This window comes from Triticum urartu, chromosome 7A, assembly GCF_056163025.1.
Source record: "Triticum urartu cultivar PI428250 chromosome 7A, HENAU_Tu73, whole genome shotgun sequence".
In the NCBI taxonomy this organism is placed as follows: domain Eukaryota; kingdom Viridiplantae; phylum Streptophyta; class Magnoliopsida; order Poales; family Poaceae; genus Triticum; species Triticum urartu.
The window spans coordinates 736,139,798-736,211,886 of NC_141879.1; the positions used below are offsets into that span (position 1 = coordinate 736,139,798).

At 45.0% G+C, this 72,089-nt stretch overlaps 2 pseudogenes across 1 annotated transcript; both read right to left on the minus strand.

Annotated features, from left to right (window-relative positions):
* Positions 1-20,784: 20,784 nt before the first annotated feature.
* LOC147962474 (mixed-linked glucan synthase 2-like) lies at positions 20,785-26,868 on the minus strand (annotated as a pseudogene).
* An 11,372-nt stretch (positions 26,869-38,240) lies between these two features.
* On the minus strand, positions 38,241-46,575 carry LOC125532409 (mixed-linked glucan synthase 2-like; annotated as a pseudogene). Its single transcript, XR_015610948.1, has 4 exons — positions 46,369-46,575; positions 42,407-42,425; positions 41,421-42,140; positions 38,241-39,852 (listed from the first exon to the last, which is right to left on the minus strand). The product of XR_015610948.1 is annotated as a mixed-linked glucan synthase 2-like (transcript).
* Between the last annotated feature and the right edge of the window lie 25,514 nt (positions 46,576-72,089).

Here is a 72,089-nt window from a genome sequence, read left to right on the forward strand (position 1 = left end):
TAAAGAATACTTGTGTTAAAGTTTGTGATTCCCGTAGCATGCACGTATGGTGAACCGTTATGTGATGAAGTCAGAGCATGATTTATTTATTGATTGTCTTCCTTATGAGTGGCGGTCGGGGACGAGCGATGGTCTTTTCCTATCAATCTATCCCCTAGGAGCATGCTCGTAATACTTTGCTTTGATAACTTCTAGATTTTTGCAATAAGTATATGAGTTCTTTATGACTAATGTTGAGTCGATGGATTATACACACTTTTTCCCATCCTTCCACCATTGCTAGCCTCTCTAATACAGCGCACTTTTCGCCGGTATCATACACCCACCATATACCTTCCTCAAAACAGCCACCATACCTACCTATCATGGCATTTCCATAGCCATTCCGAGATATATTGCCATGCAACTTTCCACCGTTCCGTTTATTATGACACGCTCCATCATTGTCATATTGCTAGCAGGATCATGTAGTTGACATCGTATTGTGGCAAAGCCACTGTTCATAATCCTTTCATACATGTCACTCTTGATTCATTGCATATCCCGGTACACCACCGGAGGCATTCATATAGAGTCATATTTTGTTCTAAGTATCGAGTTGTAATTGTTGAGTTGTAAGAAAAATAAAAGTGTGATGATCATCATTTTTAGAGCATTGTCCCAAGTGAGGAAAGAATGATGGAGACTATGATTCCCCCATAAGTCGGGATGAGACTCCGGACGAAAAATAAAAAAATAAAAGGAAAAGAGGCCATAAAAAAGAGAAAAGGCCCAAAAAATGAGAGAAAAAGAGAGAAGGGACAGTGTTACTATCCTTTTACCACACTTGTGCTTCAAAGTAGCACCATGATCTTCATGATAGAGAGTCTCTCATTATGTCACTTTCATATACTAGTGGGAATTTTTCATTATAGAACTTGGCTTGTATATTCCAATGATGGGCTTCCTCAAAATGCCCTAGGTCTTCGTGAGCAAGCGAGTTGGATGCACACCCACTTAGTTTCTTTTGATGTGCTTTCATATACTTATAGCTCTAGTGCATCCGTTGCATGGCAATCCCTACTCACTCACATTGATATCTATTGATGGGCATCTCCATATCCCGTTGATACGCCTAGTTGATGTGAGATTATCTTCCCCTCTTTTTGTCTTCTCCACAACCACCCTTCTATTCCATATATAGTGTTATATCCATGGCTCACGCTCATGTATTGCGTGAAGATTGAAAAAGTTTTGAAAAAGTTAAAGTATGAAACAATTGCTTGGCTTGTCATCGGGGTTGTGCATGATTTAAATACTTTGTGTGGTGAAGATAGAGCATAGCCAGACTATATGATTTTGTAGGGATAACTTTCTTTGGCCATGTTATTTTGAGAAGACATAATTGCTTTGTTAGTATGCTTGAAGTATTATTATTTTTATGTCAATATGAACTTTTGTCTTGAATCTTTCGAATCTGAATATTCATACCACAATTAAGGAGATTTGCATTGAAATTATGCCAAGTAGCACTCCGCATCAAAAATTCTCTTTTTATCATTTACCTACTCAAGGACGAGCAGGAATTAAGCTCGGGGATGCCTGATACGTCTCCAACGTATCTATTATTTTTGATTGCTCCATGCTATATTATCTACTGTTTTGGACTATATTGGGCTTTATTTTCCACTTTCATATTATTTTTGGGACTAACCTATTAACCGGAGGCCCAGCCCAGAATTGCTGTTTTTTGCCTAGTTCAGTGTTTCGAAGAAACGGAATATCAAACAGAGTCCAAACGGAATAAACCTTTCTGGAACGTGATTTTCTTCCCGAATATGACCTAGGAGACTTGGACCCTACGCCAAGGAAGCTTCGAGGTGGGCACGAGGTAGGGGAGCGCGCCCTATACCCCCAGGCGCGCCCCCACCCTCGTGGGCCCACCGAAGCTCCACCGACGTACTTCTTCCTCCTATATATACCTATGTACCCCCAAACGAATAGATACGGAGCCAAAAACCTAATTCCACCGACGCAACTTTCTGTATCCACGAGATCCCATCTTGGGGCCTGTTTCGGAGCTCCGCCGGAGAGGGCCGTCATCACGGAGGGCTTCTACATCATCATAGCCTCTCCGATGAAGTGTGAGTAGTTTACCTCAGACCTTCGGGTCCATAGTTATTAGCTAGATGGCTTCTTCTCTCTTTTTGGATCTCAATACATTGTTCTCCCCCTCTCTTGTGGAGATCTATTCGATGTAATCTTCTTCTTTTTGCGGTGTGTTTGTTGAGACCGATGAATTTTGGGTTTATGATCAAGTCTATCTATGTATGACTGGTTATCTTTGCAAGTCTCTTCGAATTATCAGTTTGGTTTGGCCTACTAGATTGGTTTTTCTTGCCATGGGAGAAGTGCTTAGCTTTGGGTTCGATCTTGCGGTGTCCTTTCCTAGTGACAGAAGGGGCAGCAAGGCACGTAATGTATCGTTGCCATCGAGGATAACAAGATGGGGTTTATTTCATATTGCATGAATTTATCTCTCTACATCATGTGATGTTGCTTAAAGCATTACTCTGTTTTTAACTTAATACTCTAGATGCATGCTGGATAGCGGTCGATGAGTGGAGTAATATTAGTAGATGCAGAATCGTTTTGGTCTACTTGTCACGGACGTGATTCCTATATACATGATCATGTCTAGATATTCTCATAACTGTGCTCAATTCTCTCAATTGCTCAATAGTAATTCGTTCACCCACCATAGAATACTTATGCTCTTGAGAGAAGCCACTAGTGAAACCTATGGCCCCAGGGTCTATTCTCATCATATCAATCTCCATCACTTTAATCTTGCTTTGCTTTTTTACTTTGCCTTTTACTTTTCACTTTGCATCCTTATACCAAAAATACCAAAAATATTATCTCTATCAGATCTCACTCTCGTAAGTGACCGTGAAGGGATTGACAACCCCTAATCGCGTTGGTTGCGAGTAGCTATCATTTTGTGCAGGTACGAGGGACTTGAGCGTGGCCTCCTACTGGATTGATACCTTGTTTCTCAAAAACTGAGGGAAATACTTACGCTACTCTGCTGCATCATCCTCTCCTCTTCGGGGAAAACCAACGCAAGCTCAAGAGGTAGCAAGTTGTAACTTAAGAAAAAACACCCATATAAGATAGACCCGCTTGAAGACTATCTCAAATTTCTCCCCCTTAATCATCGAATGACCAAAAGGATAAAAAATGAGGACTAACGCCCCTGAAGAATATCATGTTGATGGAGGAGCGCCAGTGTTGTTGGGGTCGTTTTTTTTGGTAGGGCCTGCCGCAGTGTCGTCCAATTCTTCATACTCGTCGGTGACGCGTGATGAGGAAAAGGAGCTGGCCACCAAGGATGGAACCTTGACCTTCTTGTATTTCTTCGGTGGAGGTGCAGACCGGTCAAAATCCTCCTTGAGACCCATTTGCTTCAGATCTTCTTCACCATATAGATGTGATAGAACAGGCCAGGTGCGACCGAAGATTTCATGGAGGTAGTACTGGTTTTTCTTCACATTATCTGTAGCAGTCATGTTGTGAAGAATGGAACCAAACTGATGCTTAACCCATTTATGGTTTCGATCCACCTTCTGGTGAAGACTAAGAAGTAGCTCATGGTCAGTGATCACCCTTGGAGCTGTGGCTTGAGGAGTAGGCTTGCATGCATTGGCAGCAGAGTCATGAGTGGCATAAGATGCAGCTTTGCGAAACTAACCATCCAATGGACGAATGCCTTCATCAATAATAGATGGTTCCTTGCCCTTCTCATCAGCTGAGGAATATGTCCGCTTGAGGACTTCAATTGGGGGCAAGTAGCTGAGGTGATTCTAAAAATCAGCCTTGTAGTTGAGTGAAGACCTTGTTCTGAGGAATCTCATAATCCAAGGAGCATAAGGCTTCAACTCAAACGGAGAGAGTGCAACATTGGCCAGAGTCCTCATTGAGAAATCATGATAGTAGACAGGAATGCCATGCATGATGTTGAATAGAAGATTCTTCATGATGCCAACAATTTCCTCATCAGACGAGTCGTGGCCTTTGATCGGACTCATTGTCTGCATCAGAATGCGATAGACAGTTCTTGGCACATAGAGCAATTAACTCACGAGGAATTTGGTCCTTGGGGCTTGACCAGGCTTCAGAGGCTTCATAAGAACTTGCATATAATGGGCAGTGAGTTCAGGCTCTTGGTACAGGCAACCAGCTCCTTCAGGTGGAGGACTGATTGGCAGGGCATGAAGCAATTCAAAGGCCGGTGCTTTATAATGAGTGTTTTCAGTCATCCAGTCCAACACCCAAGTATTGATATCGTCAGTGTCACTTGTGACATGCAGTGTGGCGTAGAACTATAGAATAAGCTCTTCATTCCAATCTACAATGTTAGAGAAAAATTTGAGGAGGCCTGCATCATGAAGCACACTAAGGACAGGAGAGAAGCACGGCAGGGATTCCATGTCGACATGAGGAATGTGCTCGTGGTCGAAGACTTTATCCTTGTTGAAGAGCAGTGAAGAATAGAAGTTGGCATGGCTGGTAGTCCAGAAGCGCTTCCTTCTAAGACGAGAAGAGTCATAAGGATTATAGTCAGTGAAGAACACGTGCTCGCCGAAGAAGTCATCAACCTTGAATTTCTACTTCTTCGAGAATGGGTCCTTTGGCTTGGGCTGAGGAGTATCAGTCAATTGCATTACTACCTCAGGAATTGCAATCTCAGGTTCCACAGGCTGAGGAATTTCATCTTCTTCTGCAGTGGCAGCCTGGGTCTTCAATTCTTCATTTACATTTTCTTCAGCACTAGTGGTTGGAATCTCTTCATGTACAAAAGGAGTTGCACGAGGTTCTTCAGATCCCATTTGTACTTCAGTGTTGACAGGGGACAGAGGAATTTGTTGAAGTGGTGTGAACAGAGGAGAGTTGGGGTGCTGACTTTCCCAAAAATCATCATTCAGCACTGGTGTTTTACACCCAATGTCCACATCTTCATCATCTTCTTTTTCTTCAACTCCGGCCTCTTCAACAGTGAACTGAGGCATGGGTGATGAGACTTGTGGGGTTGAAGGGATTGCATCCGCTTCAATTTCTTCATCCAGCTACTCTGACGAAGCAGCAAACACTGGTAGAAAAAGGGCCTATAGTCCCGGTTTGTAAGGGCCTTTAGTCCCGGTTCCGGAACCGGGACTAAAGTGTCGGTACTAATACCTCCCCCCTTTAGTCCCGGTTCAATCCAGAACCGGGACTAAAGGCCCTCCACGTGGGCATTGCGCAGAGCCCAGTCAGGAGACCCTTTGGTCCCGGTTGGTGGCACCAACCGGGACCAATAGGCATCCACGCGTCAGCACTTCTGTGGCTGGGGTTTTTGTTTTTTTTGAAAGGGGGGGGGGGTTGGGGGTTTTGCAGGGTTAATTTAGGTGTTTCATATATTGTGTTAACTAGTTATAATTAATAGAGAGAAGTGTCCTCTCTTATGTCCGTGCTTGGTCGACGCTACGTACTATACATACGTATATAGAGAGGACTAGACACGCTAGCTAGCTAGTAAGCAAACGAAGGAAACAGAAGATCGTCATGAACATATATGCATATATACAGAGAGAAGTGATATCGACCACCTCTCCTTCTCCGAGAGATTGGTCGAACAACAAGTTCTCGTATATCTATCTGACACTACCGGCTACATATATACAATAATTATCTCTTATAAATGTAATCATACGGACTTAGGGTCCACATAGAATTCTCCGTCTTCAGGGATCACGTGGCCAAGAAAGAATGCCGCCAATTCCTCTTGAATTGCTCGCATGCGAGCTGGTGCTAGGAGTTCATCCCGCTTCCGAAACATCTAATTTGAAGAAGGGGGTCAATACATATATACATATATATATATATGAATGAATGAAACTCAACACAAATGATGGTAATAAAATAAAATTGTGAATGTTGTTTATTACGCACTTCATATTGTTCGTCAGAGTAGCCCCGCTCACAGGTCGTGTGGCGGATGGACTCACAAATGTAGTATCCACAGAAATCATTCCCTTGTTCCTGCCACAACCACTTTACAAGAAATAGAGGTCAATCAAACTGATAAGCAAGAATGCCAAATGATATTGATGAAACTAGCGCTTGAATCAATAGGAGATGCGCGGAACATGCTACTATTGTACTTACTTTCGGGTGTCTAAATTGCAGCTTCTTCGGGAGTCCCGGAGCTTTTTTGGTGAATTTTTTCCAAACCCTGCCAGACAAAGAAAACAATTACTTGATATATCAGGAAATGAACAAAGTTGCTGATATGTTGGATAATGATCGATTTAACTTACTTCTCGAGCATTTGAGTCATGTCCGCATAGTCCTGGGGATCTTTTCGTCTTGAGTCTAAGACAGTTACTAGTCCCTGCTCAAGCTTAATCTCTAGGAGAATAAAGTGGAAACTGCACACGCATGCATAACTCATCAATTACATTACTATAGCCTTGACTAATACATAAGGGAAACCGAATATGCACAAGACAGTAACACTCACTTGAAGTTGTAAGGAAAGAGTATTATATCTTTGTTTTCATTTATTACCAACGATCGTAGCAAGTTGGCCTCGGTAGCTGCGACATGAAATTTAACCTGAGTTGCATCTATGATATTTGTGTTAATGAACCCAATATCACCGATTTGTCTTTTCTTCAATTCGACGATCTTCAATGTGCATAATATAGTGAGGAAAATTATAAATACATGCAATGAAAGAGCTGAGCTATATAGAGAGACTTAATGACAGAAGTAGTACTACTTACAGACAGTAGCAGGTGACCGTTGCTTTATCGAGGGCCAATTGATTGAAAAACTGAAAGAACTCCTCAAATGGAACAGGCAACAGATCAATTCCAACGAGGTCATGCTCCGGTTTAACTCTCGCATACAAAGTACTCCTCCCCCCAGAGTCTCTGCAGATTTTCAAGTACCAATCATGCAATCTTCGCATCATCGTTGATAGAGACCTTTCATCTTTGACGAGAGGCTTCCCGTACTCGTATCTTTGTATCTGCACGTCCATGGGTTCATAATGTACTTCGTCGGGCAGGTAATCTGGAAGATTGCTATAACCGGGCACCATCCTCGGATCATTATCGACGTTGTGGCTAGGCACCTTGAGCGGGGGGCACGATTGCTTCGCTTGTTCGCCGAGCTGGGCAATTTGTTTCCCAGCTCGTCGTTCTTTCAGCCTTTGATCACTGACAGTACTTCCCGACCGCTCCGCTTCGGCAAATTCCTTTCCAATAATGCGGTCATAGTTTCCTTTCGGCGAATCAGACTTCGGTGGTTTTGTCAGGGCAGCCAGAGTGCGCTTCACTTTCACCCGATCTACCTTCTCCTCCGGAGGTGGATGTTTCTTTTCTTTCACCCCTTTCAAAGAATTTCTTCACTTCTTCTCGCGCGATCTCGGCGTTCTCCTCCTGGGTCCTCTCGTATGGTAACTTCTCTGGAGTCTTCAGAGAAGGACCGAATCTGTATGTCCTCCCGCCTCTGGTTGTACTGCTAGACGCCGACCGAGCAGACGTAGCGGTTGTCTTCTTTACTTGCTTAAGAGGCGGAGGAGAAGGATTACGACGCGCCGGAGCAGCTGGAGCGGCGGCAGGTCTCTTCCGCCCTTGCTGACGAGGCGGAGAAGGAGGAGGCTGGCTGCTCGGGCGCGTCGGCGCAGGCGGAGAAGGAGGCGGAGTGCCGCCGCGCGCCGGAGAAGGAGCTGGCCGAGGGCCCTGATCGTCACTCGCCGGAGGAGGAGGCGGTGGAGGCGGAGTGCCCTGACTCGCCGGAGGAGGAGGAGGAGGCGGTGGCGTCCAGTTCGGAAGGTTGATGAGCTCCTTCCGCCATAGGCATGGAGTCTTCAGAGCAGACCCCAACCGAGTCTCCCCTTCACCGGTAGGGTGGTCAAGCTGGAGGTCCTCAAATCCCTCCGTTATCTCATCCACCATCACCCTAGCATATCCTTCTGGAATCGGCTGGCAGTGAAAAGTTGCGCCGGGTTCGGTAGGAAAAACAGAGCCAACAGCCGCCTTGACCTTCAAATTCATCCATTGCGTCATAAGGTGGCAATTTTGAGACTCTGTTATAGCATCCACGGGATAGCTGGCAGGAGCCGTCAAGGCATGCTCCGGCTGAAGCAGCTCGGTGGAAGCCACGCTGCTTCTGCGCTGAGATGGCGGGGTAGCTTCGGGGGAGGCTTCGGCAGTACGTTTGCTGCAATTTGCTTCTCGTTCCTCTATCGCGTCTACCCTTGCTTGCAGCGCCTGCATTTGGGTCTGCTGCACTTTTTTCCTCCTCTCATGGGATTTGTAACCGCCTGCGTCCGGAAACCCAACCTTCCACGGAATGGAGCCTGGCATGCCTCGTGTCCGTCCAGGGTGCTCAGGATTCCCGAGGGCCATTGTGAGCTCGTCGTTCTCTCTGTCTGGAAAGAACGTCCCTTCTTGCGCTGCTTCGATATACTGCTTAAGCTTAGTGACTGGTATGTCCATTTGATCGTTCGTCCAAATGCACTTCCCTGTTACAGGGTCCAGTGTTCCGCCAGCCCCGAAGAACCAAGTCCGGCAACGGTCTTGCTAGTTAATTGTCTCTGGTTTGATCCCTTTATGAACCAGATCATTCTCAGTCTTGGACCACTTAGGCCGGGCTACGAGGTAGCCACCTGACCCTGTGCGATGGTGAAGCTTCTTCTTCGCAGCATTTTGCTTGTTTGTCGCTGACATCTTCTTACTCTTTTCCGATGTCCTGTGGGCCACAAATGCGGGCCAGTGATCTCTGATATTCTCATATCTGCCCTTAAATTCTGGTGTCTCATTATTTTCGACAAACTTATTCAGCTCTTTCTTCCACCTCCTGAATAGTTCTGCCATCCTCTTCAGAGCAAAAGACTTGATTAATTTCTCTTTAACTGGGTTCTCTGGATTATCCTCAGGTGGTAGGGTGAAATTTGACTTCAGCTCAGTCCAAAGATCATTTTTCTGCATATCATTGACATAAGAGACCTCAGGGTCTTCTGTAGCCGGCTTAAACCATTGCTGGATGCTTATCGGGATCTTGTCCCTAACCAGAACCCCGCACTGAGCAACAAATGCGCTCTTTGTTCGGAGGGGTTCAATAGGTTGGCCGTCGGGCGCGATTGCTATGATCTCAAACTTTTCATCCGGGCTCAACTTTTTCTTCGGGCCTCGTCTCTTTACCGAAGTTGTGCTCGATCCGGAGGGCTAGAAAAAAGAACAAAGACTTAATTAATATGTGTACATACCAAAACAATGAATGCATCAATCAGCTAGTCAGCATAGGCTTAACTAATATATATACCTGGCTGGACTCGGTTCGGTCACCGGAGCCGTCCTCATGTTCTTCTTCTTGCACCGGCATTAGGTCACCGTAGCCAGCTTGTTCACCCTCTCCTTCCAGACCATCGGTTTCGTTGAGAAACAACGAGATGGCATCACTTCCTTCTGCGATTATGTCCCTCAACAACGCTTCTTTTGTTGCTTCGTCTAGGGCGGTGTCCATAGTTTCTACAAATATTTACAACATGGCAATTATTATTCAAACATGATAGATGGATATATTAGTGCCAAACGTAGAACTAGCTACCTAATCATAGTAAGCTATCGGGAGGGGGTATATATCGACAACGACGACACTACAGCTATGTCCCTCGACGACCCTCGTTCCCGATAAAAAAAGAGGAAGAAGAAGAAAAATAAGAGGAGAAGAAAGAATATAGGAGAAGATCTCCTCTATTCTTTCTTCTCCTCTTTTTTTCTTCTTCCTCTTCTTTTTTTATCCTCTTCTTCCTCTCATGTTCGATAGGATCGCCGAGGGGTCGGGAGGTTGCATAGTGTCTCAGGATTCAACAAAACCATGTCTTCATCATTAGGCGAAAGTAACATGTGCATGATGGTACGAAGCTCTTCAAAGTTGTTCTGGAACGGACTCCCAGATAGGATAATCCGCCTTTTGGTACATAGTTCAGCAAGAGCCTTCCGAATATCGCTATTTGGAAGGCCTTTGCTGAATTGGTACCAAAAGGCGGATTATTCTATCCGGGACTCCATTCCAAAACAACTTTGCAGAACTTCGTACCAACATGCCCTGGTTACTTCCGGCTAATGATGAAGGCATGGATTTCTTCAATACTTTGACACTAGGAAACCTCTCTCTACTTCCGGCTAATAAGAATAATAAGAAGAAGAAGAATAAGAAGAAGAAAAGAAGAAAAAAAAGAGGAGAAGAAGAAAGGAATAGTGGAGAAAAGAAAAATAGAATATATTCTATTTTCTCTTCTTCTCCACTATTCCTTTCTTCTTCTCCTCTTCTTTTTCTTCTTTTTTCTTCTTCTTATTTATTTCTCCTCTTCTTTTCGGTAGAGGAAACCCTAAATAGCTAGCAAGTTTCGTGGGTGTGAGATACATGTGGCCTTCGGTGTCGGACACTACATCCACGTCCCACAAGTGACGTGGGCGTCGAAGCCCGCGCCACTTGTGGGATGTGGGTGTAGTGTCCGACACCGACGGTACATGTATCTCACACCGACGATACTTTCTATTTAGGGTTTCTCCTCTACTGCTCGGCGACCCTCTCGACGATCCTCGTTCCCGATAAAATAAAGAGGAAGAAGAAGAAGAAAAAAGAAGAGAAGAAAGAATAGAGGAGAAGACTTCCTCTTCTTCCTCTCCTCTTCTTCTCCCTCTTCTTCCCCTTCTTCTTCGCCTCTCTCATGAATGTCCGACGTTCTCGACCCCCCCCCCACGTGTCGAAGAAAAAGAAGAAGAAAAAAATAGGAGAAGAAGAAAGGAATAGAGGAGAAAAGAGAAAATAGAATATATATTCTATTTTTCTCTTCTTCTCCTCTATTCCTTTCTTCTTCTCCTCTTCTTTTTCTTCTTTTTTCTTCTTCTTATTTATTTCTCCCCGTCTTCCTCTCCCCTCTCGGCGACCCTAGACCCCCTCTCGACCCTCGACCCCTAGGCGACCGTCGACCCCTCTCTTTTTTTTCTTCCTCTTCTTTTTTATCCTCTTCTTCCTCTACCGCTCGGCGACCCTCGACGACCCTCGTTCCCGATAAAAAAAGAGGAAGAAGAAGAAAAAAAAGAGGAGAAGAAAGAATAGAGGAGATCTTCTCCTCTATTCTTTCTTCTCCTCTTTTTTCTTTTCTTATACCTCTTCTTTTTTATCCTCTTCCTCCTCTCATGTTCGACGACCCTCGACCCCTCGGCGACCCTAGACCCCCTCTCGACCCCCTCTTCTTCTCCCTCTTATTCCCCTTCTTCCCCGCCTAAAATGACCTAAAATGAAAATAACCTAAAATTCACTAAAGTTATCGATGACCCTCTCGACACACCCACGAATAAGAAAATATATCATCTTCTTCATCTCCTCTTCTTTGCATATTCACATAGCCACATACACATACATAGCCACATACATATAGAACTTTTCTGAACATATATATATAGCCACATTCATATAGAACTTTTCTGAACATATATAGATGATTTTCTAAAAAAAGTAACTTTTGCATATATGAACAGAGAGCAGCGGCGGCAATGGGTGGCATCGTCGGCCACGGGGATGGGAAAGGGGGAACTCACTGGGGGCGGGCGGCGACGGGGAGAGGAGGCCAGCGACGGGAAAGGAGCTACGGCAGGCTCGGGGATGCCGGCGACGGGGACGGCGTGCGCGGGGCGATGGGGAGACGGGGATGGCCGCGGGCTCGGGGCGGCACACGGCGACGGGGACGATCGAGGAGGCGGGGCTCGGGGCAGGGCGGACGGCAGCGAGCTCGGGGCGGGGTGGCACACGGCGACGGGGACGACCGCGAGCTCGGGGCGGCACACGGCGGCGACGGGGACGATCGAGTAGGCGGGGCTCGGGGCAGGGCGGACGACGGCGACGAGGAGGACGATTGAGGAGGCGGGGCTCGGGGCGCGGCGACGGCGACGGCGATGGCGATGGGGCAGGGCGCAGCGACAGCGACGAGGAGGACGAGCAGCCTGGCGGCGTCGGCGATGGGGAATGGAGCAGTTGGCGAAAATTTCGCAAGGGTTGTATATATAGCCAGAGCAATGGTCCCGGTTTGTGGCACAAACCGTGACCAATGCCCCCCTTTGGTCCCGGTTGGTGCCACCAACCGGGACCAAAGGCCAATTTTCAGCAGCCCAAAGGGCGGGAAGCGGCGGCCTTTGGTCCCGGTTGGTGGCACCAACCGGGACTAAAGGGGGGCATTGGTCACGGTTGGTGCCACGAACCGGGACCAATGCCCCCTTTAGTCCCGGTTGGTGCCACCAACCGGGACCAATGCCCTTGTGCTGCCAGCGCCCAAAAGTTTAGTCCCACATCGCTAGCTGAAGGGCGTCGGCACTGGTTTATAAGCCCTGCTGTGCCTCCCCATTCGAGCTCCTCTCTAATGCAGGCTTTCGGGCCTAAACTTGCTACTGCATGTGGGCCTATTGGGCCTCTGCGGGCCTGAATCCTGGCCCATGTAGGGTTTCTAGTCGTATTCAGGCCGTGGAGGCCCAGTAGGAGGCATTTTTTTTGGTTTTTTCTTTTTTATTTCTACATTTTTTTGGTTTTTTATTTTTTTATTTCTACTTAAAACTAAATACTTATATTTTTTTAGTGATTTCTTTTTGCTTTTAGGTCACAAAAATTATAAACTTTCTGTTAGTGCCATTAGTTTTAAATTTTGAATAGTTTAAATTTGAATTTTTAAAAATTTGTGTGAATCACTAGTTTATGAATAACTTTACTATAAAAATAGAATTTTTTTTCTATTTATTTTTTATTTATACTTACAACTAAATACTTATAGTTTTTTAGTGATTTCTTTTTTGCTTTTAGGTCACAAAGATTATAAACTTTCTGTTAGTGCCATTAGTTTTAAAATTTTGAATAGTTGAAATTTGAATTTTTAAAAATTTGTGTGAATCACTAGTTTATGAATAACTTTACTATAAAATTAGAATTTTTTTCTTCTTTGCTATTTATTTTTTATTTATACTTACAATTAAATACTTATAGTTTGATTTTAGGTCACACAAATTATATTCTTTTTGCTATTGAAGAATATTATAGTTTTATTTTAGTTGATCATAACATAATATTTTAATTGATTGTTTTTATTTTCATAAAAGTTTTGTAGTTCATTCTGTTTGCTATTAATTCATTCTTTGAGCTAAATGACTCTGAAATTGGAAAGCATTTCAAAATGAACTCTGAAAAGGTTGAAAGTTGGCATGGTATCATCATTTCACCCACATAGCATGTTCCAAAAAGTAGAGAGGGTTACGACAAAAACTTGATGCACTTCGTGTACAAAATGGACAATCACTTTCGAAGTATCAAAGTTTCGAACCATAAGACATGAAAGCATTTCAAACGAACTCTGAAAAAGTTGAAAGTTGGGATGGTATCATAATTTCACCCACATAGCATTTGCTTATTGCGGGAGAAAGTCTTCACTTTTTCTTCGCTTGTGTCATTTGCTTATTGCGCCATAACCATGGATAATCTTCATTGTTTATCAGGATGCTTGGGTCAGCCTTGACATTGAAGGGAGGAATTTCATGAAACCTTCCATAATCTTCAGACATGTCTGTCTTGCCGTCCACTCCCAGGATGTCCCTTTTTCCTGAAAGAACTATGTGGCGCTTTGGCTCATCGTATGATTTATTCGCTTCCTTATCTTTTCTTTTTCTCAGTTTGGTAGACATGTCCTTCACATAGATAACCTGTGCCACATCATTGGCTAGGACGAACGGTTCATCAGTGTACCCAAGATTTTTCAGATCCACTGTTGTCATTCCGTACTGTGGGTCTATCTGTACCCCCCCCCCCCCCGCCTAACAGATTGACCCATTTGCACTTAAACAAAGGGACCTTAAAATCAGGTCCGTAGTCAAGTTCCCATATGTCCACTATGTAACCATAATATGTGTCCTTTCCGCTCTCGGTTGCTGCATCAAAGCGGACACCGCTGTTTTGGTTGGTGCTCTTTTGATCTTGGGCGATCGTGTAAAATGTATTCCCATTTATCTCGTATCCTTTGTAAGTCAATACAGTCAAAGATGGTCCCCTGGACAACAAGTACAACTCATCACAAACAGTGTTGTCACCTCTGAGACGTGTTTCCAACCAACTGCTGAAAGTCCTGATGTGTTCACATGTAATCCAGTCGTCGCACTGCTCCGGGTGTTTGGAGCGCAGACTGTTCTTGTGTTCATCGACATACGGGGTCACCAAGGTAGAGTTCTGTAGAACTGTGTAGTGTGCTTGAGACCAAGAATATTCGTCCCTGCATATTATTGAGTCTCTTCCCAGAGTGCCTTTTCCAGTCAGTCTCCCCTCATACCGCGATTGAGGGAGACCTATCTTGTTAAGGCCAGGAATGAAGTCAACACAAAACCCGATAACATCCTCTGTTTGATGGCCCATGGAGATGCTTCCTTCTGGCCTAGCGCGGTTACGGACATATTTCTTTAGGACTCCCATGAACCTCTCAAAAGGGAACATATTGTGTAGAAATACGGGCCCCAGGATGACAATCTCGTCGACTAGATGAACTAGGACGTGCGTCATGATATTGAAGAAGGATGGTGGGAACACCAGCTCGAAACTGACAAGACATTGCGCCACATCACTCCTTAGCCTTGGTACGATTTCTGGATCGATCACCTTCTGAGAGGTTGCATTGAGGAATGCACATAGCTTCACAATGGCTAATCGAACGTTTTTCGGTAGAAGCCCCCTCAATGCAACCGGAAGCAGTTGTGTCATAATCACGTGGCAGTCATGAGACTTTAGATTCTGAAACTTTTTCTCTGGCATATTTATTATTCCCTTTATATTCGACGAGAAGCCAGTCGTGACCTTCATACTGAGCAGGCATTCAAAGAAGATTTCTTTCTCTTCTTTCGTAAGAGCGTAGCTGGCAGGACCTTTATACTGCTTCGGAGGCATGCCGTCTTTTTCGTGCAAACGTTGCAGGTCCTCTCATGCCTCGGGTGTATCTTTTGTCTTCCCATACATGCCCAAGAAGCCTAGCAGGTTCACGCAAAGGTTCTTCGTCACGTGCATCACGTCGATTGAGGAGCGGACCTCTAGGTCTTTCCAGTAGGGTAGGTCCCAAAATATAGATTTCTTCTTCCACATGGGTGCGTGTCCCTCAGCGTCATTCGGAACAGCTAGTCCACCGGGACCCTTTCCAAAGATTACGTAGTGTAAATCATTGACCATAGCAAGCACGTGAACACCGGTGCGCATGGCGGGCTTCTTCCGGTGATCTGCCTCGCCTTTGAAATGCTTGCCTTTCTTTAGACATTGATGGTTGGTCGGAAGAAATCGACGATGGCCCAGGTACACATTCTTCCTGCATTTGTCCAGGTATATACTTTCAGTGTCATCTAAACAGTGCGTGCATGCGTGGTATCCTTTGTTTCTCTGTCCTGAAAGGTTACTGAGAGCGGGCCAATCGTTGATGGTCACGAACAGCAATGCCTTAAGGTTAAATTCCTCCTGTCTGTGCTCATCCCACGTACGTACACCGTTTCCATTCCACAGCTGTAAAAGTTCTTCAACTAATGGCCTTAGGTACACATCAATTTCGTTGCCGGGTTGCTTAGGGCCTTGGATGAGAACTGGCATCATAATGAACTTCTGCTTCATGCACATCCAAGGAGGAAGGTTATACATACATAGAGTCACGGGCCAGGTGCTGTGATTGCTGCTCTGCTCCCCGAAAGGATTAATGGCATCCGCGCTTAAAGCAAACCATACATTCCTTGGGTCCTTTGTAAACTCATCCCAGTACTTTCTCTCGATTTTTCTCCACTGCGACCCGTCAGCGGGTGCTCTCAACTTCCCATCTTTTTTTCGGTTCTCACTGTGCCATCGCATCAACTTGGCATGCTCTTCGTTTCTGAACAGACGTTTCAACCGTGGTATTATAGGAGTATACCACATCACCTTCGCAGGAACCCTCCTCCTGAGGGGCTCGCCGTCAACATCACCAGGGTCATCTCGTCTGATCTTATACCGCAACGCACCGCATACCGGGCATGCGTTCAGATCCTTGTATGCACCGCAGTAGAGGATGCAGTCATTAGGGCATGCATGTATCTTCTCCACCTCCAATCCTAGAGGGCATACGACCTTCTTCGCTGCGTATGTACTGTCAGGCAATTCGTTATCGTTTGGAAGCTTCTTCTTCAATATTTTCAGTAGCTTCTCAAATCCTTTGTCAGCCACAGCATTCTCTGCCTTCCACTGCAGCAATTCCAGTACGGTACCGAGCTTTGTGTTGCCATCTTCGCAATTGGGGTATAACCCTTTTTTGTGATCCTCTAACATGCGATCGAACTTCAGCTTCTCCTTTTGACTAATGCATTGCGTCCTTGCATCGACAATGACCCGGCGGAGATCATCATCATCGGGCACATCGTCTGGTTCCTCTTGATCTTCAGCAGCTTCACCCGTGGCAGCATCATTGGGCACATCGTCTGGTTCCTCTTGATCTTCACCAGCTCCCCCCGTTGCAGCATCACCGTATTCAGGGGGCACATAGTTGTCATCGTACTCTTCTTCTTCGCCGTCTTCCATCATAACCCCTATTTCTCCGTGCCTCGTCCAAACATTATAGTGTGGCATGAAACCCTTGTAAAGCAGGTGGGAGTGAAGGATTTTCCGGTTAGAGTAAGACCTCGTATTCCCACATTCAGTGCATGGACAACACATAAAACCATTCTGCTTGTTTGCCTCAGCCGCATCGAGAAACTCATGCACGCCCTTAATGTACTCACGGGTGTGTCTGTCACCGTACATCCATTGCCGGTTCATCTGCGTGCATTATATATAATTAAGTGTGCAAATTAATAGAAGTTCATCATCACATTAAAACCAAAGTGCATACATAGTTCTCATCTAACAACATATAGCTCTCCAGAGCATCTAATTAATTAAACCATACATTGAAACTATGTAAAACATTTCAATGCGAAAATAAATGCGATCATAATCGCAACCAAGGTAACAATTGATCCAACGGCATAATGATACCAAGCCTCGGTATGAATGGCATATTCTCTAATCTTTCTAATCTTCAAGCGCGTTGCATCCATCTTGATCTTGTGATCATCGACGACATCCGCAACATGCAACTCCAATATCATCTTCTCCTCCTCAATTTTTTTTATTTTTTCCTTCAACAAATTGTTTTCTTCTTCAACTAAATTTAACCTCTCGACAATAGGGTCGGTTGGCATTTCCGATTCACATACATCCTAGATAAATAAAATCTATGTCACGTTGGTCGGCATAATTTTCATAAACAATAAATGAACCAATAGTTATGAAGATAATATACATACCAAATCCGAATCATAGACAGGACGAGGGCCGACGGGGGCGGATACCAAAACCATCGCACTATATAAGATGCAATAATAAATGTAAGAAAATGATACAAGTATCTATCTAAACAGACAAGTAAGAATATTTTTCCTTTTAGAAAGAAGATAAGAACAAGAGGCTCACCACGGTGGTGTCGGTGATGAGATCGGCGCGGGTGATCGACGGAGGTGAAGACGGGGACGGGGTGTGACGGACCGCTAAATCTAGACAAATCTCGAGGAAAATGGAGCTTGGAGGTCGAGCTTCGAGAGGAGAAAGCTTAAGTAGTGTGGCTCGGGCATTCCATCGAACACCTCATGTGCATAGGAGGTGAGCTAGAGCACCACAAAGCCCTCTCCCCCTCAGGGAGAAAAAACAGAGCACTGTGCTCTGCTCTTGCGCGAGGGGGTATATATAGGCACCCCATTGGTCCCGGTTGGTGGCATGAACCGGGACTAAAGGGGAGCCTTTGGTCCCGGTTCAAGCCACCAACCGGGACCAATGGTGGTGGGCCAGGAGCGAGGCCCATTGGTCCCGGTTCGTCCCACCAACCGGGACCAAAAGGTCCAGACGAACCGGGACCAATGGCCCACGTGGCCCGGCCGGCCCCCTGGGCTCACGAACCGGGACCAATGCCCACATTAGTCCCGGTTCTACACTGAACCGGGACTAATGGGCTGAGCCGGCCTGGACCATAGCCCTGTTTTCTACTAGTGTGTGGTCAAACAATGGTCAAACTAATTATTCTAGAATATTAGTGTTACTAAATAAGTATTTTAGTTATTTCAATTTTGGTCAAATCTGGTCAAATTATGGTCAAACTATGGTCAAACAATGGTCAAACTAATTATTCAAGAAATATTAGTGTTACTAAATAATTATTATTTTTTAAAACAATAGTTTCAAACTCAAACAGTGAAATGTGTCACTTCATGCTCAAGCAAAATTCCTGAAGGTTAATAGGATTGACATCTTACTATTGTCAGGAAAACAACAAGTGCAGACTTGGAGCGAGGGAGAATAGAACCCGGAAGTTAAGCGTGCTCAGGCTGGGGGAGTGGGAGGATGGGTGACCGTTCGGGAAGTTAGATGATTTGGAATGATGAGGGGTGATTAGAGGATAAATTGAGAAGTGATGAGGGGTGCTGATTACAGACTAGAGGTTAAAATAATTTAGAAGTTTGAAAATAAAAAAAATTTCAAAAAAAAAAAATTCAAAAAAAAATTTCAAAAAAAAATCATAAAAATAAAAAGGTGGAGCTCCACGTGGCCGCGCCCTTTAGTCCCGGTTCTGGATTGAACCGGGACTAAAGGGTCAGGGCATTAGTACCGACACTTTAGTCCCGGTTCAGGAATCGGGACTAAAGGCCCTTACGAACCGGGACTATAGGCCCTTTTTCTACCAGTGACAAATCCTCCGTCGCGATGTTGTACACCAACCCGATGTCTCTCCCCCATGAACTACCATCCTCATAAGCGCACGTCATCAGGGTGGCTATGTCATTGCTAAGCCCCTCGTCGACCAACACCGGGGTGATATACCGCTCTTGGATTGCGCCATCCGGTATTGAGTTCAGGAATGGCGTCGATTTACCAAACTCAGCGGCCTTACGTACCAGCTTGATGTTCTCTGCTCTATAGCGTGGTGGCTTCATTGCCATGGAGTGCGACAATTCGGTTTTTCAAATAACTTTGAGAAAGTTGCTAGCTGGCAGTCAACCAAATACCTATATTTTATGCTATGGAGTTAATACAACAATAAAATTGAGAGCAGTGCAATAAATATTCTTCTTACCGTCCTATGAAATGTAGACAATTAGTACTATCGACGATGTATGCAATTCTTGTGATTGCAAAATAAAAATGATGGACTAATGATTAGCACCAACATAAGCATCGACGGAGGAGTACATATATGGCAACAATTACATGATTCGGAGGCTTGAGGACGTCCTTCTAATTTACTCCCTCCGTAAAGAAATATAAGAGCGTTAGTGATCTAAACGCTCTTATATTTCTTTACAGAGGGAGTATTTGTTAATTTTTCTATAGAGGATGGATCCAAATAAATATGCAAGCAACATTCGTGCATGGCCAAAATTTGAACATGTACCGACTCTATATAACCAATCAGAAAATGGCTAAGGGGTATATAGATATATAGACATATATTAGAGCATACGACAACTAATCTAGCGCATGCAAGAACTTTGTATTAGTTTGGTTGGTGTATCTGCATCTGCCGACTGTATAAACAGATTGCTTAGAAAAGATAAATGTGCATCATACTAAATTAATATATTTGAATTTATTAGCAATATAAACCATATGCTCGTATAGAAACTAAATAACAATGTTACACATTTAGAGATGTATAGGTGCAGAAAAATGTTGTCTAATATGCAATGAAATGGTAAATCTGAGTAAAAGAATATCTACATAAGGTAGAAAATAATACTTAACAATTTCACAACATTAAAAGATGATGCCCTCGCATTTACGAGGGCTGCCTTGCTAGTTCCAAAAGAGCAAAACATCCGATCGACAATCTGATGGATCATCTCTTTATTAGTAAATCACAATAATTAAATCTATTGAACTGTCTATAAACAGATCATATCTGTTTGATATACATAACTGTACCTAAAGATATCATAAACATTTGATAATCATGATTTACCTGAGCATATCATAACTCGTTAGATCCATAGTTGTCCCTAAACAGATCACATTTTTTCAATCTGCGTAATCATGCCTAAATGTATTTCAGATGTTAAATCTGCATGATTCTACCTAAGTATGGTGCTTCATTTGGATCTTTATACTTGTACCTGAACATATCGTAATCAATAGACATTCATAACTATAGCTAGATAAATCCAAATCGATTGATCTGCACAGTTGTACCTAAACAGATCACACATGAAAATTATTGCATGTCTTCTTTATTTCCTAGCACTATAATCATTTTAGCATATATATATATATATATATAATAAATTTCAAAGTTACACCTTGGAAATGTATAAAAGTGTAAAACATCATGCATTTTGCAATGGAGGAGGTAAATGAGAAGAAAAAGATGCATGCACGAGATAAAAAAATGTACAGATCACTTTTAACACAAAAAATATGATGCCCCCGCATCGCCTTGATAATTTTGTTAATTCACTCTAACTCTCTAGGTACATGTGATTATACATTGGGTTTCTGGACACATTTCTATTTCCTTTTCCTTTTGTGTTTTAAGCCACCAAATCACTATCCGACGACTATTCACGTACTTCCACTGAACTTCAAGACTGGGATCTAGCTAGATTCATAAATTTAGAGGAATACAAAAGGTGTAACTTATAAGTTTGACCTGAATGAACAAATAGAAAAACTTTTACCTGGACAATTCCGGTAAGTTTGACCTGAATGATTGTCAGCTTGCTCAATCCATGTACCCACCCATTGTGTCCCATCAGCCATCCAAGTGGCATGTACACCATCATCTCCTTTGTTGTAGGCATCAGACCGTCGACGGACGGTTGTAAAGGGAATCTATTCTCACCTTGAACTCACCATATTCTTTGCGCACACACCTGTGATCACTCATGAACTCTCCTGCCATACTCCCGACATACGGCCTGGTTTTCATCCCAAAATAGTTCTCCGGTGACCTTGGCTCGATGCAATGCTTCCGGCAAAACAGGACCCACAAAGCAGCAAAATGAGCAACTTGGATCATCGCCTCATACTGCACCAATTGTCAAACATTGTATGTCACGGTATGTATATAAACCATGCTAGTTAGGATGTGGTGTGTGTTGTAACTAGTTAGGTTAGGTTAGGTTGTTGTGATCTGATCCTAGTAGTTAGCTTGGAGATCAATCCACACCTAACCGAACCCTAACCTCTCTGTAATCTTTGTCGCGGCCTCTGGCCTTTATTAACACGCAGCGCGCCCCTGCCTATGTATGCGCTTCCGGCCTCTTTCACATGGTATACAGAGCCTAGAACTTCCAATACATCTAGGTTATGTCTTCTTCCTCCTCCTCTCCCGCCATGGTCATGCCCTCCCTTGCCTCCCTTGGACACACCATCACGGAGAAGCTCACCCGTGACAACTTCCTGGTGTGGAAGGCGCAAGTCCTCCCGCACGTCAGGGCTGCGGCGATGATGGGTTACCTCGACGGCTCGATCAAGGAACCCGCTGCGGTCATCGTCACCAAGAAGGAGAATGCCGGGAAGAAGGAGATCACTGAGAAGCCGAATCTAGAGCAAGAGATTTGGGTCACCCAAGATCAACAGGTGCTCACTTTTTTGCTTGCCTTCTTGTCTCGTGAGGTTCTGATGCAGGTCTCCAACCACACCACAGCCGTGGGCGTCTGGCAAGCCCTGGTTGAGAGTTTCTCCGCACAATCCAAGGCGCGCCAGATCCAGCTCCGATCGGCGATCGGAAACTCGCAAGGGCGACCTCTTTGCTGCCGCTTACTTCACCAAGATGAAGGGGCTAGCGGACGAGCTCGCTGCTGCAGGAAAACCCCTCAACGAAGATGTCGTGTCACACATCTTGGAGGGGCTCATGCACGAGCCCGACTACAATGGGTTGGTCACCGCCATCTCCACGCGCGCTGTCACCGATCAACCGATCGGCCTAAGCGAACTCTTCTCGCTACTGCTCTCTGCGGAGTCCCGGATCGCCGCCCAGCACGCCGCCTACACCGCTCACCCCTCCGCCAACCTCACTGCAAAAGGTGGTCGTGGCGGCTACGACGGCGCACATGGCGGTCAGGGCGGTGGACGCGGTGGCTACAACGGCAGCAACTACTCGGACAACTCGAGCAACGGTGGTGGCGGTGGTGCGCTGCACCAACAAGAAGGCCATGGTGCGTGGCGCTGCAGGAAACGGTTCGACAAAAGCTACAACAACAACGTGCGCAATCCCGCGGGCGGCGATGGTGGCGGCGGACGCGGCAATGGTGGGCGCGGTGGCGGCGGCGGCGGTGGCAACCCCCGCTCTGCCAACTCCGCTGACTCCTACGGCGTGGATACCAACTGGTATCTTGATACCGGCGCCACGGATCATGTTAGAGGCGAGTTGGAGAAGTTAGTCGTCCGTGATCGCTACACCGGCACCGATCAAATCCACACAGCTAGTGGTCAAGGTATGGACATAGCACATATTGGTTATTCAGTACTATCTACTCCCTCTAGTTCCTTGAACCTGAACAATATTCTTCATGCTCCTAGTGCCGATCAAAGTCTCCTTTCTGCCTATAATCTTATGCGAGATAATGATGTGTTTATTGAACTTCATCCTGAATGCTTTCTTGTCAAGGATCAAGCTACCCGGAGAACAATTCTTCAAAACAGGAGTAGATGGGGTTTGTTCCCCGTGACCGGACGGCAAAGTGCCCCTCAACGTCAAGTGCTTGGTGCCATCAAACCGTCCACATCTCTATGGCACAAACGCTTAGGGCATCCCACTTATCCGGTAGTTCAGAAGATCCTTCGCGACTTCAATCTTCCCGTTTCAAATAAACAAGATCATCTCTTAGTGTGTGATGCATATCAGATGGCCAAGAGCCATCAGTTACCCTATTCTCGTTCAACTAGCGAATCCACAATTCCTTTAGGGCTTATTTTTTCAGATGTTTAGGGTACTGGACCCGTCTCTGTAGGAAGACAGAAAAATTATGTCAGCTTTATTGATGATTTTAGCAAGTTTAGCTGGATCTATTTGCTCAAATATAAATCTGGTGTCTTTGAGAAATTTCGTCTTTTTCAAGCTCATGTTGAATGTCTATTTGATCATAAGATCATTGCTATGCAAACCGATTGGGGTGGGGAATACCAACGGTTGAGCTCTTTTTTCGAACGCATTGGCATCACACATCACGTTTCATGCCCCATTGCTCATCAACAGAATGGCTCCGCAGAGTGGAAACATAGACACATAGTGGAAGTTGGTCTCTCTCTACTTGCTCATGCTTTCATGCCGCTCAAATTTTGGGATGAATCATTCCTCACGGCAGTCTATCTCATTAATCGCATTCCCAGTAGAGTCATCAAGAACCAAACTCCGCTACATAGGCTCTTTGGCACTAAACCCAACTATTCTTTTCTAGGCATTTTTGGTTGTGCCGTCTGGCCCAACTTGCGTCCTTTCAACAAGCATAAACTTGAGCTTAGGTCAAAGCAATGTGCTCTCTTAGGATACAGTACCCTTCATAAAGGCTACAAGTGTCTCGATATCGCCTCTGGTCGTGTCTATGTTTCTGGTGACATCATTTTTGATGAGCAAGTTTTCCCTTTCGCAAATCTCCACTCCAATGCCGGCGCCCAACTTCGCAAGGAGTTACTCCTTTTGCCCTCTCATCTTTTACCATCTCCTAGTTTTGGTCAAGCGGGAGCTGATTTTCCCATTGATCATATGCCTATGCCTAATGCCAATAACCCAGCTGAAAGTGTGTAGGAAACATGGCAACAAAATATTGAAGGTTTTGGCGAAAACTCTTATGATTTTATGCAGCAAACAGGGAGCTCCATAGAAGATCCGCAGAAGCCCTCGGGATAGGTCGCTGCAGCGATCCCAGGAGATTCCACCATGGGATCCGTGTCGTCTGGCGCGTCAGGCGAATCCTCGCCGGGATTCGCGCGGCCAGGTGGGCAGCCAGGCGGTCGCACTGATGCGTTGTCCCCTGGCGGGGCCGACCCCTGCGATGTCCCCTGCTTGGGATGGTGCGGGTCCCTGGCGGGCTGGCTGGATGAGGCCCACGTGGCATCAGCGGGGCGGGGAGCCGGGACTCCGGTATGGTGAGGATCCCTTCCCAACCTACACCCACTCCGGAACTGCCAAGTGGCAGTTAGCAATCGGCTGCCGCACCAGATCCGTCTGGTTCTCTGCAGGCAGCGGATTCAGGATCTTCGGCGGTAGCGCCTGCTTCCTCCGACTCTGCCGTGTCGTCTACACGCAACCGTCTCCAAATCCAGCAAGCTCGGCCAACTCCGCCTCCTCCTTCCCACTCACACACTCGGTCACAAAGTGGTATTGCTAAACCCAAGGTTTATAATGATGGTTGTGTTCATTGGGGCTCTTTCTATGCCACAGGTGAATCGAAGAATCTGCAAGATGCCCTTGGTGATCCCAAGTGGAAACAGGCAATGGATGAAGAATTTCGAGCTCTCGTTGAGAACAAAACATGGCGCCTGGTACCTCCAGTAAGGGGGAGGAACGTCATTGACTGCAAATGGGTGTATAAGGTCAAGCGGAAATCTGATGGCACAATTGATAGGTACAAGGCACGTCTTATGGCCAATGGTTTAAAGCAAAGGTACGAAATCGATTATGAGGACACCTTTAGTCCTGTGGTCAAAGCTGCTACTATCAGCTTAATTCTTTTAGTTGCAATATCCAGAAATTGTGCCATGCGGCAACTAGATGTAAAGAACGTGTTTTTACATGGTGTTCTGGAAGAAGAGATTTTTATGAGGCAGCCTCCTGGGTATGAAAGTTCAGCTTTACCACGACATGTCTGCAAGCTTGATAAAGTAATTTATGGTTTGAAACAAGCACCTCGAGCTTGGTATTATCGTCTGTACTCCAAGTTACAGTCTCACGGTTTTTCTGCTTCCAAGGGAGACACCTCGTCATTCTTTTATCATCGGCATGGAGTCACTATTTTTATGCTTATTTTTATTGATGATATTATTGTCACAAGTTCCTCCTCTAGAGCAGTTGAAGCTCTTCTTAAGGATCTGCGCATGGATTTTGCGCTCAAGGATTTGGGCAGTCTCCATTTTTTTCTTGGAATTGTGGTAAAGCATGTTGCTAGTGGAATTGTTTTATCTCAAGAGAAATATGTGCAAGATATCCTTGAGCGAGTGGGCATGAAAGGCTGCAAGCCTTCTCCAACTCCGTTGTCTACTTTAGAGAAATTGTCTCTTCATGATGGAGAGGTGCTTGGAGCCGAGGACTCCACCAGGTACAGGAGTGTAGTAGAAGCTCTGCAGTATTTGACTTTAACCAGGCTTGATATCTGTTTTTCAGTTAACAAAGTTTGTCAGTTCCTTCATGCTCCTACTAGTACTCATTGCACAACAGTAAAAAGAATTCTTCGATATCTCCAGGCAACCAAGAGTCATGGTCTTAAACTTGCTAAGTCAGACTCTACACTTGTTAGTGCTTTTTCAGATGCAGACTGGGCAGGTTGTCCTGATGATCGGATATCCACTGGAGGCTTTGCAGTGTTCTTTGGGGGTAATTTGATTTCTTAGAGTGCACGTAAGCAAGCTAATGTGTCTAGATCGAGTCCAGAAGCTGAGTACATGGCCTTAGCAAATGCTACTGCTGAGATTATTTGGGTCTAGAATTTGTTAACAGAGTTGGGCATTCGTCACTCATCTCCAGCGTCACTTTCGTGTGACAATCTTGATGCTACCTATCTTTCCGCCAATCCTATTTTTCATGCTAGGACGAAGCACATTGAGATTGATTATCATTTTGTCCGTGAGAGGGTGGCCAACAAGTTTTTGAATATTCAGTTTGTTCCTACTGGTGATCAAGTGGCGGATGGCTTTACTAAACAACTATCACTGCGGCAGCTGGAGGTCTTTAGACGCAATCTCAACTTAGATAGTTGTGATTGAGGGGGAGTGTTAAACATTGTATGTCACGGTATGTATATAAACCGTGCTACTTAGGATGTGGCATGTGTTGTAACTAGTTAGGTTAGGTTAGGTTGTTGTGATCTGATCCTAGTAGTTAGCTTGGAGATCAATCCACACCTAACCGAACCCTAACCTCTCTGAAATCTTTGCCGCGGCCTCTGGCCTTTATTAACACGCAGCGCGCCCCTGCCTATGTATGCGCTTCCAGCCTCTTTCACACCAATGAGCCATCGTCGTCGGAGAGGTAGCATGCGTACTTGTGGTAGTCGGCGGCGAGGATAGAGAGGATGGTGTTCACCGTATACATGACAGGTTCATCCACGGGGTCGATAGTCATGATAAAGACGTCGATTCCCGGAAGGACGTCTTCGCCGTGCCGGTCCGCTAGGGCGGCGAGGTCCGGCACGCGTTTGATGGGGTTGAGCTTGGGGAGTGGGTTGAGGAGCCATGAGAAGCCGAACCTGGCGTCCGCAACCATGGACGTGGCACAGAGCCAAATGCCATCGTGGTTCCTGTGCTCTATGTGCCACGTGAAGAAGGCTACGATGGCGACCAAGCGCACAAGAATCAAGAACCTATTGTTACAATGAAAAAATACGATCATATTCACAAGTGTAGGCCGGACTGTGTGTAGCACTAATAGTAGTATGAAAACAGAATGCATGTTACAATGACATCCGTGCAGACCGACCTGTAAGGATGCAGGATGCTTCCCTTGACCTTCATGGTCCGGAATAGCAGCAGCCGGTTGCCGTCGCCGGCGCTGGTTCCAGACATGTCCCTCTCGTCCACGGCCACCCACAAGTCGTCCTTGACGTGTGCTGGCCCCCCGTGTCGGCCACCGGGTCCTTGGCTCGGAGGCCCATCGTGCAAGCTGTGGCGGATATGTATCGTACGAGCACCAAAGAGGTTAGGAATATGATGATCTCCCTAGCTAGCTTGTTCGTATCGACGAGATGCTTGTCCGGTGGGGGGTTTACATAGCGCTAGCTAGTCGTCGTCTTCATCGTTGTCACTATAATGAACCATTGGCCTTCTCCATGGTCAAATACTGAAACTGGATCGAGGCCTCCGGTTGGTTCCGTCTGGACACGGTGCACCGCGGGAAGGATCATATTCGGATTTCTAACCGTTCACATACAACCGGCCAAAACCCACCAGCTAACCAGCATACACAAGGGCCCCCGCGAGCGGCTTAACCTGCATGTTTTCTTTGTCAGCAGGTACTCCCCTGTCCCCACCTCCTCCCGAGTCGCTCTCAAGGATCCCAACTGGCTTGATGCTATGACTGTGGAATACCGTGCTCTCATCAGCAACAACACTTAGGATCTCGTGCCTTCTCCTCGGGATGCCAACATCATCTCCGGCAAGTGGGTGTTTCGTCACAAGCTCAAGCCCAATGGCTCCCTCGGTCGCTATAAAGCTCGTTGGGTACTTCGGGGCTTTTCTCAGGAGCCATGCGTTGACTTCGACGAGACGTTCAGTCCGGTGGTCAAACCGGCCACAATGCATGTCATCCTCTCCATCGCGCTCTCCCTTAATTGAGAGACCCGCCAACTCGATGTCAAGAACACCTTCCTGCATGGTAAACTTGTCGAGATAGTCTACTGCCGTCAACCCACCGGCTTCATCGACTCCACTCGCCCCGAGCACGTCTGTCGGTTGAACCGTTCGCTATACAGTGTCATGCAGGCTTCACGACTTTCATCACTTCGACTGGTTTTGTGTGTTCACGCTCGGACACCTCGCTATTCGTGCTCCTTCTATATGTGACGATATCGTCCTCACCGCCTCCTCGACTGGATTGCTCCAAAAGATCACGGCCTCTCTCCGCGCCGAGTTTGCCATGACAGAAAATCTTTTGCAAGCCAAGTACGCCATGGAGATTCTGGACAGGGCCGGCATGACTGCGTGGAAGTCCGCCACGACACCGGTTGACATGTCGCCGAAGCTTGTTGCTACTGCCGGCACTCCCGTGGCTGATCCCACTGAGTATCGGAGTCTCGTCGGGGCACTACAGTACCTCACTTTTACACGCCCCGATATCGTGTATGCCGTTCAGGAGGTTTGTCTTCATATGCACGACCCTCATGGGCAGCATCTTACGGGCATCAAGCTACGTTAAGGGCATGCTTTCTCATGGACTTCAGCTCTACTCGTCTTCGCCACACTCCATGATCGCCTACACCAACGCCGACTGGGCCGGCTGCCCCGACACTCGGTGCTCCACGTCAGGCTTCTGTGTCTACCTCGGTGACAACCTCATCTCCTGGTCGTCTAAGCGACAATACACGGTATCTCGCTCTAGTGCTGCAGCCGAGTACCGCACCGTGGCCAACGCCGTAGCTGAGGTGAGTTGGATTCGGCAACTTCCTCCAGGAGCTTCATCACCGAACCCCTCCTGCTACGGTCGTCTTCTACGACAACGTCAATGCCGTCTACATGTTGACAAACTCAGTTCAGCATCACCGTACCAAACACATCGAGATCGACTTACACTACGTTCGTGATCGTGTCACCATGGGTGAGGTCCGCGTGCTCCATGTTCCCTCATCTCGCCAGTTTTCTGATATCTTGATGAAGGGACTGCCATCACCACTGTTTCTGGATTTTCAGTCCAGTCCCAACGTCTGCTCTCCTCCAATTGTGACTGCGGGGGAGTGTTATACTAATATGTCATGTATCGTGACATATCTCGTAATTCCCTATATTGAGGAGTATCGATATTATTGTGATCTCCCATTTATAGTTGGATGTGGCTACCTGGCGCCCGAGCGGCCTCTTGCGGGATCGAGCGCTCTCCCCAAAGGAAGGCGGGCTGTCACTTCCCCAAAAAAGTAAATCAGTTTCTCACATCATCACCCCACGTCCACGTGATTCCGAAACCAACTGACATCCCAAAAGGAAACTAATCGACCTATTCATGCTACTTAGGAAATCACGTACGATCTTGTTCCGCGTGCATTTATTTGGGTTTCAAAAAATTTCAAAAGTTATAACTTTTGATTCGTGCATCGGAATTCAGATCCGTTTTCACCCTTGGGTTTCTCACGACGAGTAATTCAAAACTAGATCCCATATGGGTACATTTTGACAAACTTTTTTTGCAGGCAACTTTGGGTTGTATTGAGGCAACTATAGTGCTATAAGAAAGCAATTTCTTTTCTAGTATGACTGCCTATCAATGAAAAATCCTTATACACATCTACATATAGCAATTGTTCTAGCAAACTCTAAGCAACCGCCCCCGCTAGTAGAAATCCACACAATTGTTCCAGCAAGATCCAAAGCAGTTATTCCTTGTAAAAACTCAAAGTAGTTATCCTAGCAAATCCAAGCAATTGTATTACAAAAAGACAGTGCAAAACCAATCAAATGTATTACCAAATCACAATGCAAAACTGTTCTAGCAAAACCGGGCAACTGTCCTACAAAACCAAGCAACTATACTATCAAATCCGAGCTACTGCATTACGAAAAACCAACTATGAAAAAATTGCCCTAGCAAAACCAAGCAACTGTCCCTAGCGTTACTACTTAGATTGTCTAGTTTAGACAGAAAAAACATATGACGAACTTGAATAGCCTTTGTGGAGCCTTTGTGGACAACAATCTGATGCCCCTCCCCATGCAACTTAACTATTCTAGAAAAAATCCAAAACAACTCAATTACAAAGAAAACAAAAAATGAAAAATTGTTCTAGCAAAAAAACCAAGCAACTGCCTAGCAAAACGAAGCAACTGCATTACAAAAACACATGAAAAAGGCCTATTCAAAACAAATCCGAGCAACTGCCCCAACAAATCATGAGAACTTAACAATGATAATTAATTGCCTAACAACGATGCTCGATTGCATGTCATCGCTAACTAGTTGGCAATGGTACTAGGAGAAGTTGTTTGTCGGTGTAGCTCATGTTGCCTATAATTTGAGACATAGTTTAACATACTCGATAGTGGGGTAGACACCTTATATGTGAATTTAGTGAATATGATAGTCATTGGAGGCAACTTATAAGGACTTCTTGTTGATAGGCAATCATAGTAGGCAAACTAAGAAGAAGTTGCTTTCATATAGAACTAAAGTTGCCTCTGTAGCACCAAAAGTTGCTCTAAGAAAAAGTTCGTCGAAACATACTCATATGGGATCTAGTTTTCAAGTACCCGTCGCAAGTCATCCAACGGTGAAAACGAATGTAAATTCCGATACTCGAATCAAAAGTTATGGTCTTTAAAATTTTTTAAAAACAAAATAAATGCACGTAATATTCCTTTCTTGACTTGTGCAAATTAGGGAGCGTACTTTTCAAGGGACGAGGACCAGATAGTTCCTATTTTTGTAGTGTAACAATGACACACGGGATGCTAATTTCCTTTTATTAAATAAAACTCTCATTTGACCGGCACAAAAAACGAAAATAAAAAAAACCTAAAAGTTTATGCGGAGAGTATGGATGTTTGTTGTGACACGAAAATATCCATTGAGGCTAGCCCTCACATGCTCCCAGTTTACAAAATTCAAGTTTGGAAATTTCAAGCAGTTCTCAAACTAATCGTAATGTGAACAAGACATGTGTCTACAGCTCCTACAAAATCAAGTGGAGAAACAACAAGGACAAATTCATCGTGAATAGTGTCATTTTTGCATGATTTGTCTTTTTTTGATTCTCAATGTGTATAACGGATTTTGATCTGAATTCTTTTAGAGGTTGTAGACACATGTCTTGTGAATATGTCCAAGTATTCTCTAACTTAATGCTCATTAGTAAATTGCGGCGAGCGCATATTTAATCCAGTCAATTCTCTATCGTAAGACACATCTTGTGGGTGTCAGCTCACAATGTGGGAGTACGTAAACTAATATAAGAGTGTTTAGATATCTCTTTTAGTGATCCAAATGCTATTATATTAGTTTACAGAGGGAGTAGGTTGTTTAGTTTTAAGCTATCTTTAACAATTGTGTACTAGGTTAGGCGCTAGCAAAGAGGGCTGCTTAGATAGGATGATTAGTCAATACCACTTCTAGCCAAGTCTTCCCATCTACTAGATGGTCACTTGCTCGTACATCTTACATTAGTTTGCAGGCAACTGAAATGAGATGCTCTTTCCCTATATGGACTAAGTGTACATTTTTTTTTATCAGAATGCTAAATTTGAGTTGACTATAGAATAGCATAACATAGATGTAAATGAGATGCTCTTTCCCTGTATGGACTTTTGTCATGAATAAGCAAATCTTGTGTATCATTCCATTGATAGAAGAAGATAGAGTAAGTACAAAAGGAACAACACATGAAACAAACGCAACTGGCGTGAACATGGTGTACAGAGCAGAGAAACATGGGATGGTTGGCCCAAAAAAGAGGAAAAGGCAGCTGGACTCGCCATCCTGAGAAGTAGCCCAGAGCAACAACAAGACGACCAACTTCTCCAGATCCCAGACCGAGGAGACCTCGAGCGAACAAGACAACGCCTTCAAGAAGGAGAACGACGTCGAGATGCCGTCGTCGTCCGATCCGGATAAGAGGACCTAGAATTTCCCCTGCTGCTCGAAGAGGGGCACAGACAATGGCCATGACAGCTCCTCCAAGGAGGCGACGGCACCAGCGAATGTCCTTGCTGCCAGCAAATGATGTAGGGATTTTTCCCTGGCCAGAGTCTGAGAAATCCCAAGCCACCAAAGCACGAACCAGAGAAGAGGAAGTCGGGCATAGGCCAGAACCACAACCATAGAAGGGGGAGCCACGCCCGCTACCAAAGAGGCATCGGGCGCTGCTGCACACATGAGCAACGGAGCGGCGAATGGACAAACATGGCAAAGAGGCAGAGGGAGTGGCAGTAAGGAATGCTAAGGTGGCCGGAGGCCCGTGTGAGCCAGGATCCGAAGGGTAGCGTAGATCCGGGTCACCAAGACTGGAGCAACAAGGACGTCGGCGAGCCCAAAGAGCTGGAAAGGAGGCGCAACTCCCGGAATGTACCGGAATAGAAGACGCGCCGGGATGGACGGCCACCAAGGGTAGCAGCAGGGTGGGGTGCAAAGGCATTGAGGCGCTAGCGAGTCGAAGGAGCCGGAAGGAGCGCAGCTCCCAGGGCACGCAGTTGTGGGGCCATCTCTGCACAAGCGCCGCTTGATGCGTTGGGAGCGCCTAGTAGCTCGAGACACCTCTACCGACACAACCATGGTATCCTAGTGTACCAAGTCGGTGCCACACGCACACGAGGTGGGGGCGGCCACCACAACCAACTATATCGGGCCAGCTGAGTTACGGTCGACCATCTATGGTGGATGGTGGCAGAGCAGGCAAGGTTTCGAGGGGCAGCGCCCAGAGTCAGCCCATAATCCAGGCAAAAGGGGCTACCACCCTGGCCCCAAGAAAGGAGGGCCCAACTAAAGTTTATACTATAAAAATATACATGTACACAGAACATCTGAAAGTTTATTAAATGCATAAAATAGAGCCTCAATTTGCAGAAGTGTAAGTTCACATCACATACTAATAAGTTATACCACATAGAGGCAAACCAATCCGACTGGCGAAGTTGAGTTCAAATACACTAGTCTCTCTTTAGGATGGATGCCTTAGTATCATAATGAAAGTTATGATAACTAAATTCCAATATTTAAACCAATGCACAAATTTTAATTTGAGAAACTTATAGGACATCTCATTTGCACCAAATCAAACCAAGTGAATCTAGACAAGAATGTTAGCTAATCAAATCATACGCAGAAGTACAATCAACAACATTTTTTGTTTCTTCGATGATTCTTTTACTTGCAATTCACATTTTTTATACCCTAGAAGTTTCCATGAATATGACTGCCTAATATACACTAGAAACCATGATTAATATATTTGTTAGCATGTATATAATTTAGAAATGTCTACCATGATATTCAATAGAATTAAAAGATATATGTAAACACGCATAGATATGCAAATGTGTAAACAATATATCACATATGCAATATCAGAAAATAAATTTTCAAGATCGTTTTAACAATGAGGAAAAAAGTTGCTACATCATACAATTTTAATTTTGTAGAATCAAAATTTTCAATGACATACATTACAACTGTATATCGATGAATAATATAACTATTATTTGGAAATATTGTTATGTGGTTAAGTAATAAAAAATTATATTAATTACAATTGTAGTATCTTACACTTAGTTTAAAAAAAGTATAAAGGTTTAGTATGAATTGCCCCTGATCCCCACACACTGGATCCCGATCCGTCGCCGCCGACGTCGCGCCTCCCCACCATGGTGGCGGCCACACCATGGTCGACATGCTCCGTGTATGGAACGAGACGGAGGAGCTGCCCCCGTGGGTCAACAAGTCTGCCAAGGCGCCAACGGAAGGTTCCGAAATGCACTTCATTCGGCATCAAGGGTGCCAACGGGCTGGAACATGGTGGAAGTGTACCTCGACGACGACAAGCTGCACGTCATCTCTCTAATCTACCCTTCTCCCCGAATCCATCCTGAGCCAGAGGCAACAACACCAGCAGCAGTCGTGCCAGAGGAGGAAGCACCAGCAGCGCAAGAGAAGGAAGCCCCTGCTGCCGCGCCGACCAAGGCGGCCCCTAGCGCGCCGTCCAAGCCGTTGTTCCCTGGCGCGCCGTCCAAGCCATTGCCCCCTGGCGCAAGATAAATGTACATCATTATATTTATTTTAAATGAATACATTTTAATTTATTATCAATATAAACCATATGCTCATATAGAAACTAAATAACAATGTTACACTTTTAGGGATGTATGAGTGCATAAAAATGTTGTCTAAGATGCAATGAAATAGTAAATCTGAGTAAAAGATTATATACATAAGATAGAAAATAATACTTAACATGATTCGAACAGACTTAACCTTCGCTATGGGTGAGAAAGTCTTATCGTAGTCAACTCCTTGAACTTGTCGAAAACATTTTGCGACAAGTCAAGCTTTATTACCATCAGCGTCAATTTTTTCTTGAAGATCTATTTATTCTCTATGGGTTGCCGATCATCGGGAAAATCCACCAAAGTGCACACATTGTTCTCATACATCGATCCTATCTCAGATTTCATGGCCTCAAGCCATTTATCGGAATCTAGACTCATCATAGCTTCTTCATAGTTCGTAGGTTCGTCATGGTCAAGTAACATCACTTCCAGAACAGGATTGCCGTACCACTCTGGTGCGGGTCGTGCTCTGGTTGACCTACGATGTTCAGTAGTAACTTGATCTGAAGGTTCATGATCATCATCATTAGCTTTCTCTCTAGTTGGTGTAGGCATCACGGGAACAGATTTCTCGGATGAGCTACTTTTCAAATTGAGAGAAGGTACAATTACCTCATGAAGTTCTACTTTCCTCCCACTCACTTCTTTCGAGAGAAACTCTTTCTCTAGAAAGGTTCCATTCTTGGCAAAAAAGATATTGCCTTCGGATCTGTGGTAGAAGGTATCATGTGAAGACGCACTTCCCCGATTTGGGTTCAAACTTATCAGGCTGAAGCCTTTTGATATAAGCATCGCATCCTCAAACTTTAAAAAACGACAGCTTAGGTTTATTGCTAGACCAAAGTTCATACGGTGTCCTATTTAACGTGAATACAGATGTCTCTAATGCATAACCCCAAAACGATAGTGGTAAATCGGAAAGAGACATCATAGATCGCACCATATCTAATAAAACACGGTTATGACGTTCGGACACACCATTACCATGTGGTCTTCTAGGTGGCGTGAGTTGTGAAACTATCTCACATTGTTTTAAATGAAGGCCAAGCTCGTAACTCAAATATTCACCTCTGTGATCAGATCGTAGAAACTTTATTTTTTTGTTACGATGATTCTTCACATAACTCTGAAATTCTTTAAACTTTTCAAATGTTCAATACTTGTGTTTCATTAAGTAGATATACCCATATCTACTCAAATTATCTGTAAAGATCAGAAAATAACGATACCCGCCTTGAGCCTCAACACTCATCGGACCGCATATATCAGTATGTATTATTTCCAATAAGTCATTGGCTCGCTCCATTGTTCCGGAGAATGGAGTGTTAGTCATCTTGCTCATGAGGCATGGTTCGCAAATATCAAATGATTCATAATCAAGTGATTCCAAAAGTCCATCTGCATGAAGTTTCTTCATGCGCTTTACACCAATATGTTGCACTATCTTGAAGTTCCCCTTTTTTCCCTTGCCTTTTTTCTTGAAACTAGTTGTCTTGTTATACATCAACACTTGATGCTCCTTCTTGATTTCTTCCTCCGCAGCTTTGAGCATTGCGAAGAGCTCGGGAATAGTTTTTTCCATTCCTTACATATTATAGTTCATCACGAAGCCTTTGTAGCTTGGTGGCAGTGATTGAAGAACTTTGTCATTGACACAATCATCTGGAAGATTAACTCTCGGCTGAGTCAAGTGATTATGATATCCAGACATTCTGACTATGTGTTTACTGATAGAACTGTTCTCCTCCATCTTGCAGCTATAGAACTTGTTGGAGACTTCATATCACGCAACTCGGAAATTTTCTTGAAATATTAACTTCAACTCTTGGAACCTCTCATATGGTCCATGACGTTCAAAACGTCTTTGAAGTCCCGATTCTAAGTCGTAAAGCATGGCACACTGAACTATTGAGTAGTCATCAACACGCGACTGCCAGGCGTTCACAATGACTGCAGTTGCTGGGGGGGTACACCTAGCGGTGCATCAAGGACATAATTAATTGTTCTATGCTGTAATGAGGATAATCCTCAAGTTAAGGACCCAGTCTGTATAGTTGCTACCATCATCTTTCAACTTAGCTTTCTCTAGGAACGCATTAAAATTCAATGGAACGGTAGCACGGGCCATTGATCTACAACATAGATATGCAAAAAAAAACTATCAGGACTAAGTTCATGATAAATTAAGTTCAATTAAGCATATTACTTAAGAACTCCCACTTAGATAGACATCCCTCAAGTCATATAAATGATACATGATCCAAATCAACTAAACCATGTCCGATCATCACGTGAGATGGAGTAGTCATCAATGGTGAACATCTCTATGTTGGTCATATCTACTATATGATTCACATCTCTATGTTAGGCTCGTCAAGTTTGACCCGAGTATTTGGCATGTGCAAAACTGGTTTGCACCCGTTGTATGTGAACTAGAGCCTATCACACCCGATCATCACGTGGTGTCTCAGCATGAAGAACTTTCGCAACGGTGCATACTTGGGGAGAACACTTATACCTAGAAATTTAGTTAAGGGATCATCTTACAATGCTACCGCCATAGTAAGCAGAATAAGAGGCATAAAGATAAACATCACGTGCAATCGAAATATGTGACATGATATGGCCATCATCATCTTGTGCTTTTGATCTCCATCTCCAAAGCAACGTCATGATCTCCATCATTACCGGCTCAACACCTTGATCCCCATCGTAGCATCGTGGTCGTCTCGCCAACTATTGCTTCTACAACTATCGCTACCGCTTAGTGATGAAGTCAAGCAATTACATGGCGTTTGCATTTCATACAATAAAGAGAAAATCATAAGGCTCCTGCCAGTTGCCGATAACTTTTACAAAACATGATCATCTCATACAACAACGTATATCACATCATGTCTTGACCATATCACATCACAACATGCCCTGCAAAAACAAGTTAGACGTCCTCCACTTTGTTGTTGCAAATTTTACGTGGCTGCTATGGGCTTCTAGCAAGAATCGTTCTTATTTACAGCACAAAAACCACAACGGTGATTTATCAAGTCTGCTGCTTTAACCTTCAACAGGGACCGACCACAGTCAATTCAATTCAACTGAAGTTGGAGAAACAGACACCCGCCAGCCACCTTTATGAAAAACTAGTTGCTTGTCTGTCGGTGGAACCGGTCTCATGAACGTGGTCATGTAAAGTTGGTCCAAGCCACTTTATCCAACAATACCGCCAAATCTAAATAAGACGTTGGTGGTAAGCAGTATCAATATCACCGCCCACAACTCTTTATGTTCTACTCGTGCATATCATCTACGCATAGACCTGGCTCAGATGCCACTGTTGGGAAACCTAGCATTCAATTTCAAAAAATTTCCTACGCTCACGCAAGATCTATCTAGGAGATGCATAGCAACGAGAGGGGAGAGTGTGTCCACGTACCCTCGTAGACCGAAAGCGGGAGCATTTGCCAACGCGGTTAGTCGAACTTCTTCTTGTTACGACCGATCAAGTACCGAACGTACGACACCTCCGAGTTCTGCACACGTTCAGGTCAATAACGTCCCTCGAACTCTTGATCCAACAGAGTGTCTAGGAAGTAGAAGAGTTCCGTCAGCACGACGGCGTGGTGACAGTGATGGTGAAGTTATCCGCACAGGGCTTCGCCTAAGCACTACATGAATATGATCGGAGGCATAAACTGTGAAGGGGGACGCCGCACACGGCTAACAATCGTTGGTGTGTGTTCTAGGCGCCCCCTCCCCATGTATGTAAAGGTGGGAGGGGGAGAGAGGCCGCCGAGGGCGCGCCCAAGTAGGAGGAATACTACTTGGGCCCCTAGTCCAATTCGGCCTCCCCCTTTCCTTTTACCGGAAGGGGGAAAAGGGAAGAGAGGGAGGAGGAAGGGGAGGGGGGAGCCCCCTCCTCCTTCTCCTATTAGGCCTCCTTCCTTAGGGGGGGCATGCCACCCCTTGTGGGCTGGTGTGCTCCCCTCATATGGCCCATAAGGCCCAATATTCCCCCAGTGGTGAAATACATAAACAAGAGAGCTACAGAAGAAAAAAAAAAGGCAAAATCGGTGATTTTTCTACAATGAACATTAAATACATAGGTTCAGTGTTTCCAAAAATCATGATTTTTTTTGTCATTTTTATGCAGCTCACTTGTTAACTTATTTCAACGTAAATGCCATCAAAGAGGTAAATGCCATGTTAGATGAAAGAAAAATGCCCCCAATTTTGCGATATGTAAATCATATGATAATGTGGATTCTTTTTTCATATTTTTTCAAACATTGAAATACGAATTGTGATTTATTGTTTCCAACAAAGAACAGGCTTCGAGCACTAAAAGGCATTCTTGCTCAAATACTCAAATTATTGCACTACAATACAAATAAAATAAAAGATGGGCCGTACGTACGTGTCTACCCAGATGGCCTGGTTAGGAATGACATCCTGTGACCATCCTGCTTGAGTGTGACATACAAGAGGCCGACGGTGCCAACGGCCATGACCAACACGACCAACAGTATGCCTGGTCTCTTCCCCCATTGCCCCATGATGCCGAGTGCAAACGGATAGAGGAGCACGAGGGTCCCCACGTTGAACACCAACGCAAGCACCACATGCCACGCCTGGTCCGTGAAAAAAAACAATGTCGCTGTCTTGCCTATCGCCGTCCCGACGGCTGTGACGTTCACGATGAGCTCAGCCACGGTCGGGATCAGCAACGGCACCGACCACATAGTGTACAGGTCGGCGAACTTCTCGCCGGAGCAGGCCTCCATCTGCTTGGACGTGAGCCTGAAGTATATGTCCTTCCCCCTGACGAGCTTCAACGCCATGTACAGCACCGCCGTCGGGTACACGCCCGTTGCCACGATCATGTAGAACTGCTCATTGCGCCACCAGTCGAGCAGCGTGATCCCCGCCCATTTCACCTTGAACATGCCGATCACATGCATCATTGCTATGACAGCTATGAGGTACATGATGAACGTGTCGAATGGTCTCTGGATGTAGTACGACTGCTCGGAGAAGAGCCACATCACCAGGAAGAAGCTGTAGGCTAGGACGAACATCGTGGCGATCGGGTAGATCGACATGTTGAGGTAAGCGATGCGCTGCAGAGGGTGGAGCCGGCGGCTGGCGATGAGAGCGTTGCTGTGGGAGAAGAACACCTCGAGGGAGCCGCCCGACCACCGGAGCACCTGGTAGAGGCGCTCAGTGAGGTTGATCGGAGCCGTTCCGAGGAACGCGGCCGGCTTCATGGAGCAATACATGGAGCGCCACCCTTGCCGGTGGATGTGGAATCCGGTCATCACATCCTCCGTTGCGATGTTGTACACCCGCCAGACATCTCTCCCCCATGAAATCCCATCCTCGTAGGCGCATGTCATCAGGGTGGCCAGGTCATTGTTGAGCACCTCGTCGACCAACACCGGGGTGATAGACCGCTCTTGGATTGCGCCATCCGGTATTGAGTTCAAGAACGAGGTCTGAGTTACCCAACTCATAGGCCTTACCTACAAGCTTGATGTTCTTCGCTCTATAGTGTGGTGGCTCCATGCCATAGAGCGCTACATGACGGAACATGGTGCTGGTGCCGAGGTAGGTAGGACCTTGGAGACCATTGAGCGAAAGCATGGTGCCATCAAAGAAGACACGATTGTGGTTGGAGTAGCGATCTGTCGGGTCAACATCATCGAAGCGTTGTGGGAACTGGATGAAGGCCGTGTTCTGACCATCATGAGGGTCGAGCATGAAGCACATAGGGGCGCGGAGAGCTTGTGAGTTGTTGATGTAGTGGTTGCAGTCAAAGTTGATGACGAAAGGCGCATTGGAGAGTAACGCGGAGACGCGGAGCATCACGTTCATGGCTCCTGCCTTCTTTTGGTTGTCATAACCGGGGCGCTTCTCACGGGAAATGTAGACGAGCATGGGGAACCTGGTGTCAATGTTGCTCCAGTCAATTGGATTGTTGGTGCTCACCAACGATTCAAGCTGTGGTTTACAACTTGGATGGTCTAGCATGACCTGTCAAAAGAGCATAGTAGTCCCACCATTTTTATGAATCAAATAAATTTGAAGAAAAAAAATGCTAGTGCACGGTCAACTGAATAACTATTTTATATACTAAAACCACAACACAACACAAAATAGAGGGTTATGCTATTAACATAGCTATTAGATATTAAAAACATGATACATAAGAAAAATAGAGATAAAAGGTTTAAATTCTTATAAAAGGACAAAACAACCAGTCGTCGACTTGGTGAACTATCTATTTATTAATAAATCAAAGCCAATCTACATAATTGTACCTAAACAGATTGCGTTCGTTATTTCTTTATAATTGTATCAAAACAAATCATAAGCATTATATGTACATAAATGCACCTAAACAGATTGTGTCATTAGATCTACATAGTTGCTACTAAGCAAATCATACTAGTTAGATCAACATAACCATGCCTAAACATATCACATTCTATAGATCTTCGTAATTATACTTAAATAAATCTTAATTGTTAGATCCACATAGACATACATAAATAGGTAATAATGGTCAGATCTATAAACATAACTAAACTAACAGTATATACAAAATAAATGTAAACGCTACATGTATCGATACCTATAAATGCTGTCCATTATGCAATGAACTGATAAATCAATGTAAAAGAATATTCGCATAAGATAAAAAGAATACTTCAAGATGATGCTCTCGTAAGCGAGGGGCACTTTGCTTGTTCAAAAAGAAAAGAAAAAAAGTTGTCAATCGGATGGATCATCTCTTTATTAGTAAATCTCAACCATTAGATCTATGTAGCCGTCCATATAGAGATTGTACCCGTCGGATCAACATAACATACTTACAGATATCACAAACATTATATCTTCATAATTTACCTAAACATGCCGTAACTCATTGAATCCATAGTCGTATCTAAACGGATCATATCTTTTTGGTTTACATAATTGTACCTAAGCATATTACATTATGCTATATTAGCATGACTTTACCTAAGTATACTGCGTCTATTGGATCTTTATACCTACATATAAATAGGTCTTAACCGGTAGATATTCGTAAATATAGCAAGATAAATAAAAAATGATAGATCATCAGAATTGCAACTAGGCGGATCACACACGCAAAAGCATTCTTTTTTATTTCTTAGCAAAATGATCAGATATTCTTATATATAATAGATTTCAAAGTTGCACCTTAGAGATGTATCCATGTCGAACATCATGCATTTTGCAATGGAGCTAAATGAGAAGAAAAAGAGGCATGCATGAAATAAAAATAATTACCAATTTTAACATACTGAAGATGATTCCCTCACATCACCCAGCTAGTTTTGTTAATTCACTCTTAAGTAGATGTGACTATCCCTTGGGTTTTGGTCTGATGTTCAAAGTCTAAACTAATAGAATTTCAAATATCCTTTTCATTTTGTGTCTAAAGCCACCAAATCAACGTGTAGCACGTGGACTGAGATTTGAGACTGGGATCTAGCTAGATTCATAAATTTAGAGGAATTCAAAAGGTGCGGCTTATAACTTTGACCTGAACTAACAAACAGTAGATCGTTTACCTTAACAATTCCAGCATGTTGTCCTCTTCGATGATTGTCAGTTTGCTCAATCCATGTACACGCCCATTGTGTCCCATCAGCCATCCAAGTGGCATGTACACCATCATCGCCTTTGTTGTAGGCATCAGATCGTCGGCGGATGGTTGTAGAAAGGGAATCTATTCTCACCTTGAACTCACCATATTCTCTGCGCACACGCCTGTGATCACTCATGAACTCTCCTGCCATACCCCCGACATACGGCCTGGTTTTCATCCGAAAATAGTTCTCCGGGGACCTTGGCTCGATGCAATGCTTCCGGCAAAACGGGACCCACAAAGCAGCGAAATAAGCAACTTGGATCATCGCCTCATAGTGCACCAATGAGCCACCCTCGTCGGAGAGGTAGCAGGCATACTTGTCGACGGGGTAGTCGGCGGCGAGGATAGAGAGGATGGTGTTCACCATGTACATAACGGGTTCATCCACGGGGTCGACGGTGGTGACGAAGACATCGATTCTCGGAAGGATGGCTTCGCCGTGCCGGTCCGCCAGGGCGGCGAGGTCCGGCACGCGTTTGATGGGGTTGAGCTTGGGGAGATGGTTGAGGAGCCATGAGAAACCGAACCAGGCGTCCGCGACCATGGACGTGGCCCAGAGCCACATGCCATCGTGGTTCCTGTGCTCTACTCGCCACGCGAAGAAGGCGACGATAGCGACAAGCGCTCCAGAATCAAGAACCTGTTGTTGTTGCAAAGACGGTCGTAAGTATTCAAATTCGGAAGTGTAGGACTGGATCATACTACTCCCTCCATATCCAATTATAGGACATTTCGGGTATTTTAAGATGAACTATATACAGACTGAAATGAATGAATAAACACACTACCACCAGTCTATATATATCCGATTCAAAAAAATTGGAATATCTTATAATAATAATAAGATCGGAGTACTCATAGAAGGAAATAAAAAGAGCATGCATGTCAGAATGGACACGCGCAAACTGACCTATAAGGATGCACACTACCGGAATCGCCCCCTATGCCGACGGCCGTCGGCATAGCCCTGAGTCCCGTCGGGATAGACCTATGCCGACGGCCCCCGTCGGCATAGGGCCGTCGGCAACATATGCGTCGGCACAGCCAGGGTGGCCGTCGGCATAGAAAAGCCATCGGCATATATGCTACGCCGACGCGGGCCATACATCTATGCCGACGGCCCTGGCTGTCGGCAACAATCACGCGTAACGGCGGCCACTGTTAAGTTAGGCCAGCCGTAGGACGCCACGTGGCACCCCTATGCCGACGGCCTGGCCGTCGGCTTAGTCAAAACGTACGCCGACGGCCAGGCCATCGGCATAGGTGTGCCACAGAGCTCCCAGTTGCTGACGCGTGGCACCCTATGCCGACGGCATAGCCGTCGGCTTAGTTTAAAAGCTATGCCGACGACTATGCCGTCGGCATAGGTGCCACGCGTCAGCAACTGGGAGCTCACGCCAGTCCTATGCCGACGGCATAACCGTCGGCATAGTTTGCTTCTGATTTTTTTTTGTTTTTTCTGTTTGTTTTCAAATCAGTTCAATTCAAATAACAGCACATATATAACAGCACATATCAGCAGCACATATCAAAGAACGTATGCATAAGCATCATCACACACACACAAGTCTCTAAATGATCATCATCACAACCAACATAAGCATAAGCATATAGAAAAGCACCACACACAAGTCTCTAAATGATCCTGACCCCGTCGTCCTCATATCCATCGATGCGTTGTCGCATCACCTCCTCTCTACCACGGTCCTGCTCGGATATGTTTATCGGCAGCATGTCAAAGTTTGGCATATATCCGTGCGTGCGAAGGTGCTCACTCATGTCCGTCTGATTTCTACGGTGATGTCTGGCACATCTCGCACAGGGGCATGGTGGGATAATTCTCATTGGACGACGGAATATCTCCTTCAAATACACATCGGTTTTCACGATCCACTCTGATGTTACTCGATTCCGACCGATAAAACCACTGTACATCCACTGATTATCTGCCATCCTCTGCTTTTTTGCAACCCACACAACATAATTAAGGATTCACTTAAATTAATCACATCAAATTTTCTGTTTCTACCGCGTTTAATCCACCTACATCTCTAATAGGTAAAGATGGGTCCTAATCCCACCCGAGGATGTGTAGATTGAGTACGTTCTCCATTCTACCCCGTTCCGGGACAAAATTTCGGCAGCACCTCCCCGCTGTTCTCCAGATACACGTCTCGGCAAATAGCCGAGAGAATGTGCTCCGGAGAACAATGGGGAGGCGTCGCCGAAATCCTGTCTCGGAACGGGGTAGAACATGGAGAACATACCCAATCTACACATCCTCGGGCTGTCCATGGAAAATGCTGGACAATCCGAAAGAGCTGTGGTGATAAATATGCAATTGAATGCATATTTATCGATGCAACCCTTTCGGACGGGAGACGCCTAGGTTACGTCAGTTGACTTGAGAATGAAATCTAGTGATATGAAAAATTGGAGGAGATGGACTTGTAGCTCACCCTCGGCTGTAGAGGAAGTAGTCGAACAGCAGAGGGATGCTCAGGGGGACCAACGCGTCGGACAACGGTCACTCCAATGAAATGCGAAACCACAAAGCCTGCAAATTCCATCGCGACAAAAAATTAGAACATCACAACTTATAGAGCATATTTAAAACATGTAAACATGCATTCATTTATTTTTGCATCATGTAGGCAAAAAAACTAACAACATTAACAATATATTCATCATCGTCATCACATATTCATCATCATCATTATCACCTATTCGTCTAACCAAATTTTTTTACTACCTATATTCATCATCGTCGTCACATATTCATCATCGTCATCACATATTCATCATCGCCATCACATATTCATCATCGTCATCACATATTCATCATCGCCATCACATATTCATCATCGTGACCAATTTTTTTTCAAGGTATGCAACATATAGCATCTCATATAACCAAATTTTTTTTACTACCTATCTCACTATCTATCTAACTATCTACCTATCTAACTATCTATCTAACTATGTATCTAACTATCTAAATACCTATCTAAATACCTACCTAAATACCTATCTAACTATCTATATCTAACTAGCTACAAAATTACTAAAAAAACACTAAAAACTTCAAAAAAAATCACCTTCGAGAGGGCCGGCCGGAGTTGGGGCGGGGAGGCGCGGGGTAGGGACGGGGCGGCCGGCGCAGGGTCGGGGCGGGGCGGCCGGCGCGAGGTCGGGGCGGGGAGCCGCGGGGTCGGGGCGGGGCGTCCGGAGTGGGGGCGGGGAGGCGTGGGGTCGGGGCGGGGCGGCCGGAGTTGGGGCGGGGAGGCGCGGGGTCGGGGCGGCCGGAGTCGGGGCGGGGCGGCGCGGGGTCGGTGCGGGCGACCGGGGCGGGGTAGTAGAAGCCAGAACCGCAGAACGTCTACTGTCGTGTCATCGCCATACGTGAGGGGGGGCCACGCCCCGGAGACGCGTCCCGCCTCTTCGGACATGCCACCACACCACCCCGCATGTATGAGGGCCCGGTGTGACGCTCCGGTGGCATTGCTACCCCCCCCCCCAATGCCCCCGTCCCGCCTAACCCTGTAGCATTTGACCACGCGATCTAGCCCTTTGACTTTGCACGGACGGGCTTTGACCAGTGGACCTCCCCACCCAGTTGTGTTAGGTCAGCCCATAGGAACACTCTGGAGCAACATCCGGGCCAGACCCACAGCAAGATCCCCTCCGTGTAGACCCGACGCGTCCGTTTCCCCCCTTCAGGTGCCGGCGGCGGTGCCGTCCGTGAGGGGGGGCACACCCTGGACACACGTGCCGCCTCTTCAGACGTGCCACCACACCACCCCGCGTGTGTGAGGACCCGGTGCGATGCTCCGGTGGCATTGCTACCCCCCCCCCAGTGCCCCCGTCCCGCCTAACCCTGTAGTGTTTGACCACGCGATCTAGCCCTTTGACTTTGCACGGACGGGCTTTGACCAGTGGACCTCCCCACCCCGGAGCCCCAAGACGGGCGTCTACGCATGCATGAACATTTTCACATATGCATCGGGACCCGTGCGATGTTTCGGTGACATAGCTACACCCCGAATCCCCCCACCAACTAGAATTCCTTCCGTGTCGACCGTTTCCCCCCTCCGTGACACGGCGATAGCGACGTTCGTAACGGGGGGCAATCGATATACCATTGGGTATGTTTTTTTAGATAAGGCATAATTATCTTATGCAAAAACAAAAACTAAAATAAAGTAAAAATAACAAAATCAAGTAAAAAATAAAAAATAAAGTAAAATACACGTATGCCGATGGCTAGGCCGTCGGCATATCTGTGCACAGACGGAGGTTGTCCCACGGATTGATGACGTGGCATGGCACACGGATCGATGACGTGGCGAAGGGGCCTATGCCGACGGCTGTGCCGTAGGCATACCTCTGCCACAGATAACCAAAGTAAAATTAAAAAATTAAGTAAAATAAACATATGCCGACGGCAAGGCCATCGGCATATCTGTGCACACACGGAGGTTGTCCCACGGATCGATGACGTGGCGTGGCACACGGATCGATGACGTGGCAGAGGGGCCTATGCCGACGGCTATGCCGTAGGCATACCTCTGCCACAGATATGCCGACAGCCGCCGTTACTGCCCGTCGACGTAGGATCAACGCCGTCAAATGGTCAGCGCTGACCGGGCAGGTGGGCCCGGGCTATGCCGACGGGCCCCGTAGGCGTTCCTCGGGCGGTCCCGACGACCTAGTCTATGCCGACGGCCCCGTCAGCATAGATGGATGTATGCCGACGGCTGTTCTACGCCTACGGCCTACCCTTGGCCGTCGGCATAGGTCCATAGATGCCGACGGGGGCCGTCGGCATAGATTTGGCCGTCGGCAACCCCTGTTTTTCTGGTAGTGGCAGGATGCTTCCCTTGACCTTCATGGTCCGGAACAGCAGCGGCCGGCCGGCGCTGGCTTCAGACATGTCTCCCTCCTCCGCCGCCACCCACACGTCGTCCCTGGCGCGCCTGCCCTCGGCGGCGTCGGCGGCGGTGTCCGTGGCCATTGTGTAAGCCGTGGCTATACTACGTAGGTACGAGAACCTAGCTCGACACAGCTGATGCTGATCTCCCTAGCTAGCTTGTTTGTGTCGACGAGATGCTTGCTATGTGGGGGATTATATAGCGCTAGCTAGTCGTCGTCGTCGTAGCCATACTAAACCATCGGCCACGACTTCCGCCCGCAAGGTCAAATACTGCAACTGGATCAAGGCCGCCGCCCGTACTTACAGTTACAGTGCACCGCGGGAAGGATCACATTTCAGAGTTCTGGCCGATCAAATACAACCGGCCAATACTCAATAGCTAGATAAGTACCCCCTCCGTCCTGAATGTATTTTTAGTTCTAGATATATCCATTTCTGCTAAAAGTAATTCAAGGCGGAGCAATTATATATTTCTGCGCATTTTCTATTTCTGAGTCAACTGAAAATAGTTTGAAAAACAAAAAAAGAACAACTAGATTTCTACGCGTTGCGGAGGTATGATACTAGTCTATGATACTACCCACTATGAGAGGTCTTATATAGGATTTCATAGTATTGGACTTTATATTGTATATGTCCCTAATGAGTTGATGTCCGGTCGGTTGTGTGCCCAATGAACGGTCATGTTAGCCTGTAAATTATAGTCGATAGATCGGATAAAACTTGTCATAGTGTCACAACAAATTCAGTAACAGCTGTCACCATGTCACAACTTTGTGGTAAAAAGTAAAATTCACACCTAATGCTCTATACATTTGCTATTTGTTAATTCATGACCCTCGTGTTGTCTTGTTGATTTATAGGTATTTGATCGTTATCAATAATACAAAGGGATCCACATGAGGACATATATGTATTGCATCTAGACAATTTTCCAGGGAACTATCTAATCAAGAAAGAAACTTTTATTTGGAAGTGGGCAGCCCAAGGTTTAATCGTTTAGAGCACAGAGAGGGACATGGTTTTTGAGCTTAGAGAAGGATACTATGAGGAACTCATAAATAAATGGTCATGCCGGTAGAGGCACATTGTGCAATGGTAATTGCTTGTGGTGTTCATGGTGTGGTTCTTGATTTCAGCAATAGTAACACATTTTAGCCATCAACCTAGTAAAAACATACACGTCGGGGTTGCCCGCCGGCCTAATAGACCTGGACGGAGAGAGTACTAACTATCACTTTCAAGTTTTTCGCGCATTCACCAGATTGGGGTACTCACTTCGGCACGTCTGCACCGGTCAGGTTTCTACTGAGAGTAGAGAATGTCGAGACTGGAATCTCTTCGCGTCGAATTGAAGTCCACATCTCGGCCTTGAAGGATGCCAACGCTAACTTCGATGATGACTTTGTTGCGTCAGCGCTAGGGAACCTTCCTTCACTTCAGAAAGTGCAAGTGAGACTTAACTAAATGTCGATGACTTTGCGGTGATGCATGAACCACTGAAGCTTGCAGTTGACGAACATCCCAACATTCCAAACCTTTCTATTTCTTGCGTGGAAACAGTCCAAGCCTTCAACTAATATAACTCACTAGACACTGGGTACGTCGAGTGTTTTAATTGTACAATTTGAGTGTTATGGTATCTATTTCGTGGCTCCCAATGTGTGATGAGACTCGGTCATAAATGTAGAAAGATGACCAAAAAAGAATCTCCTCAAGCTCAGTGTAGGTTTCCTATCACAAACTGCAACTTGGAATGTAGAACTAGTCCTCTCCCTGCGCATAACCTTGGATCTACATACTAAAGAAAGGATTGTTCCGTTAGATCTAGTCTAGACTAATTTCACCTGGTTTTGCATGGATCAGACGACTCGTTCAGTTTTGCAACGCAAGCTGCTCCCCTCAATTTTACACAATGCATGTACTCTCTCTCTCTCTCTCTCTCTCTCTCTCTCTCTCTCTCTCAACCCACCCATGTGTACGGTAGTTAAGATTTGTGTGCGGTCAATACTAGGAAGGAGCGCAATTAATGCACCCACACTCCCTTCGTCGCGATTAGAACCTATGGATGCAAAGCATTATTTATTTATTTGGAGAGACGGACAACCCTCAGCCTTTGCTTATGCACACAACCATATCTTCTATATCTAAATAGCTAGCCCCCACTAACTATTTCTCTCAACATGCAAGCATGCCACATCATCGTACAACATGCGTAAGAAAAGGCCCACCTCCACTACCATATGTCTCTCAACATGCAAGCATGCCACTTCATCATGACATGCATGAAAAAAAGACCCATCTCAGCATGCAAACATACATAGAATTATCATTCTATTAGCTATATATATTTAATAAACATTTTGTAACTATATAGTAATCAAACATAATAAATATATGTAATTTTTAGTTTTAGCCATTTATATTATTACATCAAATATTCATGTTTCATAAAACGAATCACATTGAAATATGTTGCAAAATATTCCCGCAACAACGTGCGGGGTATCACCTAGTATTATTAATTATTGAAAATGCTGAACAAATTGGCTTACAAAGAGAAAAGGAACAAAAATGGGGTCATCCACATAAGATCCGCCTCGCAAAAACCTTCCCAAGCTGTACCACCAAACCTACGACGATATATTAGCAGATAAAGGGCACAATGCTTCAAGACCACGCCTTCAATAAGGAAAAACCGCTCACGCACTGATGTTAGCTAGTCCAATCAGATGTCAGAACAAGGGTTGTGAACACACAGCAGATCTTCGAACTAGCACCTTTAACAAGGTAACAATGCATTGGCATTGATACAGCCCGATCAAGCCATAAGGCAAGATCCTGAGTTTTCACCCGGAGATAATGCATCATGATGTCTATCATCATAGTCATTGCCCACCATTCTGCCAGCCTACTCACACAGAAGTAGCCGGCCAAAGGAGAAAACACCGGAAGGGAAGATGCCATCTCGTCTCTTCCAACCAATATTGCACCGCCATCTTGCTGATGGTTTTCGTGTGTGCCATGGTCGCCCCTAGTAGCTGTCGCCGCTAGATGCATCGCCACGACGGCTTTCATCGGCAGTGGTGGGGGAGGTGGGTTGCGCCTCACACAACTTCCAAATGCGACCGAACCAATGTTCGGTGCATCACGCATCCATCTGATCCGGCAAATCATGCTGTCATCGAGCTGCTCCAACCAGAGCGCCGCCGCATCAAATCTACACATAGGAATGTCGAATCCACGCCACTGACCACCGCCAAAAAGACGCCTACCGCTGGCGCTAGGTTTTTACCCATGGGGGTTGTTGAGGTCGATCTCCGACCCGGCGGCTCCTCCGCACCACCTCCGAGTGACCGCACCACCATTGTGCGCATACCCTGTCATAGGTTAAACCACATACTCGGTTGCTCCGGTGCGCACGCTGCTAAAGGAGGTCATGTGAAGGAAATATGCCCTAGAGGCAATAATAAAGTTATTATTTATTTCCTCATATCATGATAAATGTTTATTATTCATGCTAGAATTGTATTAACCGGAAACATGATACATGTGTGAATACATAGACAAACTTAATGTCACTAGTATGTCTCTACTTGACTAGCTCATAAATCAAAGATGGTTATGTTTCCTAACCATAGACATGTGTTGTCATTTGATTAATGTGATCATATCATTAGGAGAATGATGTGATTGACTTGACCCATTTCGTTAGCTTAGCACTTGATCGTTTAGTATATTGCTATTGCTTTCTTCATGACTTATACAAGTTCCTATAACTATGAGATTATGCAACTCCCGTTTACTGGAGGAACACTTTGTGTGCTACCAAACGTCACAACGTAACGGGGTGATTATAAAGGAGCTCTACAGGTGTCTCCAAAGGTACATGTTGGGTTGGCGTATTTCGAGATTAGGTTTTGTCACTCCGATTGTCGGAGAGGTATCTCTGGGCCCTCTCGGTAATGCACATCACTATAAGCCTTGCAAGAAATGTAGCTAATGAGTTAGTTACGAAATGATGCATTACGTAACGAGTAAAGAGACTTGCCGGTAACGAGATTGAACTAGGTATTGGATACCGACGATCGAATCTCGGGCAAGTAACATACCGATGACAAAGGGAACAACGTATATTGTTATGCGGTTTGAACGATAAAGATCTTCGTAGAATATGTAGGAGCCAATATGAGCATCCAGGTTCCGCTATTGGTTATTGACCGGAAACAGTTCTAGGTCATGTCTACATTGTTCTCGAACCCATAGGGTCCGCACGCTTAACGTTACGATGACAGTTTTATTATGAGTTTATAGTTTTTGATGTACCGAAGGTTGTTTGGAGTCCCGGATCTGATCACGGACATGACGAGGAGTCTCGAGATGGTCGAGACATGAAGATTGATATATTGTACGACTATATTCGGAAACTGGAATGGTTCCGGGAGTTATCGGATATATACCGGAGTACTGAGGGGTTACCGTAACCCCCCGGAGGTTAATGGGACTCATGGGCACAAGTGGAGGAAGAGGAGAGGCGGCTAAGGGGCAGCCGCGCGCCCCTCCCCCCCCCCAAGTCCGAATTGGACAAGGACGGGGGCGGCGCCCCCTTTCCTTTCCCCCTCTCTCTCCTTCCCTGTCATCTCCTACTCCAACAAGGAAGGGAGGGAGTCCTACTCCCGGTGGGAGTAGGGCTCCTCCAGGCGCGCCTCTTCCTGGCCGGTCGCACCTCCCCCCCTTGCTCCTTTATATACGGGGGCAGGGGGCACCCTAGAAAAACAACAATTGATCCTTGAGATCTCTTAGCCGTGTGTGGTGCCCCCCTCCACCATAGTCCTCGATAATATTGTAGCGGTGCTTAGGCGAAGCCCTGCAACGGTAGAACATCAAGATCGTCACCACGCCGTCGTGCTGACAGAACTCATCCCCGACACTTTGCTGGATCGGAGTCCGGGGATCGTCATCCAGCTGAACGTGTGCTAGAACTCGGAGGTGCCGTAGTTTCGGCGCTTGATCGGTCGGGCCGTGAAGACGTACGACTACATCAGCTGCGTTGTTATAACGCTTCCGCTTTCGGTCTACGGGGGTACGTGGACAACACTCTCCCCTCTAGTTGCTATGCATCACCATGATCTTGCGTGTGCGTAGCAAATTTTTTGAAATTACTACGTTCCCTAACAGTGGCATCCGAGCCTAGGTTTTGATGCGTAGATGTTATATGCACGAGTAGAACACAAGTGAGTTGTGGGCGATACAAGTCATACTGCTTACCAGCATGTCATACTTTGGTTCGGTGGTATTGTTGGATGAAGCGGCCTGGACCGACATTACGCGTACGCTTACGCGAGACTGGTTCTACCGACGTGCTTTGCACACAGGTGGCTGGCGGGTGTCTGTTTCTCCAACTTTAGTTGAACCGAGTGTGGCTACGCCCGGTCCTTGCGAAGCTTAAAACAACACTAACTTGACGAAATATCGTTGTGGTTTTGATGCGTAGGTAAGAACGGTTCTTGCTAAGCCCGTAGCAGCCACGTAAAACTTGCAACAACAAAGTAGAGAACGTCTAACTTGTTTTTGCAGGGCATGTTGTGATGTGATATGGTCAAAACGTGATGCTATATTTTATTGTATGAGATGATCATGTTTTGTAACCGAGTTATCGGCAACTGGCAGGAGCCATATGGTTGTTGCTTTATTGTATGCAATGCAATCGCCCTATAATGCTTTACTTTATCACTAAGCGGTAGCGATAGTCATAGAAGCATAAGTTTGGCGAGACGACAACGAAGCTACAATGGAGATCAAGGTGTCGCGCCGGTGACGATGGTGATCACGACGGTGCTTCGGAGATGGAGATCACAAGCACAAGATGATGATGGCCATATCATATCACTTATATTGATTGCATGTGATGTTTATGCACCTTATCTTGCTTTGATTGACGGTAGCATTTTAAGATGATCTCTCACTAATTATCAAGAAGTGTTCTCCCTGAGTATGCACCGTTGCGAAAGTTCTTCGTGCTGAGACACCACGTGATGATCGGGTGTGATAGGCTCTACGTTCAAATACAACGGGTGCAAAACAGTTGCGCACGCGGAATACTCAGGTTAAACTTGACGAGCCTAGCATATACAGATATGGCCTCGGAACACGTAGACCAAAAGGTCGAGCGTGAATCATATAGTAGATATGATCAACATAGTGATGTTCACCATTGAAACTACTCCATCTCACGTGATGATCGGACATGGTTTAGTTGATTTGGATCACGTGATCACTTAGATGACTAGAGAGATATTTGTCTAAGTGGGAGTTCTTAAGTAATATGATTAAATTGAACTTAAATTTATCATGAACTTAGTACCTGATAGTATTTTTCTTGTCTAAGTTTGTTGTAGATAGATGGCTCATGCTGTTGTTTCCGTTGAATTTTAATGCGTTCCTTGAGAAAGCTAAGTTGAAAGATGATAGTAGCAATTACACGGACTGGGTCCGTAACCTGAGGATTACCCTCATTGCTGCACAGAAGAATTACGTCCTGGAAGCACCGCTGGGTGCCAGGCCTGCTGCAGATGCAACTGACGACGTTAAGAACGTCTGGAAGAGCAAAGCTGATGACTACTCGATAGTTCAGTGTGCCATGCTTTACGGTTTAGAACTGGGTCTTCAACGACGTTTTGAACGTCATGGAGCATTTGAGATGCTCCAGGAGTTGAAGTTAATATTTCAAGCAAATGCCCGGATTGAGAGATATGAAGTCTCCAATAAGTTCTACAGCTGTAAGATGGAGGAGAATAGTTCTGTCAGTGAACATATACTCAAAATGTCTGGGTATAATAATCACTTGATTCAACTGGGAGTTAATCTTCCTGATGATAGTGTCATTGACAGAATTCTTTAATCACTGCCACCAAGCTACAAGAGCTTCGTGATGAACTATAATATGCAAGGGATGGACAAGACTATTCCCGAGCTCTTCGCATTGCTAAAGGCTGCGGAGGTAGAAATCAAGAAGGAGCATCAAGTGTTGATGGTCAATAAGACCACCAGTTTCAAGAAGAAGGGCAAAGGGAAGAAGAAGGGGAACTTCAAGAAGAACAACAAGCAAGTTGCTGCTCAGGAGAAGAAACCCAAGTCTGGACCTAAGCCTGAAACTGAGTGCTTCTACTGCAAGCAGACTGGACACTGGAAGCGAAACTGCCCCAAGTATTTGGCGGATAAGAAGGATGGCAAGGTGAACAAAGGTATATGTGATATACATGTTATTGATGTATACCTTACTAATGCTCACAGTAGCACCTGGGTATTTCATACTGGTTCTGTTGCTAATATTTGCAACTCGAAACAGGGACTATGGATTAAGCGAAGATTGGCTAAGGACGAGGTGACGATGCGCGTGGGAAATGGTTCCAGAGTCGATCTGATCGCAGTCGGCACTCTACCTCTACATCTACCATCGGGATTAGTTTTAGACCTAAATAATTGTTATTTGGTGCCAGCGTTAAGCATGAACATTATATCTGGATCTTGTTTGATGCGAGACGGTTATTCATTTAAATCAGAGAATAATGGTTGTTCTACTTATATGAGTAATATCTTTTATGGTCATGCACCCTTGAAGAGTGGTCTATTTTTATTGAATCTCGATAGTAGTGATACACATATTCATAATGTTGAAGCCAAAAGATGCAGAGATGATAATGATAGTGCAACTTATTTGTGGCACTGCCATTTAGGTCATATCGGTGTAAAACGCATGAAGAAACTCCATATTGATGGACTTCTGGAATCACTTGATTATGAATCACTTGGTACTTGCGAACCGTGCCTCATGGGCAAGATGACTAAAACGCCGTTCTCCGGAACTATGGAGCGAGCAACTGATTTATTGGAAATCATACATACTGATGTATGTGGTCCAATGAATATTCAGACTCGCGGCGGGTATCGTTATTTTCTCACCTTCACAAATGATTTGAGCAGATATGGGTATATTTACTTGATGACACACAAGTCTGAAACATTTGAAAAGTTCAAAGAATTTCAGAGTGAAGTGGAAAATCATCGTAATAAGAAAATAAAATTTCTACGATCTGATCGTGGAGGAGAATATTTGAGTTACGAGTTTGGTTTACATTTGAAGCAATGCGGAATAGTTTCGCAACTCACGCCACCTGGAACACCACAACGAAATGGTGTGTCCGAACGTCGCAATCGTACTTTACTAGATATGGTGCGATCTATGATGTCTCTTACTGATTTACCGCTATCGTTTTGGGGTTATGCTTTAGAGACGGCCGCATTCACGTTAAATAGGGCACCATCAAAATCCGTTGAGACGACGCCTTATGAACTATGGTTTGGCAAGAAACCAAAGTTGTCGTTTCTTAAAGTTTGGGGCTGAGATGCTTATGTGAAGAAACTTCAACCAGATAAGCTCGAACCCAAATCGGAGAAATGCGTCTTCATAGGATACCCAAAAGAGACTATTGGGTACACCTTCTATCACAGATCTGAAGGCAAGATTTTTGTTGCTAAATTCGGATCCTTTCTAGAGAAGGAGTTTCTCTCGAAAGAAGTGAGTGGGAGGAAAGTAGAACTTGATGAGGTAACTGTACCTGCTCCCTTATTGAAAAGTAGTTCATCAGAAGAACCAGTTCCTGTGACAACTACACCAATCAGTGAGGAAGCTAATGATACTGATCATGAAACTTCAGATCAAGTTACTACCGAACTTTGTAGGTCTACCAGAGTAAGATCCGCACCAGAGTGGTACGGTAATCCTATTCTGGAAGTCATGTTACTTGACAAATGGCGAACCCACGAACTATGAGGAAGCGATGATGAGCCCAGATTCCGCAAAATGGCTTGAGGCCATGAAATCTGAGATGGGATCCATGTATGAGAAAAAAGTATGGACTTTGGTTGACTTGCCCGATGACCGGCAAGCCATATAAAATAAATGAATCTTCAAGAAGAAGACTGACGCTGATGGTAATGTAACTGTCTTCAAAGCTCGACTTGTTGCGAAAGGTTTTCGACAAGTTCAAGGGGTTGACTACGATGAGACTTTCTCACCCGTAGCGATGCTTAAGTCTGTCCGAATCATGTTAGCAATTGCCGCATTTTATGATTATGAAATTTGGCAAATGGATGTCAAAACTGCATTCCTGAATGGATTTTTGGAAGAAGAGTTGTATATGATGCAACCGGAAGGTTTTGTCGATCCAAAAGGTGCTAACAAAGTGTGCAAGCTCCAGCGATCCATTTATGGACTGGTGCAAGCCTCTCGGAGTTGGAATAAACGCTTTGATAGTGTGATCAAAACATATGGTTTTATACAGACTTTTGGAGAAGCCTGTATTTACAAGAAAGTGAGTGGGAGCTCTCTAGCATTTCTGATATTATATGTAGACGACATATTGTTAATTGGAAATGATATAGAATTTCTGGATGGCATAAAGGGATACTTGAATAAAAGTGTTTCAATGAAAGACCTCGGTGAAGCTGCTTACATATTGGGCATCAAGATCTATAGAGATAGATCAAGACGCTTAATTGGACTTTCACAAAGCACATACCTTGATAAAGTTTTAAAAAAGTTCAAAATGGATCAGGCAAAGAAAGGGTTCTTGCCCGTGTTACAAGGTGTGAAGTTGAGTCAGACTCAATGCCCGACCACAGCAGAAGATAGAGAGAAAATGAAAGATGTTCCCTATTGTAAGTGCATCTAGTGCCACCCCTAGTTTGGTTTTGGAGTATTGACGACAAACCTGGTTGAGGGACTAATTTGTTTGTGAGAATTGCAGGATAAAACAGGTAGTAGTCCCTCCTTGATTCGGTTTACCTACCGGAGATGACCCCTAAAAATGTATGAAGACATTGAAGACAATGGTGGTACGTGAAGATATTCACATTGAAGACTATGACAGAAGAAGACATTGAGTGAAGACTATGGAGCACGAAGACTTAGCTATTTCGTTGTTTCTTTTCTTCTTTGTTGAGTCATAGGAACCACCGCACTTCTAAGTGGGATCCAAGTGAACAAGTCAGGGTGACTAAAGTGATGCTCATCCAAAATCCTATGTCTTCGAGCGAAGACAATGAGAGCAAATCTTATCCAGAGTCGGATAAGTCAGCTTTACTTGTAGCCCAAGTCAAGTTGTCGCGTGTGCTTGAAATCTGACCGTTGTGACACGTGTCAGTTCATTAGTGACCCAGGGTCATTTCGGACAAATCAGGTCGGGTTGCCCAGTGGCTATAAATAGCCCACCCCCTACACCATAAATTGGTGGCTGCTCAGAGTTAGTACAGGGCTTTTGTCGTTTGAGAGCAACCCACCTCCGAAGCTTTTGAGAGAGAGAAATCCTTGTGAGGACAAAGCCCAAACACCCAGAGCCAAAGAGTGTTAGGCATCACTGAAGTCTTTCTTTCCGCGTGATCTGAAGACTTGTTACACTTGAGGACTGTGAATCCTCCAGCTGGTTAGGCGTTGCGTTCTGAGCATCCAAGAGTAATTGTGGATTGCCGGTGAACGAAGTCTGTGAAGGTTTGGAAGTCAACCTTGAAGACTTACTAGAGTGATTGGGCGGGGACTGTGTGTCCTTATCTCAAGGGGAATAAGGTGAAGACACGGTCTTCTGAGTTCAATCTCAGCCTCCCTAACCAGACGTACAGTTGTCACATCAACTGGAACTGGTCGAACAAATCCTTGTCTTCACAACTCACTGGTTCTATCTCTTACTCTCCTTACTTACAGTTTGTTGTTGTGAAGTCATTGTTTGATTGCTTTACCTGTTTGACTTCACTGAGTGACTACATGTTCTGATTGGCTTCATACTATCTTCCATCCTGATCCTACTACATAGCTGCTATCAGTCATCATGCTTTAGCTTCATACTTGTTTGACTATGGCTTGTCTAGTGTAGTTCATCTTCCGCTGCATGTTTATAGGTCCAGTTTTCATGTTTGTCTTCGAAACTTTCATGTTTTGAAGACTTTCGTAAAAATCGCCTATTCACCCCCCCCCTCTAGTCGATAACTAGCACTTTCAATTGGTATCAGAGCAAGGTACTCCCTTGTTTTGTGTGATTCGGTTTAACCACCTGGAGTTTAGCTATGTCGACTGCAGGGATAATCAAAGTCTCTGATGCGTGCCCTGTCTTCGATGGCACTGAATATCCCTACTGGAAGAATAAGATGCGTATGCATCTTGAAGCCATTGATTTCGATCTGTGGTATGTCGTCAAAAACGGCGTTCCCAAGACTGGTGAAGGCATCACCGCTGCTGATGTCAAGAAGTTCATTCAACTCGATTCTACTGCGAAGAACATCATCTGTGGTCATCTGACCAAAGGGCAGTATGGCCGTGTGAGTGCTTTGGAAAAGTCGAAGCTAGTCTGGGACTGGCTCTCCAAAGTCAATGAAGGTGTTTCAACTCAGAGAGATCAAAGAATTAGTGTCCTACGCAACCTCTTCAACCGCTTCAAGAGAAATGACAATGAAAATGTCCAGCTCACGTTCGATCGTCTCACTGACATCACAAACGAGCTTCAGGCTCTCGGCGCCACTGAAATCACCAAGCATGAAATCGTCAAGACGCTTCTGAGATCTCTTGACAGCTCATTTGACACTCTAGCTCTTATGATTCAAGAACGCCCTGACTTCAAGACACTCGATCCATCTGACATACTTGAGAGGCTTAACACACATGAGTTCCAACTATCTGAGAAAAGAGATATCTATGGTCCCAACTATGGCCGAACTCACACTTTGAAGGCAAAGGCTGTTTCCTCATCTGAAGAAGAATTTGACTACAGCTCTGGTGAAGCTGAAGACCTTGGAAAGGAGCTTGCTATGCTTGTGAAGAAGTTCCAGAAGTTCACTAAGAAGAAAGGCTTCATAAAGTCTTCACGATCCAGTTCAAGAAATGATGAAGCTTCTTCCAATGACCACAAGAAGAGAACCTGTCACAAGTGCAAGAAACCTGGTCACTACATCTCTGAGTGTCCACAGTGGGACAATGAGAACAAAAATAAGAAGCGCAAGGAATATGATTCTGATGACAAGAAGAAGAAGAAATACTCAAAATCTTCTTCCAAGTCAACTTCCAAGTCTTCATCACACAAGAAAAGTTCGTCTGGCAAGGCTCATGCTTTTGTTGGCAAGGAAATGGATTCAGAGGAGGATTCTGCTTCTGAGGAGGCAGAAGTGGCGGAATCTGAGGAGGAGTCTGACTCTAGTGTTGCAAGTCTGGCTTTAGCTTCAGCCTACGTTGCCAAATCCATCTTCAACACTGAAGACAATGCTTGCATCACCAACGTTGATGCCAGCGACAAGGACAACTCCGCTCCCACTTACTGCTTCATGGCACGTGGTGCCAAGGTAAACTCACGCGATGCTTACTTTCAAATATCAAGTGAAGATGACTCTGATTGTGAATCCAAACCTAGCTACCAAAAACTTGCTAAAATTGCAACTGAACAATAGAAAGCTATGGAACATATTCAAAAACTGTTAGACAAAAGCGATGACCTGTTGGACGCAGAAATGACTAAGACTCAGTCCTTAATTGAAGACATAAAAAATCTTCATGTTAAGTACCAGGAACTTGAAGGTCGTCATGAAACCCTCTCAACATCTCATGAAAAGATTTCCTACAATTATCTTCAAAGGAAGCAGGAACTTATGAAATTGAGATCGAATCATGAAGATCTTCAGAAGGAGAACGAGTCACTTTGCGCTCAACAGATCAGTCCCCCTTCGGAAGGATTTGAACCACCATGTTTAAAATGCATTGAGCGTGATAACGTTGTTTCTGTTGCTGGATGTTCTACTGCTCCTGTTGCAATATCTTCAACTGCTGATGTGGTAACTAACCCCTCTGTTGAGGATACCACTACTATTGCTAATGATGCAGGGCTGAAGGAACTGTACATGACAGGCATGTACAAAAGCCTCAAAGGGCATCAGACATTATGTGATGTCCTCAAAAAGCAGATTCTGAACCGAAACCCTAGAAAAGAGGGTATTCCGATACTCGAATCAAAAGTTATGGTCCTTAAAATTTTCTAAAAACAAAATAAATGCACGTAATATTCCTTTATTGACTTGTGCAAATTAGGGAGCGTACTTTTCAAGGGAGGAGGACCAGATAGTTCCTACTTTCGTAGTGTAATAATGACACACGGGATGCTAATTTCCTTTTATTAAATAAAAATCTCATTTGACCCGCACAAAAAAGGAAAATAAAAAAAGCTAAAAGTTTATGTGGAGAGTATGGATGGTTGTTGTGACACAAAAATATCCATTGAGGCTAGCCCTCACATGCTCCCAATTTACAAAATTCAAGTTTGGACATTTCAAGTTGTTCTCAAACTAATCGTAATGTGAACAAGACATGTGTCTACAGCTCCTACAAAATCAAGTGGAGAAACAACAAGGACAAATTCATCATGAATAGTGTCATTTTTGCTTGATTTGTCTTTTTTTGATTCTCAATGTGTATAACTGATTTTGATCAGAATTCTTTTAGAGGTTGTAGACACATGTCTTGTGAACATGTCCAAGTATTCTCTAACTTAATGCTCATTAGTAAATTGCGGTGAGCATATATAATCCAGTCAATTCTCTATCGTAAGACACATCTTGTGGGTGTCAGATCACAATGTGGGAGTACGTAAACTAATATAAGAGTGTTTAGATAACTCTTTTAGTGATCCAAATGCTCTTATATTAGTTTACAGAGGGAGTAGGTTGTTTAGTTTTAAGCTATCTTTAACAATTGTGTACTAGGTTAGGCACTAGCAAAGAGGGCTGCTTAGATAGGATGATTAGTTAATACCACTTCTAGCCAAGTCTTCCCATCTAGTAGATGGTCACTTGCTCGTACATCTTACATTAGTTTGCAGGCAACTGAAATGAGATGCTCTTTCCCTGTATGGACTAAGTGTACATTTTTTTGATCAGAATGCTAAATTTGAGTTGACTATAGAATAGCATAACATAGATGTAAATGAGATGCTCTTTCCCTGTATGGACTTTTTTCATGAATATGCAAATCTTGTGTATCATTCCATTGATAGAAGAAGATAGAGTAAGTACAAGAGGAACAACACATGAAACAGACGCAACAGGCGTGAACATGGTGTCCGGAGCAGAGAAACATGGGATGGTTGGCCCGAAAAAGAGGAAAAGACAGCTGGACTCGCCATCCTGAGAAGTAGCCCAGAGCAACAACAAGACGACCAACTTCTTCAGATCCCTGACCGAGGAGACCTCGAGCGAACAAGACAATGCCTTCAAGAAGGAGAACGACGTCAAGATGCCGTCATCGTCCGATCCGGATAAGCGGACCTAGAATTTCCCCTATTGCTCAAAGAGGGGCACAGACAATGGCCATGACAGCTCCTCTAAGAAGGCGACGGCACCAGCGAATGTCCTTGCTGCCAGCAAATGATGTAGGGATTTTGCCCTGGCAGAGTCTGAGCAATCCCAAGACACCAAAGCACGAACCAGAGACGAGGAAGTCGGGCATAGGCCAGAACCACGACCATAGAAGGGGGAGCCACGCCCTCTAAAGAGGCATCGGGCGCTGCTGCACACATGAGCAACGGAGCGGCGAATGGACAAACATGGCACAGAGGCAGAAGGAGTGGCGGTAAGGAATGCTAAGGTGGCCGGAGGCCCGTGTGAGCCAGGATCCGAAGGGTAGCGCAGATCCGGGTCACCAAGACTGGAGCAACAAGGACGTCGGCGAGCCCAAAGAGCTGGAAAGGAGGCGCAACTCCCGGAATATACCGGAATAGAAGACGCACCGGGATGGACGGCCACCAAGGGTAGCAGTAGGGTGGGGTGCAAAGGCGTTGAGGCGCTAGCGACACAACCATGGTGTCCTAGTGTACCAAGTCGGTGCCACGCGCACACGAGGTGGGGGCGGCCACCACAACCAACTATATCGGGCCAGCTGAGTTACGGTCGACCATCTATGGTGGATGGTGGCAGAGCAGGCAAGGTTTCGGGGGGCAGCGCCCAGAGTCGGCCCATAAGCCAGGCAAAAGGGGCTACCACCCTGGCCCCAAGAAAGGAGGGCCCAACTAAAATTTATACTATAAAAAATATACATGTATACAGAACATCTGAAAGTTTATTAAATGCATAAAATAGAGCTTCAATTTGCAGAAGTGTAAGATCACATCACATACTAATAAGTTATACCACACAGAGGCAAACCAATCCGACTGGCGAAGTTGAGTTCAAATACACTAGTCTCTCTTTAGGATGGATGCCTTAGTATCATAATGAAAGTTATGATAACTAAATTCCAATATTTAAACCAATGCACAAATTTTAATTTGAGAAACTTATAGGACATCTCATTTGCACCAAATCAAACCAAGTGAATCTAGACGAGAATGTTAGCTAATCGAATCATACGCAAAAGTACAATCAACAACATTTTTTGTTTCTTCGATGATTCTTTTACTGAATCCAACTTGCAATTCACATTTTTTTATACCCTAGAAGTTTCCATGAATATGACTGCCTAATATACACTAGAAACCATGATTAATATATTTGTTAGCATGTATATAATATAGAAATGTCTACCATGATATTCAATAGAATTAAAAGATATATGTAAACACGCATAGATATGCAAATGTGTAAACAATATATCACATATGCAATATCAGAAAATGAATTTTCAAAATCGTTTTAACAATGAGGAAAAAAGTTGCTACATCATACAATTTTAATTTTGTAGAATCAAAATTTTCAATGACATACATTACAACTGTATATCGATGAATAATATAACTATTATTTGGAAATATTGTTATGTGGTTAAGTAATAAAAAATTATATTAATTACAATTGTAGTATGTTACACTTAGTTTAAAAAAGTATAAAGGTTTAGTATGAATTGCCCCAGATCCCCACACACTGGATCCCGATCCGTCGCCGCCGACGTCGCGCCTCCCCACCATGGTGGCGGCCACACCATGGTCGATATGCTCCGTGTCTGGAACGAGACGGAGGAGCTGCCCCCGTGGGTCAACAAGTCCGCCAAGGGCGCCAACGGAAGGTTCCGAAATGCACTTTCATTTGGCATCAACGCCGCCAACGGGCTGGAACATGGTGGAAGTGTACCTCGACGACGACAAGCTGCAGGTCATCTCTCTAATCTACCCTTCTCCCCGAATCCATCCTGAGCCAGAGGCAACAACACCAGCAGCAGTCGGGCCAGAGGAGGAAGCACCAGCAGCGCAAGAGAAGGAAGCCCCTGCTGCCGCGCCGAACAAGGCGGCCCCTAGCGTGATGTGCAAGCCGTTGTTCCCTGGCGCGCCGTTCAAGCCGTTGCCCCCTGGCGCAAGATAAATGTACATCATTATATTTATTTTAAATGAATACATTTTAATTTATTATCAATATAAACCATATGCTCATATAGAAACTAAATAACAATGTTACACTTTTAGGGATGTATGAGTGCATAAAAATGTTGTCTAAGATGCAATGAAATAGTAAATCTGAGTAAAAGAATATATACATAAGATAGAAAATAATACTTAAAATGATTCGGACAGACTTAAGCTTCGCTACGGGTAAGAAAGTCTTATCGTGGTCAACTCCTTGAACTTGTAGAAAACATTTTGCGACAAGTCAAGCTTTATTACCATCAGCGTTAGTATTCTTCTTGAAGATCTATTTATTCTCTATGGGTCGCCGATCATCGGGAAAATCTACCAAAGTGCACACATTGTTCTCATACATCGATCCTATCTCAGATTTCATGGCCTCAAGCCATTTATCGGAATCTAGGCTCATCATAGCTTCTTCATAGTTCGTAGGTTCGTCATGGTCAAGTAACATGACTTCCAGAACAGGATTGTCGTACCACTCTGGTGCAGGTCGTGCTCTGGTTGACCTACGAGGTTCGGTAGTAACTTGATCTGAAGGTTCATGATCATCATCATTAGCTTTCTCTCTAGTTGGTGTAGGCATCACAGGAACGGATTTCTCGGATGAGCTACTTTCCAAATTGAGAGAAGGTACAATTACCTCATGAAGTTCTACTTTCCTCCCACTCACTTCTTTCGAGAGAAACTCTTTCTCTAGAAAGGTTCCATTCTTGGCAACAAAGATCTTGCCTTCGGATCTGTGGTAGAAGGTGTACCCAATTGTTTCCTTAGGGTATACTGTGAAGATGCACTTCCCCGATTTGGGTTCAAACTTATCAGGCTGAAGCCTTTTGACATAAGCATCACATCCTCAAACTTTAAAAACGACAGCTTAGGTTTATTGCCAAACCACAGTTCATACGGTCTCCTATTTAACGTGAATACATATGTCTCTAATGCATAACCCCAAAACAATAGTGGTAAATCGGCAAGAGACATCATAGATCGCACCATATCTAATAAAACACGGTTATGACGTTCGGACACACCATTACCATGTGGTCTTCAAGGTGGCGTGAGTTGTGAAACCATCTCACATTGTTTTAAATGAAGGCCAAACTTGTAACTCAAATATTCACCTCTGTGATCAGATCGTAGAAACTTTATTTTCTTGTTACGATGATTCTTCACTTCACTCTAAAATTCTTTGAACTTTTCAAATGTTCAATACTTGTGTTTCATTAAGTAGATATACCCATACCTGCTCAAATCATCTGTGAAGATCAGAAAATAACGATACCCGCCTTGAGCATCAACACTCATCGGACCGCATATATCAGTATGTATTATTTCCAGTAAGTCATTGGCTCGCTCCATTGTTCCGGTGAACGGAGTGTTAGTCATCTTGCCCATGAGGCATGGTTCGCAAATATCAAATGATTCATAATCAAGTGATTCCAAAAGTCCATCTGCATGGATTTTCTTCATGCGCTTTACACCAATATGACCTAAACAGCAGTGCCACAAATATGTTGCACTATCATTATCAACTTTGCATCTTTTGACATCAATATTGTGAATATGTGTATCACCACAATCGAGATTCAACAGAAATAGACCACTCTTCAAGGGTAAATGGCCATAAAAGATATTACTCATATAAATAGAACAATCATTATTCTTTGATTTAAATGAATAACCGTCTCGCACTAAACAAGATCCAGATATAATCTTCATGCTCAACGCTGGCACCAAATAACAATTATTCATGTCTAAAACTAATCCCGAAGATATATGTAGAGGTAGCGTGCCTACAGGGATCAGATCGACCTTGGAACCATTCCCGACGCGCATCGTCACCTCATCCTTAGCCAATCTTCATTTTATCCGTAGACCCTGTTTTGAGATACAAATATGATCAACCGAACCGGTATCAAATACCCAGGCACTACTACGAGCATTAGCAAGGTACACATCAATAACATGTATATCAAATATACCTTTGTTCACTTTGCCATCCTTCTTATCCTCCAAATACTTGGAGCAGTTCTGCTTCCAGTGACTAGTCCCTTTGCAGTAGAAGCACTCAGTTTCAAGCTTGGGTCCAGCTTTAGTCTTCTTCCCAGGAGTGGCAACTTGCTTGCCATTCTTCTTAAACTTCCCCTTTTTGCCCTTGCCCTTTTTCTTGAAACTAGTGGTCTTGTTATACATCAACACTTGATGCTCCTTCTTGATTTCTACCTCCGCAGCTTTGAGCATTGCGAAGAGCTCGGGAATAGTTTTTTCCATTCCTTGCATATTATAGTTCATCATGAAGCCTTTGTAGCTTGGTGGCAGTGATTGAAGAACTTTGTCATTGACACAATCATCTGGAAGATTAACTCTCAGCTGAGTCAAGTGATTATGATATCCAGACATTCTGACTATGTGTTCACTGACAGAACTGTTCTCCTCCATCTTGCAGCTATATAACTTGTTGGAGACTTCATATCACGCAACTCGGGAATTTTCTTGAAATATTAACTTCAACTGTTGGAACCTCTCATATGGTCCATGACGTTCAAAACGCCTTTGAAGTCCCGATTCTAAGCCGTAAAGCATGGCACACTGAACTATCGAGTAGTCATCAACACGCGACTGCCAGGCGTTCACAATGTCTGCAGTTGCTGGGGGGTACACCTAGTGGTGCATCAAGGACATAATTAATTTTTCTATGAAGTAATGAGGATAATCCTGAAGTTAAGGACACAGTCCGTGTAGTTGCTACCATCATCTTTCAACTTAGCTTTCTCTAGGAACGCATTAAAATTCAAGGGAACGGTAGCACGGGCCATTGATCTACAACATAGATATGCAAAAAAAACTATCCGGACTAAGTTCATGATAAATTAAGTTCAATTAATCATATTACTTAAGAACTCCCACTTAGATAGACATCCCTCAAGTCATATAAATGATACGTGATCCAAATCAACTAAACCATGTCCGATCATCACGTGAGATGGAGTAGTCATCAATGGTGAACATCTCTATGTTGGTCATATATACTATATGATTCACATCTCTATGCTAGGCTCGTCAAGTTTGACCCGAGTATTTGGCATGTGCAAAACTGGCTTGCACCCGTTGTATGTGAACGTAGAGCCTATCACACCCGATCATCACGTGGTGACTCAACATGAAGAACTTTCGCAACGGTGCATACTTGGGGAGAACACTTATACCTAGAAATTTAGTTTAAGGGATCATCTTATAATGCTACCGCCATAGTAAGCAGAATAAGACGCATAAAGATAAACATCACATGCAATCGAAATATGTGACATGATATGGCCATCATCATCTTGTGCTTTTGATCTCCATCTCCAAAGCAACGTCATGATCTCCATCATTACCGGCTCAACACCTTGATCCCCATCGTAGCGTCGTGGTCGTCTCGCCAACTATTGCTTCTACAACTATCGCTACCGCTTAGTGATAAAGTCAAGCAATTACATCGCGTTTGCATTTCATACAATAAAGAGAAAATCATAAGGCTCCTGCCAGTTGCCGATAACTTTTACAAAACATGATCATCTCATACAACAACGTATATCACATCATGTCTTGATCATATCACATCACAACATGCCCTGCAAAAACAAGTTAGACGTCCTCCACTTTGTTGTTGCATGTTTTACGTGGCTGCTATGGGCTTCTAGCAAGAATCGTTCTTACTTACGGCACAAAAACCACAACGGTGATTTATCAAGTTTGCTGTTTTAATCTTCAACAGGGGCTGACCGCAGTCAAATTCGATTCAACTAAAGTTGGAGAAACAGACACCCGCCAGCCACCTTTATGCAAAACTAGTTGCACGTCTGTCGGTGGAACCGGTCTCATGAACGTGGTCATGTAAGGTTGGTCCAAGCCACTTCATCCAACAATACCGCCAAATCTAAATAAGACATTGGTGGTAAGCAGCATCAATATCACTGCCCACAACTCTTTATGTTCTACTCGCATATCATCTACGCATAGACCTGGCTCAGATGCCACTGTTGGGAAACCTAGCATGCAATTTCAAAAAAATTCCTACCCTCACGCAAGATCTATCTAGGAGATGCATAGCAACGAGAGGGGAGAGTGTGTCCACGTACCCTCGTAGACCGAAAGCGGGAGCATTTGCCAACGCGGTTAGTCGAACTTCTTCTCGTTACGACCGATCAAGTACCGAATGTACGACACCTCTGAGTTCTGCACACGTTCAGGTCGATGACGTCCCTCGAACTCTTGATCCAGCAGAGTGTCTAGGAAGTAGAAGAGTTCCGTCAGCACGACGGCGTGGTGACAGGGATGGTGAAGTTATCCGCACAGGGCTTCGCCTAAGCACTACGTGAATATGATCGGAGTTGTAAACTATGAAGGGGACGCCGCACACGGCTAACAATCGTTGGTGTGTGTTCTAGGTGCCCCCTCCCACGTATGTAAAGGTGGGAGGGGGAGAGAGGCCGCCTAGGGCGCGCCCACTTGGGCACCTAGTCCAGTTCGGCCTCCCCCCTTTCCTTTTACCAGAAGGGGGAAAAGGGAAGAGAGGGAGGAGGAAGGGGGGAGCGAGCCCCCTCCTCCTTCTCCTATTAGGCCTCCTTCCTTAGGGGGGGCATGCCACCTCTTGTGGGCTGGTGTGCTCCCCTCATATGGCCCATAAGGCCCAATATTCCCCCAGTGGTTAAATACATAAACAAGAGAGCTACAGAAGAAAAAAGGCAAAATCGGTGATTTTTCTACAATGAACATTAAATACACAGGTTCACTGTTTCCAAAAATCATGATTTTTTTGTCATTTTTATGCAGCTCACTTGTTAACTTATTTCAACGTAAATGCCATCAAAGAGGTAAATGCCATGTTAGATGAAAGAAAAATGCCCCCAATTTTGCGATATGTAAATCATATGATAATGTGGATTCCTTTTTTCATATGTTTTCAAACAGTGAAATACGAATTGTGATTTATTGTTTCCAACAAAGAACAGGCTCCGAGCACTAAAAGGCATTCTTGCTCAAATACTCAAATTATTGCACTACAATACAAATAAAATAAAAGATGGGCAATACGTACGTGTCTACCCAGATGGCCTGGTTAGGAACAACATCCTGTGACCATCCTGCTTGAGTGTGACATACAAGAGGCCGACGGTGCCAACGGCCATGACCAACACGACCAACAGTATGCCTAGTCTCTTCCCCCATTGCCTCATGATGCCGAGTGCAAACGGATAGAGGAGCACAAGGGTCCCCACGTTGAACACCAACGCAAGCACCACATGCCACGCCTGGTCCGTGAAAAAAAACAATGTCGCTGTCTTGCCTATCGCCGTCCCGATGGCAGCAATGCTCAGCCACGGTCGGGATCAGCAACGGCACCGACCACACAGTGTCACTACCGGACTCGCGGTCTATGCCTACGGCCCAGGGCCGTCGCCATAGGTCCTTTGCCGTCGGCATAGATCTATGCCTACGGCTGCCGTCGGCATAGACCCGTCGGCGTAGATCACGTCAGCGTAGTCTTGTCAGACCGTCGGCGTAGTATAGCCGTCGGCATAGCTGCCTATGCCGACGGCCGGGCGTCAGCCGTTGGCATTCTTTTTCGTCTGACGGCAATGGACGGTGCCGTCCAAAGCGCTGACGATTCATGGGATGCCACGTGGTAGAGGTATGCCGACGGCTATGCAGTCGGCATAGGTAGAAATCTATGCCGACGGCCTAGCCGTCGGCTTACCTGTGCCACGTGGCATTCCGTGGTGCCTCCTGGTGGCAGGGCTCAGCCTACGGCAAAGCCGTAGGCATAGATCGAATCTATGCCGACGGCAAAGCCGTAGGCATATCCTTGCCACGTGTCGTCCCCTGGTTTCTCCTGGCGGCAGGGCTATGCCTACGGCAAAGCCGTCGGCATAGATGGAAATCTATGCCGACGGCTTTGCCGTAGGCATATCTCTGCCACGTGGCGCATCCTAGTAACTCCTGGGCTTATATATGCCGACAGCTTTGCCGTAGGCATAGTTTTTATTATTTTTTTATTTTCCCTGTTTTCTCTTTTTCAATTCATTTGACAGCATTTCAAAGCAGAATAATATGGAATTATGTAGAAATATGACAGTTCATCATCTAAACATACTCAAGTTCATCATCATCATTTAAACATAGTAAAGTTCATCATCTAAAGATCATCACCGGCGAAAGTTCATGAACATAAAAGTAGTGCAAGACATGGAACATCATAAAAGTAGGAACATGAAAGGCATGGCACGACGGCCACATGCACGGAATCATCATCGACATCAAGCAAGACCACCTCCGCCAAAACCACCACCACCAAGACCACCTCCGCCAAAACCACCACCACCAAGTCCACCTTCGCCAAAACCACCACCACCAAGTCCACCTCCGCAAAAACCACCACCGCCAAGACCACCTCCGCCAAAACCGCCACCGCAACCACCATCACTCTGGAAGATCGGAGTGACTGGGGTCGAAGGAGCAGGAGTCGAGCCACCGGTCCCCTACATGTTTGAGAGAAGATTCTAACGGTAAATATGATATGATAGTGTTGAATGAACGAGAACTAGTTTGTCAGTAGTTAGGCAAATGTACTAACCGGGCTATCACTGCCTAGTGCCACCCATTCATCGAACGTGGGCACGTGTGGGGTTTTTTGTCATGGTAAGTTGTTGCTTCTGTGCTTGAGTTTTGGTCATCTTTTGTTGCAGGTAGATGTGGTAGTACTGCGAGACGGCAACCCAACGCACCTCGTGCCGCAACTGACGAGCTTTCTTCTTCGCAGCCGCAAGTAAGACCACGTCGGCTCTGGCCTTGTGCTCGTCAAGAACTCTATAGAGTTCATGCAATCATGCATAAACCAGAAGCAAACAAGGCATGAGTTGAGTGATTCAATGATAAACTATGAACGAAACTGAAGACAAGTGATTCAGAAGAGAACTTACCCAAAATTTGGTGATCACGGCCTTAGCGGTCGTCCCGTACTCCGCGTTGCTGCAAGCCTCGTAGTGGGCCCAGCTCGTGGCCAACACACGCAGCTGCGGGTCCCTGTCTGGCCGCGGGCAGAATAGGCCAGGCCAAAACTCCTTCAACAGACAGAGATAAGGCCGTTCGGTTTACGGCCCTTTCCATGAAGGATCTAGTTACTGCAAAAGAATCAAAGGATTGCCATGTGTACAATAACAAAATTTTGTCATGTGTTGAAAATAAGATTGAGAGGCACTTACTCTGTCCCCACAGGTTCAATGAGCCACTTGTGCGCATCGATAGAAGGTGGTGTAGGTACTCCGGCAGTACCACGCAGCCACCCCTGCGGAGCACCCGGTGGCAAGTCACCCCACAACTCGGGGTCAACCTCCCCTCCACCACCTCCTCGCCGTCCTCCTCACCCTCCTCCTCGGCCTCCTCCTCCTCGGCCTCCTCCTCCTCGCCATCAGGAACATACTCCACCTCCTCAGACTCAGAAGCTGCATCAGCATAGGAGGGCATCGAAGAAGACCCTCCTATTTCGGACACGGCCCGGAGTTTTTTGCCCCGGCTGCCTCTCCCCCCACCTCCTCGTCCTCTAGGGGCTCTCCCCCCACCCCCTCCTCCTCTAGGGTCTCCTCCCCCGACCCCTCCACCTCCCTGTGAGGTGCCATCCTCGCGTAGTCGGGAGGGAACCTTGTGGGCTCGTCCACTCCGAGTAAGTCCTCCTTTGAATTTACTAAGGAAACTGGGGCCACTGGACTTGCCCATGATTAGCAAACCTGCATTGAGAAGAGAATAATCTCTGAAACTACAATTAAGATGCCTACGTATTAACCAAAGATGCCTACAAACAAAAATGTCAGAAATTCTACAATTGAAAAGATGCCTACAATAATGTCTAAAAGTACAATTAAGATGCCTACGTATCACCCAAAAATGCCTAAAAAATGTCTAAAATCTTCTGTTGAAAAGATGCCTGCATATATCCAAAAATGCCTACAATAATGTCTGGAACTACAATAGTTCCTTGGAGATAAACTGAGGCTGCTAGGTATGAAAAGGCCAGCCCTACGCTTACACATGCTCATTTACTCTCAGAGAGAAGTGGCTATGTTCAAGTACTGCACTTTACTAAATCTGCACATCTGCTGAATTAAAAATAGAAAAACCAGAGCAACCCTACTATTGCATGATTTCATCTAAGAAACCTTCGCTAAATCTGTACGACAACAGATATCTCAAGCAAAAAGGTAGGAACAAATCCCAGCAGAGATAATAGAGCAAACTTTTGACTGAACTTAACTGACTTTTTAGCAGCACTAAGAATAGCATGAGGGGATTTGCAGAAAAATACAGACTTGTACTACCACATATTGTAGAGATATCATTTGTAACTCCCGCTTATAGTAACAGATCAAAAAGCTAGAAGAACACATTGTATTGCCTGGAAAAACATATTCTATTGCCTAGAAGATGGCAGGTGCTCTCTTTGTTTTTCTTCAGTTGATATAAAATGTAGGCAAGCACAGCGGACATAATTAGGAAAAATAGAAAAACATGCACCCCACACTTGACCTAATTTCATACACAGCCTGATTTGTATCTGCTGTTGTTGTTTGCCAGCATGAAACACACTCTAAAAACAGCCTATAAATCCACTATTATTGCCTAGTTTTAAATCTTCTATTGCCTAAAAGTAAAAACACTTCATACTATTGCCTACATCCCTGGGATCTGATGGGATGGCGACATGAATTGTTGCCTACCACCCCAAAATCCAAGCAACTATGAGCTGCTGCACTTCCTCCCTCTCAATGACTGTGGGTGCTGCTGCACCTCTAATCCGTCCCTAATCCAAAATGGTGGGGTGAGGATTTGTGCGTGGGAGACATATCTAAGACCTCTAGCTGTTGATTGTCTGTCGGAATTTGAGTTTTGCTCTGAAAATTTTTCGATTTCAGCAGCCCTCGCCCCTCTGTATTTCCAGATATCTGAGAATTGGGCCTAAATGAGTGCGCATTCGACAATATTGCCTGCTAAACGCATATTGACTGCACAAAAACAAGATCCTAATTATGTTGCCTATTGAAAAAACAAGTGGTGGGTTCTAGTTATATGATCACACATATTACATCATTTTGCTTACTGAAGGCGCATATATATGCTGAACAAAAAGCTACTATGAATGCAGATAGGTTACAATATTGCCTGCTGAAAACGCAGATATTGACATGCTAAGATAAAAGCT